This window comes from Eucalyptus grandis, chromosome 2, assembly GCF_016545825.1.
Source record: "Eucalyptus grandis isolate ANBG69807.140 chromosome 2, ASM1654582v1, whole genome shotgun sequence".
Taxonomy (NCBI): Eukaryota; Viridiplantae; Streptophyta; class Magnoliopsida; order Myrtales; family Myrtaceae; genus Eucalyptus; species Eucalyptus grandis.
Window position 1 is genome coordinate 42,803,281 of NC_052613.1, and position 52,702 is coordinate 42,855,982.

A 52,702-nucleotide genomic window follows, 5' to 3' on the forward strand; every position below is an offset into this window, starting at 1 on the left:
ATTCTTTCTACTCCGAAGTCTCTGATTCTTAAAATTCTTCTGTAGTCTGAAACTTGATAATTTAGCGGGAATTACGGAGAATTCTATACACAGATTGCCTGGAGTTTATCCTAGGCAGGCAGTGAAGAAATTGCTTCACAATTGTTCTCCCAATTTCATGTTCTCTCGATACAAACTGCAAGTTAATGAAATGCCCCAAGGGCTTTGTCAGTGCAAATTCTTCCTTCAAATCTCTGCTTCTGCATGTGCCTTCGTGAGATTAAGAACTCAGATCAGCGGGTATAATTCTCTTTTGACCCTCACATGCGTTCTCAACCAACCCTTTTGAGATTGTAAATAAAGGCACTTGCAGCCTCAGGGAGGTGAAATGAATGGAGTTCTAGGCACAGTTGTCCATGGACGATGATAAATGAATACAGTTGCAAATTGCCATTGTCATAGGTTAGACCGTTTCAGGCAGTGTCTACGATCATTGAATAATTGAAAGGCGCTATGCTGATGAATGCATTTGCTGAATACAATCTGCAATTAAGATGCTCTGCTGTTCTTGGACCCTAGATATAAAAAGTAAGTTAGCCGGTGGAACTTGTTGAGGACACTATATTTCATCTCACTCCTCCTGACTTAAATCCTGAATTCGCTGCCTCGAAGAGGTGCTTTCTACCCATCAAAGTGAATATGTCCTAGCTTTCATAGTTGTACATTTTGATTCGGGATAAATGCATTGAAAGTTTTAAAACTTATTACAAAAGTATAAATGAATCTTAAAACTTTCAAAAAGTTCAATAAAGTCTTAAAACTTATCATGAAAGCACAATCAAGTCTTCAAACTTTCAAAAAGCACAATCAATGGAAGGACTTAATCGGATTAATTTAACAACTTTTAAGACTTAATTATATTTTTTGTAGGTTTTAGGACCCATTTGCATTTCGTGACTAGTTTTAAGACTTAATTGTAGTTTTTGAAAGTTTTAGGATTCAATTGCAATTTCGTTACAAGTTTAAAGACTTTCAATACTTCTTCATTTACTTAAATTGAAACATTGACATGGATGTGAGGAACATCTCCCTCCGTTAATGAAACTGCCGAGCAGAAACAGCTGACATGTCTGTGTTGACTGCTTTGCCTTCTTCTTTCCTCCCAATTACTTCCCATCCAAGCACAAAAACACACGCAGGCCATGCAGTTTTCGGCAATTGATTGATTTTCCATTGCATTAAGCTATTGAATTTCCCTTAGCCATGTTAGACTTCCGCTAAAAGATGACAGGCCGAATTGATATTTCTCTGCTCGTCTTGAAGGGCGTGAATTTAGCCAAATAACCCATCCGAAGCGTCTTCTTCTAAAGACTTTTCCAAGTTGCATGAATTCCTGATCATAGGACTTGTTCCCAGGAAAATTTTCTGCAATTCATACTTTCAATTGGAATCTATCTTCTATCAAACAGCCAGTCAATCAAGTCATCGCTCAAACTTCACCAGCTGTGATGCAAAAGCTCGGCAGCACGAAAAGCCCGGGATGCCCTTTCAACCAACCGACGTATTGGGACCCTAATCCACGGTCATGAAGGGAATCAAAGGAACTTCCAGCCCCACGATAGTATAGTCCAAGGCTTGTCCCACACTCCTTTTGACTAAGACGATCATGAAAGGCTCCACTCCTTTAAACTCAACGACAACCTGCATTTGTCGTCGCAGGCGACGGGCAACTCCATTCTTGAGCAAAACATTTTCGTTCAGCTTACGAGTCCCTAGTTGCTCCATCCGTTGTAAAAATGTCCCCTGTTTCAGTGCTCTGTTTCTTTCTCTTTCGCCTCCTTAATTCCTTCCCCAGCACAGGCGGATGGCGACATAACCGTCGGATCTTCTCTAATTGCGAAAGAGGACAACTCTTGGTGGCTTTCGCATTCGGGGGACTTTGCATTCGACTTTGTCCATTACCTGCCAATCACAACAACCGTGGCGAGGTCTTCTTGCTCTCCATTTGGTATAACAAACTCGAAATATATCTAATCCATATCGTTTCCGAAATATGAGTCTACAAACTCGAAAAAGAGATGACGATACTTACCTGGGAAAGCTTAAAACCAAATTACGGAAGTTACTCGATCTGTGGAACACGCAATCTTATTAATAAGCGAGAAATAATGTTAAAAAAAGCTACATCAACTACAAGTCGGCTAAATTAAACTTAATTGCTAGCAAATTGACATCTATGCGTCAACAAGTGGCTCGCTCAAAGAAGATATTCAAAGTTATTTGCAATGCGTAGCTTCATCTAAAACTATACTTCAAACTGAGTCTCATCAAATCTTACAATTCTTACAATTCTTCAATGCCCTTGCCATGACCCAACCTCGATTCATCATTTAGAATTTGGCTAATAGATTACTAAAAATTAAACTTAGCTTGGCATCTCCCAAGCTCGCATCGATTCACGACTTAGGTTCAACGTGGAATGGGACTTGATTATACTAGATTTCTCTAATGCCCTTCAGTACATTTTATCTTTTATTTCAAAAAATGTTTTATAGGTAATTTGGATTGATTTTAAGTTACTTCTAATATGAGATGATCACGTAAGTGTGACAATCATTATTGAACACTCAATAAAACAAAGTCTTAAAACAAAAAGTAGATTGCAAAAATAACGATGAAAAACTTACCTTGAAGCAAGGAAAACATTTGTAATGACATTAACAATCTTAAATATAATTTTTTTAATTAACACGCAATCATTCATATATTTTTTGGATGAAGTCTAATCTATGTGCGGCAATGCAATGACGTATAAAGATGCCTAACTGAAATGATATGCAACATGTAACCTAGCATGCAAACTATATGTCACGCGACATTTATTAAATAACCTAATTTAAAGACGGGCAAAAATTTATGTAACTATTCTAACATGTAACGCCCTTTAATTTAAATGATTCCTAAACATGCAATTTCTAAACAATAGGTGAAATAATTCTAAGTGACACGCATGATATTTTTTGTTTTCTTGAAAATTCGAAATTAGAAAATAACCAAATTAAATTACCTAGTTCTAGATATTATCCAATTAAATTCAAGGATTAAACTAGACCAAATCCTAATTTAAACTGGAATGTAATCTTAATTGGGTGATCTCTAACCTAGAATGCAATATATCTTGAAAGATCTATGTAAATTTATTTAAAAAAATTATATAGAATCAAATTAAACATGCAATCTCATCTTGATATGCAATGTCACCAATTAAATTCTACATCTTTTTGTGATTTTCATTTTAGATAAGAATAGACATAAAATCAAATAAAATCAAGCAACATGTAACATCTACAACCCAAAATATCATCCATATCCATCCAAATTTGGAAACAGATAAACTTCGATGTTGATCATTGCACGTTGTGAAATTAGGAAATTATCCTTGTTCATGGGATACACGAACAATCTTTTGGATATGACGATAACGAAAATCAATCAAATTAGATAATGAAATATTCAAATTGAAATCGCAAGAGATGATTGCCTACCTCAAATATTGACTTTCCGAATTTGAATTTGGACGATGGATATGGAGATCGCGGTGGTGGATCACGGTGATGCTCGGCGGGATGACGGTGACCTTGACGTGATGTGACTCACGGCCGTGGGGTGGTGGTGCTCGCGTGGCTTCTCAGCACGGTTTGGGGCTTGAAGGTGACGGCTCTCGGTGGACCTACAATAATGAAAATCGAAACAAAAGCAAAAGCTGGCTTGCTGGCAGTCTCGGGCACGTCAGGAAGAGCTGAGTTGAACCTTACCGCTTGGACTCCCTGTGCACCGGAGAGATTAAGGAACATTCTGTCGAGTTGTGTGGGCTGTCTTTTTTTCCCTGATGTCCCTCACTGTCTTGACCGTGTACCAAGGTGTGGGCGTTCTTGGGTGCTCACCGGATTTGTCCAGATGCTCCGCTTCAGTTTCACTTGGGCCAAAGGATCAAATCTGCTCCCTTCGGTCTCCACGTCGATTCCCAAGCTTTGACTTGCTAAAGTCCATGATCATATTCTTAGCCCCGTGTTACATACTGATGCCCAAAACTTAGGGTCTCAATTGAAGGAGCGGCGGCAAATCAACGGTGGGGCAACACCAAGAAGGAGCAGCGCACATCAGGAATGATGGCGGCATTCTAGGATGCAACGGCTAGATGTTGCTGGAAAACCTGCAAACAGATCGATTCTCTCAAATATCGTGGCCTGGCCTCTCTCTCCTCTTGGTTCGATCAGCAAGGTGCCCGCTCGTGGAAAGAACCGATGTGCATATCTCTCTTCCCTTCTTCTCAATATACGAATATATTTGGCTTGATTTCGTCCATGCCCATGGACGCCTAAAGATGGTCCCCGCATTGACCGGTTCCGCTTTCCTCCTCGAAACCTGCCAATTTTTTTTTTTTTTTCTTGGTCTGTCAATTTATATCCACCAGCTCGATCGAATCCTCAATGTGAAGCTCCATGTATATATTCCTAAAATCTTTCCAAATTCGACAGGTTAACGTAATCTTCCCAAGTGTGGTGCCAATGCGCAAAAATTTCAGCCCCAATAATGAACAGGCTTGGCTGAATTCTTTTAGTTCATGGGCGTAATCTCCAATTAAACTCAAAACTTTTTATTTGAGTCCACTCTCCACTGGTTCAGTGCATGTGTAACTATTAATGCAAATGCTCCTAATATCTATATGCAAATTCAATTTAATATTACCTTTAAGTTTTAAAAGATTAATCTCTAATTTTCTATGTAATAAATGAATGATCGGGTCATAAAAATTAGGTATTAATAGCCTAATTTATGATTTCCATACAACTCCAAAAATGGACACCATAATTTAAATTCCACTTAATTTTGAATTTATACCCCAATTCTGAATAATACTCCATGAATAAAATGACTTAAATCCTTACCGGTCATTGCATAGAGAAAAAAAATCTGACTTGGTTCCGATAACGTTTCCTTGTTCTTTCTTTTCTTCTTCTTTCTTTCCCCACCCCGTTCTTGCGTCCCCACTTTTCATTTCATAGATGAGCTGAATGTCCACTTTTTCCCTCTTTCGGTACCACAGCTTTTTGACTAAGTCAAAGACCACATATTACAAATGACAACTTTTTTGTTTTGACTGCTTTCCCTCCTCTCCTTCTGACCACTTCCATCCATGCACAGATCTAGGCCGTGTAGTTTTCGGCGACTGATCCATTTTCCATCACATTAAACTCTTGGATTTCTGTTTGGCACGTTAAAATTCTCCTAAAAATGAGAAGCTGAATGAGGTCGAGTCTCCTTGAAGTTGCATGAATTCTTATTTCAGAACTTGTCATGAGGAAAAATATCTGTAATTTATAGTTTTAATGTACATCATTCTTTCTACCTCCAGTATCTTAGTTTGTGCGCATGTCATGGAATTCTGCACAATTATTACTCAACACACCACTGCCCTATGATTCTTGGGGTAGCCAGGGAGTTGCTTGCCCCTGTAATCATCAGATTTAGGGGTGATGGAATGTCGCCGTTGTTGGTTGGAGTTAGTCGGGCGCTCTAAGAAATTCAGACAACCAACAGTCACAAAAAGAAAAATATCAGTCTATGATTCAAAATGACGAAGAAACCACGGCATTTGGTATGGAATTAGTACATTGATCAAGGACCATGTTCATCTTGGCCAGGGACGTGTGCATGAGACAAGGTTTGCAACCTTAATCAGGACATCTGTGCTTAAATTCCATACAGTAATCCTCACGAGTCTTCCCTCTGGTTGTCAGCCAATAGCTCAAGTCGGTCTATGCTCTCTTGACTAGAAAAAGATGATAATGCAGGACAGTAGGTGGCTGCATGAGTTATCGATATCCCATCACGTTTCTCGGCTGATCTCAAACTCCATTTGCCACAACCTTCTTCCTCTTTTCTGGCCAAGTTCAAATCCATTCTCGAATTGGATAATTTTTCACGTTCGATAACCAAATGAATCCTCCATCACCGTCTCCTGTTTCGATTCATCATATGCTCCATCTTTGGCTCTTCCTATTCCCCGTTCTTTGTGTAGCTCAAACTAACATAACTGTTGGATCTTCTTTCACTGCCGCAAATGGCAACTCTTCAATGTCTTCATGGCTTTCTCCTTCCAGAGAGTTCGCTTTCGGCTTTCGATCATTGTCCAACGGTAACAACGCCAAGGACGAGCGACTCTTCTTGCTTTCCATTTGGTACAACAAGATACCTTCGGAAACAGTCGTCTGGTTTGCGAATGGAGATCGTCCTGCACCTGAAAATTCGAAACTAGCGCTCACTTCCAACCTGGGGCTCGTCCTCACCGATCCTCAAGGCGAGGAATTGTGGAAATCGGAGAACATTCTCGGTGATGTCTCCCGCGCCATTTTCAATGACACGGGCAATTTTGTGATTTTTGATTCGAAATCGGAGAAACTATGGGAGAGCTTCAAAGACCCCCGCGATACGTTGCTCCCTTCGCAGACGCTGGGGAAGAATAAACTCCTTTTCTCTCGTCGATCAGAGGAAATCTTCTCCAGAGGGAAATTCCAGCTTCGGATGCTCGACAGCGGAGACCTCGTGCTCAACACGATAAACCTGCTTTCCAATTATGCTAACGATGCGTACTCCATCACCCAACCTGCCGGCGATTCAAACGGATCGGCCTCGCCGGGGAAAGAACTTGTGTTTAGCGACTCGGGATCTCTGTTTGTTTCGAAGGAAAATGGCGGGGAAGTTTACCTCTCACAGGAGAAGGTGCCTTTGGCGTCGGATTTTTATCTCCGAGTGACGTTGGACTTCGATGGGGTTTTGACCCAGTATTACCACCCCAGGAACTCAAGTACCGACGGAAGCTGGAGCATCCTCTGGACCCAACCCGAAAACATATGCTCCGCCGTCGTTTCTCAAGGCGGCATTGGAGTTTGTGGGTACAATAGCATTTGCACTCTAGGAGAACATAACAGGCCGAACTGTGGATGCCCCGACCGATACACCTTGCTCGATCCCAGTGATGAGCATGGTGGTTGCGTACCGAACTTCACTTTGAGTTCTTGTTCGGAAGATGAGGAGAAGCAGAACCACGGTTCGGCCGAGGACATCTATACTATCGTGGAGCTTAAGAATACAGGTTTTCCACCGTACAATTATGCGCAGTTGGGGCCTTTCTCTGAGGATGAATGCAGGAACTCGTGCTTGCACGACTGCATGTGTGCGGTAGCTGTTCACGTAGACGGCATGATTTGCAAGAAGAAGGGCCTCCCGCTCTCCAATGGGATATTCGAGCCCAAGTTTAACTGGAAGGCCATGATCAAAGTCCCTAAAAGCGACCTCCTCTAACTCCCACGAACGATTCCAAATTCCCAATCCCAGGGCTGAAGGCGAAAGAAAAAAATCCCAGGACTTGGATTTTGGCAGGATCATTGCTCTTGGGAACTTCTGTTTTTGTCAACATCCTCTTCATTGGTGCGAGCACTCTGGGTTTTTGCGTCATCTACCGCAAGAAGCCTGAGAAAATAAACCCTAGAGAGAAAATCTAGTGGAGACGAATTTGCGGTGTTTCACTTACCAGGAGCTCTTCAAAGCCACGGATGGCTTCAAGGAAGAGCTAGGGAGGGGAGCCTTCGGGATTGTTTATAAAGGGTTTATTCCTAGTGATGTAGCAGTTGCTGTGAAGAAGCTGACTAACGTATTTCAGGACAAGGAGAAGGAATTCAGAACCGAAGTGAATGTGATCGGTCAGACCCATCACAAGAATCTGGTCAGGTTACTCGGCTTCTGCGATGAAGGGCAAGAGAGGTTGCTGGTTTATGAGTTCTTGAGCAACGGCACGCTGTGGAGCCTTCTTTACAGGTGAATCCAGACCCTGTTGGAACCAAAGATGCCAAATCGCTTCAGCAATTGCCAGAGGACTGCTCTACTTGCATGAAGAGTGCACCATGCAGATCGTCCACTGCGACATCAAGCCACGGAACATCCTCCTCGATGAGTACTACAACGCGAGGATCTCCGATTTCGGATTGGCCAAGCTCCTGAAGATGGACCAGAGCTATACTCTCACAAACATCAGAGGAACAAGAGGGTATGTCGCTCCTGAATGGTTCAGGAGCTTACCAATCACTGCGAAAGTAGATGTTTATAGCTATGGGGTGTTGCTTCTGGAGATAATATGTTGTAGGAGTTGTTTGGGGGGTGAAATGGGTGGAGAAAGAGAGAGAGAGCTCTTGACTGATTGGGCTTACGATTGCTTTATGGATGGAAAATTGGATGCTCTCGTGGAAGGCGACATCGAAGCTTTGAGTGAGAGGGAGAAGCTGACGAATTTGGCGATGGTTGCGTTTTGGTGCGTGCAAGAGGACCCGTCATTGAGGCCAACTATGAAGAAGGTGACTCAGATGCTGGACGGAACAGTGGAAGTGCCGGTCCCTCCATGTCCATTCGCTTTTAGTAGCTGCACCACCATCATTCCTAAATGAGAGCTGAGCTTCAAGCTATGAACTTTAATCTACTTATGCTATGATGGGCATACTATACTCCACCGCTTGTTTTGCAGCTTGAAGTGTTGCAATTTGTCTTCTTTGCAGTGTATTGAATCTAAAACGTGCAGCAGAGTGATGCAAGTTCTTTTTCAAATGAGTATTGTAAATCTCATATGTCTTGAATAGATTTTCTGTACTTGTTGAATCTAATAATGATTAAGATGTGGGACTTCCAGTGTTAAACATTGAAATTCTGTGTCGCGCTGGACATTGTTCTGTATTTTGGAGTATTTCATGAAGTTTATAATGTTATCTATGGATCAATGGTGCATAATGTCATGGACTGGAGAGCACTCGTGTCACGGTCGGGGCGATAGCCCTCGGCTCAAGGACCCGTGGCGTGTACTATCTCTGCTTTCGGCTGGTTTACCAGCCGACTCAACCAACTCCAGTTTGTTCATGAGTTCATTTGTAAGCAAGCGGAGATTCAGGTATAAAAATCTACTCGTATTGAACAACATTAGTACGAGTTCTTAATGGCAATTCCTCATAAGGTGGCCTTAATAACATCCTCAAGATGGCACTATGCCACGGGACGACTGGTTACAGATTTTGATGAGCCCAAATTGTGGCACGCATAGATCATGACAGGCAAACAAATCCGATCTCAACTGTATCAAGATCAACTTTGATGCAATTTTAAGGAAGATAAAAGCCTCTTTTGCTTCTGTCTCAAGAGAAGCTCGGTTAGCTCGATTAAAGTGACACAAGGGCACTGCAAAGAACATGAAGGTAAAACCAAGCCATCATAATTTGGCGCATGAGATTAGAGAAGGCGGGGATGGTTGGCAGGGGGCCGGGCCCCGAGTGCTGGGTTCAGGGCTTGGGCTTGGCTGACTCAAACTCAAGTGCTCTTGGCCTTGATGGATCTAGGTCCAGGAACCAAGCACATGGGCTTGACCTTTGTGGAACTACACCGGGGCAATAGGGAGCTGGGCATGGGCATTGAGTTCTCGAGCACAGTTTTGGTGGGCCCTAGACCAATGCCTATGCTCATGCCTAGGAGTCGGGGGATCTAGGCTTCAGACCCCAATGCCCATGCCAAGTTCCCCGGCTTATAGAAAGTCTCAATTGATTTTTACGATCAAACAACGGAAAATATTTTTCACTTCATTTTAAGGTCTCAATCAAACATCGGAAAATATTGTTATTTTTTGAAAAATGACTCATTAGAAAACATTTTATAGAAATGTCATATTTTTAAAGCGAGAACAAACAGAGCCTACATATTTAATGGAAGGATCCAAGTACATCGATATTGCAAGTTTGGGTACTTAAATGCACAAATTACATTTTTTTGGATCAAGGTGTTGTTGTCACAAATTTAAGAACTCTTGTTATTATCTCCGAAAACATAATGAAACACTTGTTCCACACAAATTAACGTTTTGTTTATTTTACGGCAAATAAATTATTAGAAAAATATTTTCTTGAAAATAATCGCTTATATTACTTATAAGAATGAATGAAAGAATAATATTTTTTATCTTTCACGAAAATTTCTATACATAAAATGTTGTTGATAATGAAAGTATATTTCATTAACTAATTATTTCAAGTGATACAAGCGATCATTTTTGGAAAAATATTTTCTAAATTATTTATATTCCGCTAAACAAAATGGAACCTAAAGTTGTACATTAGAAACCACATGGTAAGAACCAAATGTAGGGTCTCATTAGAGATGATCATGGAAATTAAATTTGTGGTTTTAACTGTCACAACGAGGGCACAACGAGTGTACTTTTTATTCATCTTATGTAGAGGTGCAAAACCTTATTTTTCTTGATGGTAGCGCAGGGAAGAACTCTATGTAATGCCTCAAGACTTTTAGTTTACCACACGGGTCTTTACTACGGTGCCGCGACTCAAAGCGTGGCAGATAGCAGTGCCAGCTAACAACCGTCAGATCAAGGCAGTGTCCTGGTGCAAAGCACGGTGAAGTTGTTATGCAAGCTATCAACCGATAGATCAATGAGATTGATTATCGATCGTCCGATCAAGAGATGCTCTACATTGTCGAGCTAAAATGTGTTATCGTCAGCTGTCGGATCAAGGTGGTGCCGTGACGCACGGCATGGCAAAGTTGGCTGTTTCTGTGCCATTTCTCACATTCTTTCTACTCCGAAGTCTCTGATTCTTAAAATTCTTCTGTATTCTGAAACTTGATAATTTAGCGGGAATTACGGAGAATTCTATACACAGATTGCCTGGAATTTATCCTAGGCAGGCAGTGAAGAAATTGCTTCACAATTGTTCTCCCAATTTCATGTTCTCTCGATACAAACTGCAAGTTAATGAAATGCCCCCAAGGGCTTTGTCAGTGCAAATTCTTCCTTCAAATCTCTGCTTCTGCATGTGCCTTCGTGAGATTAAGAACTCAGATCAGCGGGTATAATTCTCTTTGACCCTCACATGCGTTCTCAACCAACCCTTTTGAGATTGTAAATAAAGGCACTTGCAGCCTCAGAGAGGTGAAATGAATGGAGTTCTAGGCACAGTTGTCCATGGACGATGATAAATGAATACAGTTGCAAATTGCCATTGTCATAGGTTAGACCGTTTTAGGCAGTGTCTACGACAATTGAATAATTGAATAATTGAAAGGCGCTATGCTGATGAATGCATTTGCCGAACACAATCCGTGATTAAGATGCTCTGCGGTTCCTGGACCCTAGATATAAAAAGTAAGTTAGCTGGTGGAACTTGTTTAGGACACTATTTTTCATCTCGCTCCCCCTGACTTAAATCCTGAATTCAATGCCTCGAATAGGCGCTTCCTACCCATCAAAGTGAATATGTCCTAGCTTTCATAGTGGTATATTTTGATTTGGGATAAATGCATTGGAAGTTTTAAAAATATTTACAAAAATACAAATAAATCCTAAAACTTTCAAAAAATTCAGTTAAGTCTTAAAACTTATCATAAAAGCACAATAAAGACCTCAAACTTTCAAAAAATACAATCCATGGAAGGACTTAATCGGATTAATTTAACAAATTTTAGAGATTAATTGTACTTTTTGAAAGTTTTAGAATTTAGTTGCATTTCGTTTTAAGTTTAAGGATTTTCAATACACTTATCCATTTTCATTCTTCTTCATTTTTATTTTTTTTGGTCACATTCTTCTTCATTTACTTCTACGTTAAATTGAAACATTGACATAGATGTGAGGGAGCATCTCCCTCGAGCGGCCAAACAGAAACAGAGGACATGCTTTGCCTTCTTCTTTCCTCCCAATTACTTCCCATCCAAGCACAAAACACACGCAGGCCGTGTAGTTTTCGGCAATTGATTGATTTTCCTTTGCTCTAAACTATTGAATTTCCGTTAGCCATGTTAGACTTCTGCTAAAAGATGACAAGCCGAATTCATATTTCTCTGCTCGTCTAGAAGGGCGCGAATTTGACCAAATAACCCATCCGACGCGTCTTCTTCTAAAGACTTTTCCAAGTTGCATGAATTCCTGATCATAAAACTTGTTCCTAGGAAAATTTTCTGCAATTCATACTTTCAAACAGCCAATCAGTCAAGTCATCGGTCAAACTTAACCAGCTGTAATGGAAAAGCTTGACAGCACGAAAGCCCGTGATGTCCTTTTGACTAAGGTGCGTTTAGTAACGTTTCTATTCAAAATTGTTCAAGAGAACAAAAATAGAAAAAATTATTTCTGTTGGGGAACAATTTTTGAACAGGAGAATGCGTTTGGTAAACTTGTTCTTGGAATAAAAAAAGAAGAGAAACACGTTTGATAAACTTGTATAATTTTTTAATTTTTTAATTTTTTTTTCCTTTTTCTTTTTTTCTTTTTCTTCCTTTTGGGCCGTCCCGGCTTCGGCCATGGCTGGCGACCGGCTGATGAGGGCTTGCGGCCTCGCTAGGGGCCGGCGACGCTTGGCCTCACCGGGGGCCGGTGACGCCCGACGAGGTCGCCGGCACTCGACGGTTGGTTGCCGGCCATAGCCAAGGCCGCGACCGGCCAAAAAAAAAGAAAAAAAAATAGGAGAAAGAAAAATTGTTTCGAAAGTGTTCTGGGAATAATAAATAAGTTTTTTATTTTATTTTTTTTTGCTTCTGTTCCAAATTTATTCCCCGGGAACAAAAAATAGATTTGGAACAAAAAAATGCAAATAACGCGTTTCTATTCTCTCTTTTTCCCCGAACGAAAAAATAGAAATTGCGTTCATAAATATGGACCAGGAACACAAATAAACACGTATTGAGGACCCTAAACCACACTCATGAAGGGAATCCAAAGGAGCTTCCGGTCCCCCGATAGTATAGTCCAAGGCTTGTCCCACACTCCTTTTGACTAAGACGATCATGAAAGGCTCCACTCCTTTAAACTAACCACAACCTATATTTCTCCTCGCAGGCCGTGGGCAATTCCATTCTTGAGCGAAACATATTCGTTCACAGCTTACGAGTCCCCAGTTGCTCCATCCATTGAAAAAATGTCCCCTGTTTCAGTGCTCTGTTTCTTGCTCTTTCACCTGCTAATTCCTTCCCCAGCGCAAGCGGACGGTGATATAACCATCGGATCTTCTCTGACCGCAAAAAGGACAACTCTTCATGGCTTTCACCTTCCGGGGACTTTGCATTCGGCTTTCGTACCTTACCTGCCAACCCCGACAACCACGGTGAGCTCTTCTTGCTCTCCATTTGGTATAACAAGATACCTTCGAGAACAATCGTCTGGTTCGCAAATGGAGATCATCCTGCACCTGAAAATTCGAAGCTAGAGTTCACTTCCGACCTTGGCTTGGTTCTCACTGATCCACGAGGAGAAAGATTATGGATATCAGAGAACATCGTCGGTACTATCTCGCATGCTACCATCAACGACACAGGCAATTTTATTATTCTCGGTTCAAATTTGGAGAAACTATGGGAAAGATTTGAAGATCCCGACGACACATTGCTTCCTTCACAAACGCTGGGAAAAAATAAGTCCCTTTCCTCTCGTCAATCAGAAGGAAGCTTTTCCAGAGTGTTGGGAATGACTGATCCCCGAAAACCGGATTCGACACTAAATCGAACCCCTAAATCAATGCGGAAGACGAAGCCCGGGAAAACACGTATCACCGATCGTAAAGCACACCACGGATTCAAGCGTACCTTGTTAGCCACAGATTAGACACCAATGCTGAAAGAGGAAGAAAATCTGGCATTGGTTCGATCCGATGACGCCTTGAAGGGAAGACAGTGTCCGTTTGCTTACTGTTTTGTCTTAAGGGGGGAGAGAGCGTTGGAGAGAAGAAGACGTACGTTCTGCCAAAAAAAAACATTGTCTTCTCTCTCTCTCTCCTCCCTTTTATACCTTCCCCTTCCACGGGCCATATTCCCGTGGGCCGGGCCTTTTGGGCCCAGCATGGGCGGACGGACCAACTTAGGCCCATCACTAATTAAAACCATCATCTCCCACTCGCACATGGTGGGCCGAACAGAATTCTCTTTACCTCTCTTCAACATTCATACCAGTGAATAATCCGTGCGACCAGCATACTTTGAGAGCTCGTTGCCATACATCTGTTAGGAATATATAGCAGCTCATAATGGGCATCACACTCCGAGTAGATTTAGTATGCAGTTCCCTAGATCGATCAATCACATTTATATCTCTCTTGATCTCTTTTAAACAATGATATATTGTATTCACAATTATGATTATCACAAAAACAGTCATAATTGGTTAACCGGTGAATACAAAACTACAATGTGATTCTCCAAAATCAATCTTCATCTTCCCTTCAAACTCTCAATTTCAGTTCAGCTTGCTTTTCTAGAAATGCCCTATTAGATCGAATCAAACTCATGACCATTGGCAACATCCTAAGATAGCAAACACTAAATAGAAATCTTGAGAATAAGTAAGAGTCATGAGGGGACTAAAAATTGAGGAACTCTTTTCCTCAAGAGTCTCACACGACATAAAAAGTTGAGATCAAACTTTTGCCACTCTTATTGGTCGTCTTATGCATACGTAGTATGAAATACGTATTACGGTATTAACTCCTTTCCCATGGAGCGTATGTCTACACCTTTCAATACCGTACAGATGATAGTTAAGACATATCCAATGTCTAACTTGAGTTCACGTATCTACTCATTCACAAAATTCATCGAACTCACATCGGCATCATAGACAGATTAAAGTAAAATATGTGGGGTATTTTACTTTCGGACATAGTAAGTATTATGTCCTCATCTTAACACCCAGTTAAGGCGACATACGTGTTTTAAGCTTGAGCTCTCGATTATCACCTAGATAATAAGCTTAAAAACAGTCTCATCTCTATTTATCACATAGCAAATAGAGGCGATTACCCGTGTGAGTGGGCTAATCTTTTATCTGTCCGACATACTTCTTAACTTAAAAATAATGCACCGAGCATTAAGATGCATAAAGATCACATAAAGATTCATAGGCATTAATGATGAAAAACACAAATTCATCAAATGTGAACACTTAGGGAAATTACAATATTTAGTACATCAGTCTCTACGCAGTCCTAGAGATTTCATATGGCCACAAAACACATTTCTAGGTACTGGCTTTGTCATAGGATCTGCTACCATTATATGCGTAGTATGTACTCTAAGTTCACATCTTTTCGTGCAATCATATCCATGACAAAATTATACTTGGTATCTATATGTTTGGTCTTGCCATAATATTTTGGATCTTTAGTGTATGCTTTTGCTGCTTGGCTATCATAATTAACCAACAATTAATCTGCAGCACTTCCAATAACACCTAAATGATCCAAAAAATCTCTTAAGCCAAACATCTTCTTATACTGCTGCTGATAATGCCACGAACTCAACTTACATCGTGAACAAGGCTATACTCTTTTGTTTCTTACTGCTTCAACACATGGTGCCATTATTCGGTAAGAGAACAAACCTAGAGGTAGATTTCCTTTTATTTAAATCTCCTCCCAATCAACATCGAATAGCCTTAGAGTCGCAGATCCTTTCCTTAATAACTCAGCATATAATCAGCAGTTCCCTTTAGATACCTTAGTATTCTTTTAACGGCTTTCCAACGTGCTTGACTGGATTGGATTGGTACTGCTCACCATTCCAACTACATAACATATGTCAGGTCTTGTACACATCATAGCATACATCAAGCTCCCAACAGCACTAGCATAAGGAACATGTTTCATTTGTTCCTTCTCTTGTGGAGTCCTTGGACACAGTCTATGGCTCAATCCTTCACATTTTGCAATAGGAGTGTTTATGGGTTTACAATCCCATATCATTCATCTCAAAATTGGAAGACAACCAACTTTTGATAGTATTAACAAACTCCATATTGTTTCCGGCAATTAGTATATCATCAACATATAATGATATGATCACAAATTGATCTTAGGATCTTTTGATATATACACAATGATCCTTATCTATCATTGTAAAGTCATATGCCATTTTGGCATTATGAAAACGTATATATCATTGTCTTGACGACTGCTTAAGGCCATATATCGACCCCCAAAGTCGACATACCTTTTCTTCTTGGCCTTTCACTATGAAACCAACAGGTTGTTCCATATTTATTTATTCCTCTAATTCTCCATTGAGGAAAGCAGTCTTTACATCCATTTGATGTAACTCAAGATCCAGACTTGCCACTATTGCCAGAATAATGCGAATCGAGGTAAATCTCAATACAGGAGAAAATGTATCTTCATAATCAATATCTTCCTGTTGATTATACCCCTTCGCCACAAGGTGAGCCTTATGCCTTTATATCGAGCCATCAGCCTTTCGCTTTATTTTGAGAACTCACTTGTTCCCAATAGCTCTGCGTCCCTTTTGGAAGATCAACCAGTTCCCAGACTTGGTTTGACTTCATTGACTCCATCTCTTCTTTTATTGCATTAATCCATTTTTTTCTTACTAGGGCAATTCAGAGCCTCATTAATATTTCTTGGCTCATACTCATCTTGTGGAGCAACTATAAAAGTTTCCCTTTCAATGTCAAAACATCGACGGGGAATACTTTGGCGACTTGTTCACCGTATGGGACATTGTACACTTAGCACATCATTTCCCATTATGCTCCCACTTGGATTAGGTAATGATGATGTTGTCACATCAGGTGATTGCAATTGAGAATGAGTTGAATTCAATTCATCACATCTCATATTACTCCCACTTGGATGAACTCCATTAATATCATTATCTTGATCCAAGGTTTCAAATAGGAAGTAATCTTCCCATATTTCGCCCCTCTTAGGAAATTCATCCACTAAGGATGTGACATCCCGTGATTCAAAATTCAGTTATTCTCCCACTTTCCTGCTCACCTATGAACACATACCATTTTGAGTGTTCGTAGTATCTCATTAAAATACTCTTCTTTCATTTGGGACCATATTTCCCAAATTTGTGAGAGGATTCATTATAGGTAGCACAACCCCATGGCTTAAGAAAACCTAAGTCCGATTTTCTACCTGTTCATAACTCATATGGAGTGGAACTAACTGATTTGGAAGGCACTCGGTTAAGTATATAGGCAGCAGTTAACAACGCATCACTCCAAAAAGTGATATGTAAGTTAGCATGCGCCATCATAGACCTAACCATTTCCGGTAGAGGTTGTTTCTTCTCTCCGCAACACCATTTTGTTGAGGAGTATATGGAATAGACAATTGTATTTCTATTCATTTTCATCACATTATTTTCTGAACTCATCAGATAAATATTCTCGACCTCGATCGGATCTCAATACTTTTATTTTCTTATCTAATTGATTTTCTTCCAAGTTCATAAACCTTTTGAAACAACTAAATGCTTCAAATTTATGAGAAATCAAATAGACATATCCGAATCGAGTATAATCATCTATAAAAGTGATGAAATAAATAGCTCCATGCCTTCCTCTCACATTCATTGAACCACAGACGTCGGAATGAATTAAATGCAGAGGAAATTCAGCTCTTTTATCTTTTCCAAATGGTTTTCTTGTCGTTTTCCCTACTAGGCAATGCTCACATATGGACAAATCGACTTTTTCAATATTGCCCAACAAGCCCTCTTTGGCTAGTCTATGCATATGTTGTTGGCCAATATGACCAAGTCAAGCATGCCACACATTCACATCATTATCACATGAAGTAAAAGACGTGAAACAAGGGAATAACATATTGACATCACCACAGTCAACATTCAGTACAATAAAACCATCTAGAAAGTGAGCACAACCATAGTAGTTTGTATCTAAACACAAATCTACACCTCTATTATGGAAGTTCATATAAAAAACAAGTTTAACCAACACCAAAACAGACGTTAAATTTCGACGAATCTCTAGAGCATATGGAACGTCATGTAGGAACAAGATGCGTCCACCACGCATGTTCAATTGGCAGGGTGCCAATCCCTTTAACTTCATTTCTGGAGTTATATCCCACATAGATCCACTTAGTTCCAGTCGGTATCGTCGGAATTCCATGAAGGATTCTCTATCCTTCGCTACATGGTCTGTCTTTCCTGAATCTACAGTCCACAAATGATTGGATTCAGCCAATAATTCAGAACCATAATCAAAGTTCTCAAATGTACAAGAGGTGTTTACCTTCTTTGGCTCACAACAGTCGCGAGCATAGTGACCCTTCTTGTCACAATTGTAACACCTCACCCTTGACATTTTCTTCACTTGAGAACGTTTTCCTCTCTTGTGTTGGTTAACTCTTGATCTCTTGCAATAAGGACTTGATCCTTTGCTTTCCCACATATTGAACGAATCAATACGTTTGCGCTTAGAGCTCAAAGCCCTTTTTGAGCTAGAACCAGCATAGCCAATGTCTATTTTCGGCTCAAATGCCGATAGGCAGTCCTCTACTAGCTCAAGGTGGCGCACAACATCCTCTAGATCTTCCATAATATGGTCAAGAGCTTCTAGTGCTTCTAGCTTTTCAAAGACATATTGAATCTTCGTATTCAATATTCCCAATCGTTGCCGTTCATATCAGCAATTATGTTCTTAGTTGCTTTGAAACCATCAATCTGAACATATCAGACATATGTGCACGAATAATTAATGCCTATCATTTATGCATCCCTATTTGCATAAACTCATCATATTAATGAATAATTTCAAGTAAGGTTTCAGAATCAAAATGTCACTACGTTTCCAATCATCCTCCAAAAATCCTAACTTAAAACTATCATTAATATGATTGTCATATGCAAAATCAATTCTATGAAGCTACAAAAACTTCTATGACTACGACTAATTACCCACAGCAACCAGCAATAACAGAAAGCAAATAAAATCTACATCCAATAAAATAACAATGCTCTCACATGATACAACTTACATATCGGTTGCTACATCAACAACAATCAGGTAGTAAACATTACATAATTAATCAAAGAAATAAATAGGGAAAGTCCCTTCTAATCTATCAGTCAAAACATCCGAGAAAACCGAAGGCACATTTGCCAACCATGGAAAAACTTTTAGAGAGCTCTTATGTCGCCACCAAGGCGCATTCGCTGCGCCATGCGGCGCTCAATCTAAGGGTTGAAGTTTTTGGCCAACTCAATCCTATAGTATTCTCTTACAAAAGCTTCCACTAGCCCCCTATAACCCGGGACCACGTTGACCTCCCATAGCCGATCTAACACTGCTTGCCATTCGGGTGGAAGAGTGTTCATCAAAACCGGCATCTTCTCAAAGTCCGGCATAAGATAACCATTCCGGATGATTTCTGTGTCATCTCGATTGACCTTGACCATATGTGATACTAAATCACCATCGCCCACCGATAATCAGCTAACTCTTTCATCAGCATTTTCGGTCTAGCTCTTCCTTCGTCCAGTTCTCGGGATTGCGAGGTATCCGTGCATAACGCATCATAGTTCCCGCAACAAATCTTTGAACTAAAATGGATCACTTATAATCCATAATAAACAAATGGAAAATACATAATTTTCCAAGATTCATGCAACAAATGCAGAATGAAAAATGGATTACCTACAACCCACACAGACATAATTGAAAAAAAGAAACAAAATTTTTTAAAGTCAACGGTCAACGGTCAAAGTCAACGGTCGTCGGTCAACGGTCAACGGTCGGTCAACGGGTCAACGGTCGCCGGACGGGCCGGTCGGACTGGACGGGCCGGTCGGGCCGGGTCGGGCGAACCGTTCGCACGTGCACGCGCGCGTGCGGCGGATGACGTCATGCGGATGTCACCCGGCACGTGCGCGACGCTTAGGGCGCGTCATTGCGAGGTCGGGTCGTCGTCGGGCGGGTCTCGGCCGGTGACCGTGGAAACGTTGTCGTCGGCGATGACGTCATCGGTGCGTCATCTGTTAAACCCGTTGGATGACGTCATTGGTGGCGTCAAAGACGCTGTCGGCCTCTGTCGTCCGCGGACGGCGCGTCCGTTTCGCCGTCGCCAACGCGCACGTGCCGGTTCGTCACCGCGCGTGTGCGCTGCGCGCTGGCCATTACCCGGGCTTCGGGCGCGTGGCTCCCATGCGCATCTGCGGCGCGTGTGGCGCGCGTGCGTCGTCTTCGGCGACGCACAACATGTCGCGGACTCGTCTCGACGACCTCTTCACCGTGATGCTTTCAGAATTCAATTTCGACTTACGAAAACTCAGAAAATGGCCGAACAGCGCTCGGGTGTCGGGATTTCACGCCCCGATCCGTACGGCCGAAGGTTTTTGCGAAAAATCAATGAAAAACGTCAAATTGATCGGGAAAACGTGAACTAGGGCTCGATACCAATTTTGGGAATGACCGATGAAAATCGGATTCGACACTAAATCGAACCCCTAAATCAATGCGGAAGACGAAGCCCGGAAAACACGTATCACCGATCGTAAAAAAGCACACCACGGATTCAAGCGTACCTTTGTTAGCCAATTAGACACACCAATCTTTGAAAGAGAAGAAAATCTGGCCCCGGTTCGATCCGATGACGCCTTGAAGGGAAGACAGTGTCCGTTTGCTTCTTTGTTTTGTCTTAAGGGGAGAGAGCGTTGGAGAGAAGAAGACGTACGTTCTGCCAAAAAAACATTGTCTTCTCTCTCTCTCCTCCCTTTTATACCTTCCCCTTCCACGGGCCATATTCCCGTGGGCCGGGCCTTTTGGGCCCAGCATGGGCGGACGGGCCAACTTAGGCCCATCACTAATTAAAACCATCACAGAGGAAAATTCCAGCTTCGGATGCTGGACAGCGGAGACCTCGTACTCAACACCATAAACCTGCCTTCCAGTTATGCAAACGAACCTTATTACAGCACTAAAACTGCCCGAAATTCGAACACGTCAAGCCCGGGGAAAGAAGTCGTGTTCGACGATTCAGCTTCTCCAAATGTTCTGAGAGAGAATGACGATAAAGTTTACCTCTGGCAGGTGAAAGTACCTTCAGCGTCAGATTTTTACCATAGAATTACGCTGAACTTTGATGGGGTTTTGACTCAATACGTACACCCCAAGAATTCTAATTCTAATGGAACCTGGACCTCTCTGTGGTCTGAACCTGAAAATATATGCACTGCCGTTCTTGCTCCACGCGGCTCTGGTGTTTGTGGCTACAACAGTATTTGTTCCCTGGGTAACAATAACAGGCCGAAATGTGGCTGCCCCGACAAATACACTTTGCTTGACCCCAATGATGAGTATGGCAGTTGCATACCTAACTTCACGCTGAGTTGTGAGGAAGATGAAAAGAAGCTGAAGCAAGGTTCCGTAGAGGATCTTTACACTTTCGTCGAGCTAGAGCACATGGGTTGGCCGATGTCTGATTATGCCCTGCTGAAGCCTTTCTCTGAAGACGAATGCAGAAACTCATGCTTGCATGACTGCATGTGTGCGGCTGCCGGTTTCAGAGATGGCAACAGTTGCTGGAAAAAGAAGCTTCCCCTGTCCAACGGAAGAGTTGATCCTAAATTGAAAGGAAAGTTCCTAATCAAAGTCCCGAAGCGTGACTCAACTCTTACAAACGATTCCCAATATCCAATCCCAAAGGGAAGGATAAAAGACCACGATCATAGAATTTTGATTTTAGTCGGATCAGTGCTATTCGGAACTTCTGCGTCTGTCAATTTTCTACTCATCACTTGGGGGATTTTCTTTGTCTACCGCAAGAAGCTCAAGAATATATCCACCAAAGAGAACTTCGTGGAATCAAATTTGCGTTATTTCACTTACCAAGAGCTTTTCCAAGCCACGGATGGGTTCAAGGAAGAGATAGGCCGGGGATCTTTCGGGATTGTTTATAAAGGGTGATGTCCAACGATGCACCAATTGCCGTGAAGAAGCTAGCTAGTGGGATGCAAAACAAGGAGAGGGAGCTCAGAACAGAAGTCGATGTGATAGGCCAGACCTTTCACAAGAATCTGGTTAGATTACTTGGTTTCTGTGATGAAGGCCAAGAAAGGTTGCTCGTCTATGAGTTCTTGAGCAATGGCACACTATCAAGCCTTCTCTTTTCAGGTGAATCCAAACCCAGTTGGATCCAGAGATGCCATATTGCTTCAGGAATTGCCAGGGATTACTATACTTGCATGAAGAGCGCACTACACAAATCATCCACTGTGATATAAAGCCACAGAACATACTTCTTGATGACTACTACACCGCGAGAATCTCCGATTTTGGACTTGCCAAGCTCCTGAAGATGAGCCAGAGCCATACTCAAACGAATATAAGAGGAACAAGAGGGTACATCGCTCCTGAATGGTTCAGGAACTTGCCCATCAGTGTGAAAGTGGATGTCTATAGCTACGGGTGTTGCTTCTGGAGATAATATGCTGCAGGAGACGTTGCAGGACTGAGGTGAGCAGAGAAAGTGAGGGAGGGCTCTTGACTCATTGGGCTTATGATTGCTTCATGCATGGAAGGCTGGATGCTCTGGTTGAAGGTGACACGGAGGGTCTGAGTAACAGGGTGAAGCTGAAGAATTTGGTCATGATCACGTTATGGTGTATTCAAGAGGACCCTTCCTTGAGGCCAACGATGAAGAAGGTGACACAGATGCTGGAAGGAGCAGTGGAAGTGCCTGTCCCTCCATGTCCATTCCCTTGAACAGAAGCACCTCCTCTTTCCTTCACCCAAATTGAACAGGGCTTAAGTGGTATGCTCTATGAATCACAATTTTCTCATGCTGGTCGTGAACATGTTATCTTCGCTACATACATTTTTGCATCTTGCTGGGTAACTTACAAAGGAGGAGAACCTGCGGTTGCCAATGTAAATTACTACACTAATTTTATATGTAATCCTAGAAAATAAAAATAAGGATTATTTCAAACTGAAGGATGCAACTTAGAGGAATTGGTCGTGTAAAATTTTTAACTGTACAACTTGCATTACTATGCAATTCAATTTATAGACCAAATGAGTAAACACTGCCGCACAAGATCGTTTGCATCCTCAATTACCCAATACTCAACAAATCTGTTCACAGTGACTTGAAACTAAGTCTGTTTGAAACAGAGGATGAGTGATATAATTAAAGCAGTCCTGAGTGAAATATGATTCCCAGTTCCCACTTTGTCATGACAAGAGGCAGGGGACTCATGCACTGTATTATATTCCCAGCCCATGACAGTGCAAAACAACTTGCATGGTTTAAAAGAACGGGATGCTTAATGCGTTGTTACAGTGAGAATTTCCCAGCTCACACTGGTCCGCATAGATTCTGTACCTGTATGATCAGCATTGACCTTGACCCCGGCTTGCACAAGATAGAGGAACCAGACATCAAAACATGCGGAGTTTGGAACAACTGTACAAAATTTTACTTTCCCTATGCATAATGCGATGATGCACTCTACCAAGAAGATTGGGTTTTAGACTTCATCCTACACCCAAGTTCAAATGAGATAGAATTACGGGACGGTCCATGAAAAAGATCTAGGCTCGGTCACTTTGGCAAACTATTAAACATTCGGCCAATGAAACCTCCATTTAAATGAAAAAATGTAAGCAAGATGAGGCTTCCCTTGGACATCAAGTGAAGTTAGTTTCAGCCTGTCGACTGGCGACAAATATGAAAGACATTGATACTAAGTGAAACATCTTTATTTTACGCACGGTTATTGAAGCTGAAGGAATGATGCTCTACTGGCAAGATGGATCATTGTTTTTCAGAAATTTTTTGCAGTATATTAAGGAGTGGAATAATACATGAGTGGAAGATGTGATTGAGGACAGGCAATGGAGATAGCCTTCTCCATGATCCACCGAGTTATTGGAAATTCATGCTGCAATTACTGTGGTACTTTGAACCCTGGCTGTGTCAATTGATAGGGTGGTGATTTTGGCGTCTGTTCATGGTAAATTTGATAGTGTGGAAGCTAGGAAACTTGGTTGTAAGGAACGGAAGACATTCAGGTCCGTTGGCATAAACTAAATGGGTTTTAAACCGAACTAGACACCAACCCACAATTTGCCCGGGTGAGAGTTGAAATACTTTAAAAAGGAGCGAATGCAAAATGCTAACCATTTTCAAAGTGACATTCTCTCTTATAATCGAACTCTTTCAACAGATGAAGAGCTCTTTTTTCAAGCCTAATCAATCCAAGGAAAGAAACTACAACCGATAAGCTTTAATGGACTAGTCAAATTTTGGAAGCATGTCCCTTGTAATTGGGTTTATAACTCTCTTTAACTCCACGGGACCTCTCAATATAAGAAGACCACGTCTCTTGTTCATTTACGCCTACTAAAGAAATGGAAAAATCCTGGGTTTCAAACAGAAAAATACAAATATTTTAAATAGGAGAGAGAAAAGTAAAGTCAAATTTCAATATTTAAGTCTTCTAGGCTTTTATAGGACCGCTGCAGATTGACTTCGCTAAACGAAGTTGTCGAGGCTTGACCTGGAATGGTCTCTATTACCATATTCCGAAGGAGAGAAATCGGATCTCCGTTGTTCTGGGGACTGTAATGGGCCGGTATAAGGTTGTGAACTGAAGAAAAGCTTTTTGGGCCTGTCAGAGATCCGGTCCTCCCTATTCGATATAAGCAACAAAATTATCGTTTTGCCAAAAATGAGAATCACATCCATTTTTAATGACACAAGCAACATGTGCCGGACTCGTCTCGACGACCTCTTTCACCAGTGCTTTCAGAATTCAATTTCGACTTACGAAAACTCAGAAAAATGGCCGAACAGCGCTCGGGTGTCGGGATTTTTCGCCCCGATCCGTACGGCTGAAGTTCTTTATCGAAAAATCAATCAAAAACATCAAATTGATCGGGAAAAACGTGAACTAGGGCTTTGATACCAATGTTGGGAATGACTGATCCCCGAAAACCGGATTCAACACTAAATCGAACCCCTAAATCAATGCGGAAGACGAAGCCCGGGATAAACACGTATCGCCGATCGTAAAGCACACCACGGACCCGAGCGTACCTTTGCTAGCCACAGTTAGACACCAATGCCGATAGAGGAAGAGAAATTTGTCCTTTGTTCGATCCGATGACGCTTGAAGGGGAGAAAACAGTGGCCTTGTGCTTACTGTCCTTTTTGTTGTTGGAGAGAGAGCGAGGGAGAGAACGTACGTACGTTCTAATTCCAAGAGTTGTCTTCTCTCTCTCTCTCTCCTCCCTTTTTATACCTCCCCCCATCCACGGGCCTTATTCCCATGGGCCGGGCTTTTAGGCCCAACATGGGCGGACGGGCCTTAAGCCCATCTCATAAATCCATCACTCTGAACTTTAATCTGCTTGTGCTGTGACGAGCATACTATACCCCACCGCTTGTTTTGCAGCTTGAAGTGTTGTATTTTGTCTTCTGTGCAGTGTTTTGACTCTAAAACGTGCAGCAGAGTGATGCAAGTTCTTTTTCAAATGAGTATTGAAAATTCATTTGTCTTGAATATATCATCTGTAGTTGTTAAACCTAACAATGATTAAGATGTGGGACTTCCAGCGTTGAACATTGAAATTCTGCGTCACGCTAGACGTTGTTATCTGTTTTGGAGTATTTTGTGAAGTTTATAATGTTATCAATGGATCAATGGTGCATAATGTCATGGACTGGTGAGCTCTTGAGTCACAGTCAGGGCTGATGGCCCTTAGCTCAAGGACCTGTGGCATGTACTATCTCTGCTTTCGGCTGGTGTACCATCCGACTTGAGCGCGTGACCTCTCTATGCCTAGGAGCGCTCTTCAGTTGGTTCATGAGTTTGTTTGTGAGCGAGCAGAGACTCAGGTGCAAAAAGCCACTCGTATTAGACAACAACAGTAGTACGAGTCCCTGATGGCACTTCTGCAGAAGGCGGCCAATTAGGTACACTACCCTTGTCCTTCTATTTGACTAACCAACGCTAGAAAATCAAGAAAAAATAAACTCATCAATGTTAGACAATTCAAAGAACGGATCAAATTGATCAAGAAATCAATGCGTGGCCTGATAACTGCACTCATAATCAGGACCACTCACTGTTTCAATTCAATGACCTCGCTTATCGGTAAGATGCTTGAGTGACACATAATTTTGGTTCTGCAATCCAAAAGATTGCCTAGTCTTTTTGAATTGGCGCACCGAGCACTGTATGCTCTAAAGCCTCTCTCTCTCACTACACACGCCCATGCCCTTTTCTATATCAGAAAAAAAATGACTTAGCTTAATGCTCTCCCAATTCAACTGGAGATTAGAGCGATGTATAATCTTGGTTCCACGGTCCAAAGTCAGTTCTTATGATTCTTCATTAGTTGAAACTCAGAAAATGTAGCAGGTGACAAACAGAGAAGCTCGAACAGAGTGGCCGTGGAAATCAATTAGTCTGAGTTTCCAGAGATTTTGTCACCGCACAGTCAAATATTCTAGTTTCCATGAACAGAGTAGCTTGAACTTTGAAAAGAATTCTGCCTTCTTAATTATTAACAAGCAATCAAGATTTTACGCGTATTTAAGATCTTTTGCATAATTAGTTTAGATCTTTCCAAGAAATGGATGATCAATCAACATTTTCATTTAGGAATGCAAGCTAGTTAACTAGCTGTCATAACTGTTAAGATGATATAAATCGTCGTGGGATATTTTTATACAGATTACGTAAGTATGTGATAAATTATTGTGCATAGGTAATATAAGCGCTTCGCTTGTGTAAAAAATTCCTATTTATATCAACTTTTCCTGTAAATATCATGTTGCTTTCCATTTGGCAATTTAAAGTACGATAACTCAATACCTACCATTCTTAACGAACTTTCCATTCTTCTAGACTTGTTTGCTTTTTTTGGCTTAGGTCCTTCCAATCCTCAACAATCTTTTCACTTTGCACAACTTAGTTTCTTTGATGCAGATTGATTACTACCCGAAACATAGATGATATTTGCATTTATGAAGCTCATAAAAAATTCATGGATTGTTTTGTCAACTTCAAAATATCATTATGAGGTTTTCTCAACAAAATCAAATATGAGTTGTTTTCTTTCAACAAATCTTTATACAAAATAGAAGTACTTATTTAATCTACCATTACAATTAAGCATCAATGCTCATGTCCATTGACTAGTTTCTATCAAATCATGCATTAATGGTTCTTTCCATTGATCAATCTACACGACATACCACCTAGAGACAATGTGACCTAGCTTCCCTTTGGCAACATTTCCACTTAGTATTAGTTGTAGTTTGCCTTAGGAGGATACCTTAAAATTAGTATACATACCTAAAAACCCCAAACTATCATCCTCCAATATCAGAGATCAAATGTAGAATCCATCTCATAAACTAGAATACGTTTTATAAACCAAAATAGATAACTTGTTGCAAATCAGCACATCAAATACTTTTTGCAAAATATATTTCAAATCGTTTTAGAATTCATTTCATAAACTAGATTTGCAAAGCAGTATATATATATATATATATATTCACACTACCTTTTCTAAAAGCATTCTCAAAACATTCAAAAATACTAATGAAGTAATTACTTGATCTATACTTTTACACAATAAAAATGCAATTTCACAACTCATACCATATCTAGTCCATATTGTTTCCGAGATATGAGTTTACGAATTTGAAAAAGAGATGACAACACTTACTTGGGAAAACTTAAAAACCAAATTATGAAAGTTACTTATACCGTAAGAATTCGCAATGCTATCAAATAAGCAAGAAACAACGTTGAAATTGAGTAACAGCTACATCAACTATGAATAGACTAAATTAAACTTAATTGCTAACAATCTGACTTCTATGATAATTTGCTTGCCCAAAGCAGCTATTCAAAGTTATTTGCAATGTGTGGTTTGCGTGCAAAATTTTAAAATTTCACTTCGACTAAAACTATACTTCAAACTCTCATCAAACCTTACCATTCCTCAACGACCTAATTTGTGATTGTACAACTCCAAAGTTGGATACTATAGCTTAAATTTCACATAAGTTTGAATTTATACCCTAATTCCAAAAAATACTTCAATTACATGAATAAATGACTTAAATCCTTACCGGTCATTGCGGAAGAAAAAAAATCTGACTCGTGGAGTTTCCGATTACGTGCATTTCTTTCCTTTTTATTTCTTTTCTTTTTATTTCTTTCCCCACCCTGTTCGGGCGTCCGCACTTTTCCGATTACAAATGACAGCTTTCTGTGTTGACTGCTTTCCCTCTTTTCGTTACACCTACTTCCATCCAAGCACAGAAATAGTCTCGGCCGTGTAGTTTTCGGCGACTGATCGATTTCTCCATCTCATTAAACTCTTGGATTTCCGTTTGGCACGTTAATCTTCTGCTAAAAAATGAGAAGCTGAATGAGGTCGAGTCTCCTTTGAAGTTGCATGAATTATTATTTCAGGACTTGTCAGGAGGAAAAATATCTGTAATTCATGCATTTAATGTAAATCGTTCTTTCCAATTGAACATCTTACTTTATGCGCATGTCATCGAATTCCGCACAAAGCCTGGGCCTTGTTATTTAACACACCGCTGCCCTATGATTCTTTGGGTAGCCAAGGAGTTGCTTGCCCCTGTAATCATCCGATTGTGGAGTGACGGGATGTTGCCATGGTTGGTTGGAGTTAATCGGGTGCTTTTAAGAAATTCAGACAATCAACAGTCACAAAAAGAAAATACCGGTCTATAATTCAATGTGACGAAGGAACCGCGGCATTTCATATGGAATTAGTACATTGATCAAGATTCATGTTCATGTTGGTCAGCGACGTGTGCATGGGACAAGGTTTGCAACCTTAATCAGGACATCTGTGCATAAATTCCATACAATAATCCTCACGAGTCTTCCTCTGGTTGTCAGCCAATAGCTCAAGCCGGTCTATGCTCTCTTGACTAGAAAAAGAAGATAATGCAGGACAGTAGGTGGCTGCATGAGTTATCGATATCCCAGCACGTTTCTCGGCTGATCTCAAACTCCATTTGCCACAACCTTCTTCCTCTCTTCTGGCCAAGTTCAAGTCCATTCTCGAATTGCATACTTTTCATGTTCGATAACCAAATAAATCCTCCATCGCCGTCTCCTGTTTCAACTCATCAGATGCTCTATCTTTGGCTCTTTCTATTCCCCGTTCTTTGTGTAGCTCAAACTGACATAACTGTTGGATCTTCTCTAACTGCCGTGAATGGCAACTCTTCATGGCTTTCTCCTTCTGGAGACTTCGCTTTTGGCTTTCGATCGTTATACAATGGCAACAACGCTAAGGATGAGCGACTCTTCTTGCTTTCCATTTGGTACAACAAGATACCTTCGAAAACAGTCGTCTGGTTTGCGAATGGTGATCGTCCTGCACCTGAAAATTCGAAACTAGCGCTCACTTCCAACCTGGGGCTCGTCCTCACCAATTCTCAAGGCGAGGAATTGTGGAAATTGGAGAACATTCTCGGTGATGTCTCCCACGCCATTTTTAATGACACAGGCAATTTTGTGATTCTTGATTCGAAATTGGAGAAACTATGGGAGAGCTTCGAAGACCCCGCGATACGTTGCTCCCTTCGCAGACGCTGGGGAAGAATAAACTCCTTGCCTCTCGTCGATCAGAGGAAATCTTCTCCAGAGGGAAATTCCAGCTTGGGATGCTCGGCAGCGGAGACCTCGTGCTCAACACGATAAACCTGCCTTCCAGTTATGCTAACGATGCGTACTCCATCACCAAAACTGCCGGCGATTCGAACGGATCGGCCTCGTCGGGGAAAGAACTCGTGTTTAGCAACTCGGGATCTCTGTTTGTTTCGAAGGAAAATGGCGGGGAAGTTAACCTCTCACAGGAGAAGGTGCCTTTGGCGGCGGATTTTTATCTCCGAGTGACGTTGGACTTCGATGGGGTTTTGACCCAGTATTACCACCCCAGGAACTCAAGTACCGACGGAAGCTGGAGCATCCTCTGGACCCAACCCGAAAACATATGCTCCGCCGTCGTTTCTCAAGGCGGCAATGGACGTGAATGGGGCATCTCCATTTATGAAACTTCCACCAAAGCACAGAAACACATGAGGGCCCGGTAGTTTTCAGCAATTGAACGAACTTTCCATCACATTTCACTCTTAAAAATTCCGTTTTCCATGATGGACTTCTACTTAAAAATGAGAAGCTGAACAGATATTTCTCTGCTCGTCTCGAGTAGCCCTAACTTCGCCAAATAGCCTGTACAACGCGTCTTCTTCGAAGATTTTTCCAAGTTGGACGAATTCACATCTCAGGACACGCTCCTACTGAAAATATTTGCAATTCATACCAAATAGCCCGTCCATCGAGTCGTTGCTGAGAATTCAAACGTGGTTCCTTTTTGTTTCCATCTTATCATGCTCATTTTCCAAGGTTAGAACCTTGCTATGTGTCCACGTCATGGAAATTAGCACAAGCCGGGGCCTTTATTATTCGACTCATCGACGCCGAAAGATTCTTGGGGCGACCTGGGAGTCACTTGCCCCCTAATCGTCCAATCGTGGTGGGATGGGATGTTGCCGTGGCCGGAGAGAATTAGTCGGGTGCTTCATTCAACATCACACAAAAATTCTATAATTTGACCCGATGAAGGAACCACAAAATTCCGTATGAAATTAGTACATTGATCAAGTACGGTGCGCATACTGATCAAGGCCGTGTGCATGGCACCAGAATTGCAACCTTAATCGGTACCTTCACCCGTATATTCCGCACAATAATCCCAACGAGACAACCAGCAGAATTTCCAGCCAATAGCTCGAGCCGGTCTTTACTCTATTTTTTTAAAAAAGAAAATGAAAAGTCTTCAGTGGAGTCTCCTTAAATGCACCCCCTCCTCTCATCAGTGATCACTTCCCATGGCTGATTGACAAAGACTTCATTCACCTCAAACTCCATAGCCACAACCTTCTTCCTCTCTTCTGGCTAAGTTCAATCAAACCCATTCTTGAGTTGAAGAATTTCGTGTTTGATAACTAAATGAATCCTCCATCGATGTCCCCTGTTTCGATTCATCATACCCTCTTTTTCTTGCTTTTTCTAATTCCACGTCCTTCTCTAGCCCAAGCGAACATATCAGTTGGATCTTCTCTAACCGCCACGAATGGCAACTCTTCTTCATGGCTCTCTCCTTCTGGAGACTTTGCATTCGGCTTTTGCTCCTTATCCGACGGCGACACCAAGAAAAACCAGCTCTTCTTGCTTGCCATCTGGTACAACAAGATACCTTCTAAAACAATCGTCTGGTTCGCAAATGAAGACCGTCCTGCCCCCGAAAATTCGAAGCTAACACTTGCTTCTGATTTGGGTCTCGTCCTCACCAATCCACAGGGTGAAGAGCTGTGGAAACCTGACACCGTCTCCGGCACCGTCTCACACGCTGTGTTCAATGATACAGGCAATTTCATGATCCTGGACTCCAGTTCAGAGGTTAAATGGCAGAGCTTCGACAATCCTTGCGACACGTTGCTTCCGTCGCAAGTGCTAGAAAAGAACAAACTTCTCTCCTCCCGTCGATCGGAGGAGAGCTTTTCCAGGGGGAGATTCCAACTTCGGATGCTCGACAGTGGAGACCTCGTGCTTAACACGATCAACCTGCCTTCCGACTATGCCAACGAGGATTATTACAGCACCAGGACAGACGGCAGCTCTAATGCGTCCACCGCGGGGAAAGAACTCGTGTTCAGCAACTCAGGTTCTCTGTTCGTCTCGAGAGCAAACGGCGAGAATTTATACCTCTCGCAGGGGGACATACCTCCCGCGTCTGATTCTTATCACAGAGTCACCCTGAACTTTGATGGGGTCCTTACTCAGTATGTGCACCCCAAGAATTCTGGTCCCAGCGGAAGCTGGGAACCGCTGTGGTCGCAACCTGAAGACATATGTACCAATGTTTTTGTCCGTGATGGAATCGGCGTTTGTGGGTACAACAGCATTTGCACTCTGGGTGAGAATAAAAGGCCAAATTGTGACTGCCCAGAAAAATTCACCTTGCTCGATCCCAGTGACAAGTATGGCAGTTGCAGGCCTACTTTCACGCAGAGCTGTGCGGACGATCAGGAAAGGATGAAGCTTGGTCCGATGGAGGACCTGTACGAGTTCGTAGAACTCAACAACACAGATTGGCCAACCTCCGATTATGATCTATTGCGGCCTTTCGGTGAAGATGAGTGCCGGAACGCATGCTTGCATGACTGCATGTGCGCGGTGGCAGTTTGGAGGGATGGCCAGAGTTGCTGGAAGAAGAAGCTTCCGCTTTCCAATGGGAGAATTGACCCTACCCTCAATGGGAAGGCCATGATCAAAGTACCAAAGCAAGACATAACGGTTGGATCTTCTCTAACTGCCACAAATGGCAACTCTTCATGGCTTTCTCCATCTGGAGACTTCGCTTTCGGCTTTCGATCATTGTCCAACGGTAACAACGCCAAGGATGAGCGACTCTTCTTGCTTTCCATTTGGTACAACAAGATACCTTCGAAAACAGTCGTCTGGTTTGCGAATGGAGATCGTCCTGCGCCTGAAAATTCGAAACTAGCGCTCACCTCCAACCTGGGGCTCGTCCTCACCGATCCTCAAGGAGAGGAATTGTGGAAATCGGAGAACATTCTCGGTGATGTCTCCTGCGCCATTTTCAATGACACGGGCAATTTTGCGATTCTTGATTTGAAATTGGAGAAACTATGGGAGAGCTTCAAGACCCCCGCGATACGTTGCTCCCTTCGCAGACGCTGGGGACGAATAAACTCCTTTCCTCTCGTCGATCAGAGAAAATCTTCTCCAGAGGGAAATTCCAGCTTCGGATGCTCGGCAGCGGAGACCTCGTGCTCAACACAATAAACCTGCCTTCCAATTATGCTAACGATGCGTACTCCATCACCAAAACTGCCGGCGATTCGAAAGGATTGGCCTCATCGGGGAAAGAACTCGTGTTTAGCGAGTCAGGATCTCTGTTTGTTTTGAAGGAAAATGGCGGGAAGTTAACCTCTCACAGGAGAAGGTGCCTTTGGCGTCGGATTTTTATCTCCGAGTGACGTTGGACTTCGATGGGGTTTGACCCAGTATTACCACCGCAGGAACTCAAGTACCGACGGAAGCTGGAGCATCCTCTGGACCCAACCCGAAAACATATGCTCCAACGTCGTTTCTCAAGGCGGCATTGGAGTTTGTGGGTACAATAGCATTTGCACTCTAGGAGAACATAACAGGCCGAACTGTGGATGCCCCGACCGATACACCTTCGTCGATCCCAGTGATGAGCACGGTGGTTGTGTACCGAACTTCACTTTGAGTTCTTGTTCGGAAGATGAGGAGAAGCAGAACCGTGGTTCGGCCGAGGACATCTATACTTTCGTGGTGTTAAGAACATTCATTCTTTGAAGCTCGGAACAGAGAGGAAGCTTGAAACAGAGAAGTTAGACTGTACTGAAGACAAGTCTATGGCTGTCATTGGAGAAGCTTGGAAGAAGTAGAATTCGCAATTGTGTAACCAGTAATGCTGTCAAATAAGGCCAGCTGTGTATCTACATAAGACGGTGAAGATAAGTCGGTGAAGAAAAGATATCACGTGAACAATTTCCAGAAGGAAAAGAGAGGCAGTTAATTCTATTAGCTTAGCCTTTGTGAAATAAGTTCTTTTCTGTTTAAAGTCTTTACGTTGACAGCTAGCCTTCGGTTTTTTCATTAAGCTTCTGTTGTATATAGATAAAGAGCGACTTCTTCTTCAAACATTGATTCATTGTAACCGTCTATGAGAGAACGAGAGGAGAATACTCCATTGAAAAGGTGCTCTGTATTTTTGAGGTGAATACACCATAATACGAAGAGAATAAGGAATCATCTTCTTCAATAGCATTCATCCGTAATCTTGCTCTTTTCACATGGTATCAGGCGAGTTATCGATCATCTGGATTTCAATGATCGCAGCAGATCAAAGTAGCTGTTGATCATCTTCGTGTACTGATTTACTGAAAGTTCTCACAAGAATCTTGCGTTTGATTCTTCTGTTCCCTGGTAAGATCTGAACCTTGCTGGTATCACGAACAGATCATCATCTCGATCAACAGGTAATCCTGTTTTGAGTCACAAAAATCGATTTCTGTCATCAAAAATCTCTGAAAGTGCAGCAATGGCAGGAAGGACACAGAAGTATCCATTTCAATACATGTTAACATCTCCAATTTTGTCACGATTAAACTTCTGAAGATAATTTCCTATTGTGGCAAGCACAGTTTCACAGGTTCCTTCGAAGTCAAGAACTCTTCGGTTTCATCAATGGTGAAATATCTTCACCTCCTCGAATCCTAAACACTGAAACTGAAGATTGTGAAACAGAAGTCATAAATCCAGATTATACAGATTGGACAAGGACTGATCAGTTAGTTTCATCCTGGATCAGTGGAGCTGTATCTGAGAATATTCTGAGCTTGATTATTGGTTTAGAAACTTCTTATGAGGTATGGCAGACCCTTCTTAATCGTTTTACTCAGAAATCGGTAGCTCGAGAGTTTGAACTAAGAGGAAAGTTACAGGCATGTCAAAAACGAGATAGAGCGCTTTCTGTTTATCTGAGGGAGTATAAGTCCATTTGTGATCAGCTGAATGCGATTGGAAAACCTATAGATGAGATAACTAAAATGTTTGGTGTTCTTGAGGGTTTAGGGCCTGAGTATGAGAATTTCAGAACTACTATCTACTGTTTGAAACCCCAGCCAGACTATGATGAAGTGATAGCACGGCTTGAACGATTTGAAACAAGATTAAAGACATATTCGATGAATCAATTTAACCCTAATCGGCTTACTTGGGACAAAGAAGTTCTGAAACACAAGCGAAAGGAAATTCCGAAAGAGAATACAGTTTTCGGACTTCAAGTTTTGGAAGTCAAAGAGGTGGCAACAGAGGAGGACGCTTTTTTTGGTCGTAGCCGTGCAATGAATAATGCAGGCCGGAGTTATGGATACTCGGGAAGAAATCAGTACTACGGACCAAACAATTTGAATCGAGAACGAACTGATCAACAATTCAAGCGAGAGGATTGATTATTCTAGTCCCGGGACGGGGTTTCGTCCATATGCCGCTTATTCACAAAGGTATCAAGACACTAAATCCTATCCGACTCAAGTCTTGATGCCACGAAACATGTGCAAAATGAGAAACCAACGAAAGCATCCGGTTAGAATGTCGATTTGTAAAAGACCAGGACACGATGCTCTTCGGTGCTGGTATCGTTTCGATAACTCATATCAGTGAAGAAATTCCAACCGCTTTGGCAGCAGTTCATCTAGAGGATCCAAGAGGAAGTGAGTGGTATCGATGACATGGAGCAACAAAGAGCACATATTAGTGCCGATCCGGGGTATTCTTCTCAACTCTACTCGATATACTGGAAATGACACAGTTATGATAGGTAATGGCTCTTGTTTACCTATTACTTATACTGGTAATACTCAGTTGAATACAGAAAATAACACGTTACCCCTAAATGATGTCTTGATTGTGCCTGAAATAAAAAAGAACCTCCTCTCTCGTTTCAAAACCGAGATGACTATCCCTGTTCTTTTATTTTTGATAAAATTGGTGTCTATATAAAGGACAACCAAACCAACAAGACAGAGATGCTCGGAAGGAAACTTAGAGGACTTTACTGTGTGGATCCTCAAACTACAGCAGCATACTTTACTCGAAGACATAGAGCAATAACAGCAGAGATGTGGCATCAAAGATTGGCCCACGCAAACTTCAATATAGTAAAGCATTTGCAGAATAAAGACTTGATTTCGTAATACAAAGTCTGAATCCATTTGCAGCAGCTGTCAAGTTGCAAAAAGTGCAGCCTTACCTTTCCCATTATCGACTCTACATCTACTATACCATTAGAAAAGATACATTGTGACATCGGGGTCCCTCACCGGTGAAATCTTCACAGAACTTTCAGTATTATGTCATATTTGTAGATACTTTTTCTCGCTACAGCTGGGTCTATCCAATGAAGCCGAAGTCGACTTTTATGACATCTTTGTCATGTTTTGAAACTAGTCGAGAAACAGTTTGATCATCAAATCAAAATGTTTCATTGTGATGGTGGAGGAGAGTTTACTAGTAAAAGGTTTCAAAGTCATTTACAGAATTGTGGCATAAAGCAGAGTCTGTCTTGCCCTCATACACCAGAACAGAATGGAATTGCAGAGAGGAAACATCGCCATATAGTCGAGTTGGGGTTAGCCATGATGTATCATTCTCGAGTTCCTTTGAAATTCGGGTAGATTCCTTCATAACAGCCAACTATATTGTCAACATTCTTCCTACACCGAAATTACAAATGGCTTCTCCTTATTCCAGACTTTTTAATAAGCAGCCTAGCTATGACCATCTCAAGGTGTTTGGGTGTGCTTGTTACCCGTGTCTTCGATCCTATGCTCAACACAAGTTCGACCTAGATCTCTCACTTGTGTTTTTTCGGGGCTATAGTGAAAGGCATAAGGGGTATCGTTGCCTTGTACCTACTAATGGCCGAATTTATGTTAGTCGCCATGTGGTCTTTGATGAAACCTTCTTTCCATTTAAAAGGAAGGTAATATCGACTATGATCGTACACAACTTTGTATAATCAATGGGCGATGTGGTTAATCTTCTTGATTCCACAAATACAACCTCGGTGGACAACCCTTCCACTAATCATACAACAAACATTTCAACTACCTCCTTCTGTAACAATCGATCGCACTCATATATCACAATATGAGGGTGTTCCACATATATCAACTTCTCCTCAGCAACAGTCAGACTCGATTGCTACAGAGCAACAAGATGCTCTATCTCAAATTGCCGAGTCAGGAGAACTTATCTTTAATCAAGTTCAACCAGACTTAACAGCCACTTCTTCAGGTACTTCTCCTGTCCATTATATGCAAACTCGATTGAAGTCTGGTATCATCAAACCTAACCCCAAATATGCATATTTGGCTGACTATAAAGTACCTTTGGAACCAAAATCAGTCAAAACAGCCTTAGCTGATAAAGGATGGTATCAAGCCATGAAGGAGGAAATGGATGCCTTGTATGAGAATCAGACATGGCTCTTAGTTCCTAGAACAAAGCAGATGCATGTTATAGGTCTGTAAGTGGGTGTTTAAAACTAAACTAACACCTAATGGCGGTCTAGAAAGATTAAAAGCTCGTTTAGTTGCAAAGGGATTTCATCAAGAAGCGGGGTTGATTTTATTGAAACATTTAGTCCGGTCATCAAGCATGCCACTATTCGGATAGTCCTTTCTGTTGCAATAATGAAGAAGTGGACTATACACCAGCTAGATGTTAAAAATGCTTTTCTCCATGGTACATTGAATGAAACAGTTTTACATGGAGCAGCCCCTGGTTTTGTTGATCCTCAACAATCTCATTGTGTATGTTTACTTAAGAAATCCCTATATGGCCTTCGTCAAGCACCACGAGCATGGTTTGACAAATTTAGCAACTTTCTCCCTGGAGAATGGTTTCTTCGTAGTACTGCTGACCCTCTCTTCGTGCTTCACTCTGGTTCAGACACAGTTCTACTACTACTATATGTTGATGACATAGTTCTGACAGGAAGCTCAGCTCAGTTACTAACCACTTTGATTGAGTTACTGAGCCGTCACTTTCACATGAAAGATTTGGGCCATCTTCACTACTTTCTCGGCATTGAAGTCAAACGCTCTCCTTATGATCTATTTCTCTGTCAAACCAAATATGCCATTGATCTATTAACAAGAGCTCATATGACCAGCTGTAAGCTCCGTATCAACTCCTCTTCCACTTCGAGTAACTCCTATGACAGATGATACTACTTTGCTCTCGAACCCTCTTGAGTATAGAAGCCTTGTGGGAGGGCTTCAATACTTAACAATTACTCGACCTGATCTTGCTTATGCAACAAATACCTTGTGCCAAAATTGCAGCATCCAACAATTGCGGATCTTCATCGATTAAAAAGAGTACTTCGCTATGTCAAAGGCACTACTCATCTTGGTCTTTTTCTTCATTCACGTAGCTCCACAGACTCTCTATGGCTTCTCGATGCTGGGCTGGGTGTGCTGACACCAGGCGATCCACAACTGGCTACTGTACATATCTTGGATCAAATCTCCTTTCCTGGTCAGCTAAGAAACAACCAACTGTTTCTCGTTCTTCCACAGAAGCCGAATACCGAGCTCTTGCATCTACTTCAGCTGATCTTACTTGGATTGCTTTTGTTTTGCGTGATATTGGTATATCTCTTCTGTCTCCTACTCTCCTATTTTGTGACAATAAGTCTGCTATATCTCTTACAGCCAATCCAATTCTTCATGCCCGAACCAAACATATAGAGGTAGACTTCCATTTTGTTCGGGAGAAAGTCTCCTCAGGATCTCTCCGTATTAGTTATGTTCCTAGCCATCTTCAACTTGCAGATATTTTTACAAAACCTTTGACACGTTTTTGTTCATATTAATCTTCGTACCAAATTGGGCATGGGATTTTCATCCCCTCCCAATTTGAGGGGGGATGTTAAGAACATTCATTCTTTGAAGCTCGGAACAGAGAGGAAGCTTGAAACAGAGAAGTTAGACTGTACTGAAGACAAGTCTATGGCTGTCATTGGAGAAGCTTGGAAGAAGTAGAATTCGCAATTGTGTAACCAGTAATGCTGTCAAATAAGGCCAGCTGTGTATCTACATAAGACGGTGAAGATAAGTCGGTGAAGAAAAGATATCACGTGAACAATTTCCAGAAGGAAAGAGAGGCAGTTAATTCTATTAGCTTAGCCTTTGTGAAATAAGTTCTTTTCTGTTTAAAGTCTTTACGTTGACAGCTAGCATTCGGTTTTTTCATTAAGCTTCTGTTGTATATAGATAAAGAGCGACTTCTTCTTCAAACATTGATTCATTGTAACCGTCTATGAGAGAACAGAGAGGAGAATACTCCATTGAAAAGGTGCTCTGTATTTTTGAGGTGAATACACCATAATACAGAAGAGAATAAGGAATCATCTTCTTCAATAGCATTCATCTGTAATCTTGCTCTTTTTCACAAACTTAAGAATACAGATTTTCCATCGTCCAATTATGCGCAGTTGGGACCTTTCTCTGAGGATGAATGCAGGAACTCGTGCTTGCATGACTGTATGTGTGCGGTGGCTGTTCACGTAGACGGCATGATTTGCAAGAAGAAGAGCTTCCCGCTCTCCAATGGGAGATTCGACCCCAATTTTAACTGGAAGGCCATGATCAAAGTCCCGAAAAGCGACCTCCCTCTAACTCCCACGAACGATTCCAAATTCCCATGCCCAGAGTCGAAGGCGAAAGAAAAAAATCCCAGGACTTGGATTTTGGCAGGATCATCGCTCTTGGGAACTTCTGTTTTTGTCAACATCCTCTTCATTGGTGCGAGCACTCTGGGTTTTTGCGTCATCTACCGCAAGAAGCCTGTGAAAATAAACCCTAGAGAAAATCTAGTGGAGACGAATTTGCGGTGTTTCACTTACCAGGAGCTCTTCAAAGCCACGGATGGCTTCAAGGAAGAGCTAGGGAGGGGAGCCTTCGGGATTGTTTATAAAGGGTTTATTCCTAGTGATGTAGCAGTAGCTGTGAAGAAGCTGACTAACGTATTTCAGGACAAGGAGAAGGAATTCAGAACCGAAGTGAATGTGATCGGTCAGACGCATCACAAGAATCTGGTCAGGCTACTCGGCTTCTGCGATGAAGGGCAAGAGAGGTTGCTGGTTTACGAGTTCTTGAGCAACGGCACGCTGTGGAGCCTTCTCTTTACTGGTGAATCCAGACCCAGTTGGAACCAAAGATGCCAAATCGCTTCAGCAATTGCCAGAGGACTGCTCTACTTGCATGAAGAGTGCACGATGCAGATCATCCACTGCGACATCAAGCCACAGAATATCCTCCTCGACGAGTACTACAACGCGAGGATCTCCGATTTCGGATTGGCCAAGCTCCTGAAGATGGACCAGAGCTATACTCTCACAAACATCAGAGGAACAAGAGGGTATGTCGCTCCTGAATGGTTCAGGAGCTTGCCGATCACCGCGAAAGTAGATGTTTATAGCTATGGCGTGTTGCTGCTGGAGATAATAAGTTGTAGGAGTTGTTTGGGGGGTGAAATGGGTGGAGAAAGAGAGAGAGCTCTTGACTGATTGGGCTTACGATTGCTTTGTGGATGGAAAATTGGATGCTCTCGTGGAAGGCGACATCGAAGCTTTGAGTGAGAGGGAGAAGCTGAAGAATTTGGCGATGGTTGCGTTTTGGTGCATACAAGAGGACCCGTCATTGAGGCCAACTATGAAGAAGGTGACTCAGATGCTGGACGGAACAGTGGAAGTGCCGGTCCCTCCATGTCCATTCGCTTTTAGTAGCTGCACCACCATCATTCCTAAATGAGAGCTGAGCTTCAAGCTATGTAGTATGAACTTTAATCTACTTATGCTATGATGGGCATACCATACTCCACCGCTTGTTTTGCAGCGCGAAGTGTTTGTCTTCTTTGCAGTGTATTGAATCTAAAACGTGCAACATAGTGATGCAAGTTCTTTTTCAAATCAGTATTGTAAATCTCATGTCTTGAATAGATTTTCTCTTCTTTTTTTGGTAAAAGATAAGTATTATAGATAGACTAGAAAACCAGGAAGCCATACAAAGTACAGCAAAGAAGAGCCGGCACCAAAAAAACTTGCACTCAGAAGGTCAGAGAAAAGCCAATCGAGTGGAAGGGTGCCAACCCGAGCTGTAGAGAAAGATACAAGAAATGGGAAAACAAGCATCTAGAAGAAGGCTAACGAACAGCGAAGCCAGGGCAGAAAGCAAGACACGAACAAACGAAAAGGGAGGGCAGAAATACAACCCAACAAAACCAGGTTACAACCAAACCGAAGCAGCAACCGAGTGAACTGGAACCAGCAACAACAGCGACTGAAAGACCCAGGGAAACACGAAATAGAGAACCACCCATACAAGGGGGAAGAGGGGGCTACCCACGAGCATCATCAAGCATCATCAATGCAAAGAAAAACACGAACGGGGCACAAAAACGAAATGGCCATATGATCACTTCGGTAGGAGGCCGAAACACTTACTCAAAGATAGAAGGGTGGATACCCCAGCTAAGTTGAAGACGTTTGTTGCGGAGGATATCCGGGGACCTTTGAGAATGTAAGGGCCTTGTCTTTAACGGCTTTGATTAGTTGGGCTTTCAAGGCTGGGAGAGAGAGTGTTGGTTGCGGAAGATGATATTGTTTCTCCTTCCGACAAGATAACATAAGGCACCAAAGGCAAACCTAGCCATTGATTGGTGGAACCCGGGATCAAATAAGTACTTAATAGCCCACAAAAGGTTCTCTTTCCAAGCTTGGTTTCTCCAAGGAAGATTAATTTTCGCCACCCAAAAGGCCGCAAGGCCGCGAGTAATGGAGCAGCCAAAGAAAAGTTGATCGATTGAATCCAGTCTAATCGAACAAAATGCACAAGACACATCTGAGATTCTTCCATGGGAGAGTAACCTCACCTGAGTTGGTAGACGATTGTGAGTAATCAGCCATAGGTGAGTTTGATATCGAGGAGGGAGAGAGGGGCTCCAAATAAACCTGTACCAGTGACTCGAGGGCTTCCTCGATCTTAGGAGATTCCAAGCAGAAGCTGAAGAGTAGGTACCAAAGGGGTGGCCCCGCCAAACCAGCCGGTCATTTTCCGATTATGGTTCGGAAGGGGCTCCTCCCAAGTGACAATAACACTTGTAAATGAGGACGGGGTGGACAAGGCTGCCAAACCAATTCTGATTGTTTCAAGTCGTGGAATACCAGAGCAATAGATATCACGATTAGAGAAGATCTTATAGAGAGGGCCACGTGGATGCTAAGAGTCAAACCAAAAGGAGGCTAAAGAGCCATCGCCAATATTCCACCTAAACTGAAGCTGGATCAAGTCACAAAGACCAAGTAATTTCTTCCAAGCCCACGAACAGAAACGTTGGCTTAGGCACAATCCAAAAATTCTTATGCTTTAAGAAGTTGAATGGATCCATTTACACCATAGGGACTCTTTATCGGTAAAGAGAATCCATAAGTGTTTGATCATGGCCGCCAAGTTACTTACTCGAATGGATCGAATCCCCAACCCGCCTTCCTCCTTAGGTAGGCAAGCATCATCCCAAGCTACCTTAGCCCCACCCGAACCCAGGGTAGGTCATTTCCAAAGGAATTGCCAAAAGATTTGTTCAATTCGCTTAATAACTAAAGAAGACAATATAAAGACACTCGACCAATACACCCGGATAGAGTGGAGGATTGATTTTATCGATTGCAAACTGCCTGCCATGGACAAGAATCGGTTTTTCCAAGATTGGACTCTCGAGGTGATAGCGTTCACCAACGCAGCACAATCTACTTTCCCAAGTCTAGTAAAAATAATAGGCACACCAAGGCACTTAAAAGGAAGAGATCCTAATTGGAAGCCTGAGGCACTTACCAGTGCATCCGTAGGAGAAGTAGGCCCTCTCGAGATAAATATATCACTCTTGCGAAGATTGGGTAAAAGGCTTGACTAGTCGGCAAAGAGATGGATCCCATCCATTAAGAGTTGCACCGAGGTCAAGCTAGCATTCGAGAATAATAGGATATCATCCGCAAAGAAGAGATGGGAGAGCTTAGTGGCTTTGCATCTCCAAAAGTAATCAAAGCCTGGCTTATTGGATTGACGATTAAGGATATCGGTGAATACTTCCATAACGAGAGTGAAGATGTAAGGAGACATCGGGTCACCCTGACGAATTCCCCTTCCACTTGAGAAAAAACCATGAAGCTCACAATTTAGGAAGATGGAGAACATGGGCAACCGGATACAAGCCATGATACGGTCAATAAACACACCAAGGAAGTTGAAAGCTTTAAGGGTTAGTTCGATGAAATTCCAATCCACGAGTCAAAGGCTTTAGAAAAATCAACCTTAATGATGCATTTAGGCCAATACGGTTCATGATGAAAATCACAGAATAATTCCTGAGCTAGCAGGATATTATTGCTAATCATTCTGCCTTTAACAAAAGCGTTTTGGGGAGGGCTGATGATGGAAGGAAGAACCGAAGCTAACCTATTAGCAAGAATCTTGGTGATGCATTTATATATAGTGTTGCAACAAGTTATGGGGCGAAAGTCATTGACTGTCGAGGCATTCGGGATCCTAGGAACCAAGGTGATGATAGTGGCATTAATCTGTCGAAGGAGGTGGCCCGAATTGAAGAAATCCTAAACCGCCAAGATAATCGAAGGACCAACTATGTCCCACGACCGCTTAAAGAAATCTACGTTGAATCCATCCGGGCTAAGGGCTTTACCATTTGCAAGGGAGAACATGGTTTCCGGAATCTCTTCATCCATAACAGGCCGAGAGAGGCTAAGAAAATGAACATCGCTGATAGTATGATTCAAATGAACACGGATATCATCAGAAGAAGGCTTTATAACAGGGGGGCAGTCGCTAGAAGGTTACGAAAATGGGAGATAAAGAGCCGCTGAACTTTAGAAGGGTCGGTAATCTAGAGATCTCCATCAATAATTGATAATATTCTATTCCGGAGGTGGCTCCGCTTAACCGAGTAATGGAAATACTTCGTGTTTCGGTTGCCTTCTTTAAGCCAGCGCACTCTAGACTTTTGTTTGAAGAATGACTCTTCTTGGATGCGAAGATCCGAGAAAGCCCGCAGGCGATCCTTCTCTGTATTAGCTAAAGACTGGTTGAGCGGGTCTAATTGAATTGCATTTTGGGCAATCAACAACAGACTTCTACCTTCCTCCGTACGAGTTGAGATATCCGAGTAGGCTGTCCTGTTTAGGCCTTTAAGTTTGTACTTTAGGGCACGCAATTTGCAGTAGAGCATATACATGGGCGAGCCAACGAAGGAAGAATCCCATACCTGTGCTACCAGCTCAAAGAAGGTCGGATGGGCCATCCAAAAGTTGAAAAACTTAAAAGGCTTACGATTGTTTGGAGTAGGGAGGATTCTAACAACAATCGGGGAATGGTCCAACACACCCGGTGCCAAAAATGGGGCCTCAGAATAAGAGAATGTGGAGTTCCAAGCCGAATTAACAACAACCCCGTCGATCTTCCTTTGTTTGCGATTAGGTCTAGAGGAGGCTGCCCAAGTAAAACGATTACCAACAAATTTGAGATCATCCAAGCCAGCTTGAATGAGACAATTGTCAAAATCTTCTAAGGCTGGAATCCAGTAGTTTGATCTATCCGCCCTATCAGAGGCATACCGAATAGCATTGAAGTCTCCCGCAACGATCCAAGGCTCATTCGGGTACAAAAGGCTGTAGTGATTCAACTCAGCCCACAACAGTCTTCTCAAAACAAAGGAGTGCTCCGCATAAACCACCGATAAGTAGAAGGAAGTGCCATTAGTGATAGACCTCAAGCGGCCATGAATGATATAAGAGGAGCGGAGTCGGACATAACAAAAAGGGCATAGGCAAGGTTCCAACCCACCCAAACTCTACCTCTTGCCGAATGCACATAATTGAAGCACCAATTCCAACCAGGAAGCAAAGCAGCGGAGACAACATGAAAAACATTATGCGAGATCTTTGTCTCCAAGATACCAATACAACAAATGTTATTGGTTCTCACAAAATTCCTAATTTCGGCTTGTTTAAGGGGGGTGCCGAGACCCCTAATATTCCAAACACCAAAAAACATGGGACCCAAAAAGGTGAGGAAGTTACCTTTTCTTGCCACCTCGCTTTTTCGCCGAGTGTGGCATTGGTTTAGGATTCAAAGGGAAACTCGTTTTAGCTAACTTAGGTCGAAGATTTCCTTTCTGCCTCACAAGGGCTGCAAAGGTCGGTCCAGGGGGAAGTTGGGGAGGGTCAGGATCTGCAGGGATGGATGAAGCAACCACATCAGGAGAATCCGATTCACTTCCACCAGAACTAATCTCATCTGGGACTTCATCATTTGAGGAGGAGGCGGGATCCACCACAGCATCGCTTGGTGCTCCAATAATACTGGCTTGGGGGTTATCATCATTCCTTATCTTTAGAAGAGCAATTACCTTAGGAACAAGCTCGACCAGAACCGCATCTTAAGGTTGCTTGCCACGAGAGGGAGGGATAATATTACGAACCAGCGAGTCCTCATAAATGGCAGGATTTTTAAAGCTTCTTTTACCCCCAAACTTCATGCCATTCATTAGCAGGCAGAGGAACAAGCCTTCTAGCAGTTGTATTGCCAGCTTTAGGAGAGACTAGGGCAGCAGGATCAGCACATCGATGGCCAAAACAAACACAGGATGGGCAAATGGAAGGAACCCCTTCATAATAAACAGTCACAGAGCGGGGCTTATCATTTAAAGTGAATTCAATCACTTCAGGGAGAGTGCTCAAAGCATCAATCTCCACACATATACGGGTAAAAGCCACAACAGTCATTTCTTCAATTCGACTATCCACATAGAGAGGCTTACAGCACTAGTAAGAGCACTAATACCTCAGGTTGACCAAAGAGAGATTAGAAAATTCTTGAGTCGGATCCAAATAGGGACTGAACTGTGGCTGGTCTTCTTGAGTTCCATCATTGGATACCATTGTTGGAAGACCAAGGGAATCTTGGAAACCATAATCGGTTCTCCTTCAAGAACCTTCCACCTAAAAGCACAATCCGGTATATGCAAGAAGTAATAACCAAGATCAGCAGGTATTACTTTAACTAGATGGTGACCCTAAGCAAAGCTGAGAGCATCCTTTGTCATATCAAGGGGGAGTCTCTTCCCAATATAATGGCCAACAAGGCATTCCTCCCATTTTGGGTGAGCAGCTTGCATAATCTCCTCAGAGATTTGTACAACAATTTTATTATCAATAACGGCCCTTTAGTATTCGACCGAGTAATCGCCGCCCAAGAACGGGTGGGGGTGGCTGAGGAGCTTCTATAGAAGGGCCCTGTTGAGTGACAAAAGCCTTACCGGAAGTAGAAGTCGATCCTTGGTGAACAGCAGGGCGCTGAGCTTGAGGATGACGATAAGAAGGCACAAGAGTACCACTGGTGGCTATACCTTTAATCTTTCCATTCGGAGCCATGGAGGTGGAAGGGCTCGCACCACCAAGTTGAGAGAAAGGAAGCCCACCAAGCTTAAATCGAGCTTTCCTTGCTCTGCTTCAACCTCTGCTTCGCGATCGGCCTTTCTAGCCACGAGCATCCCTCAATGCAGAAAATTGACGGCCATGAGGGATGCGAGAAGAATGGAGAGGAGCGGAGGCTTCCTTCAAAGCCTCAGGAAGAGGCTTACCCAGGATTCCATCCGGGATCGAGGAGGACGACGCCATTACAGCAGGCGCAAACCAAAACCCGAAAAACCTAATCACACAGCTCACGAAATCCGAAAGAGGAGGCCATACTAGGTGAAATCCTTCGGTGGAGATGTAGATCGGGTTTGGGCGGGGTTCGTCTCCAAAAACGAGCACCAATGGTTGGCTGAGCTGGCCGGAGCCAACAACAGCCACTTCCGGAGAACTGTAGCACGCAAAACCAGCTAGAGAGAAAAGAGATGAACAATGCCCTTTCGGTTCCTATAAAAAGGGTTTGTCTTGTATAGATTTTCTAGATTTTCTGTACTTGTTGAATCTAATAATGGTTAAGATGTGGGACTTCTAGTGTTAAACACTGAAATTCTGTGTCACGCTGGACATTGTTCTCTATTTTGGAGTATTTCATGAAGTTTATAATGTTATCTATGGATCAATGGTGCATAATGTCATGGACTGGAGAGCACTCGTGTCTTGGTCAGGGCTAATAGCCCTCTGCTCAAGGACCTGTGGCGTGTACTATCTCCGCTTTCGGCTGGTGTACCAGTCGACTCAACCAACTCCAGTTTGTTCATGAGTTCGTTTGTAAGCAAGCAGAGATTCAGGTATAAAAATCTACTCGTATTGAACAACATTTGTACGATTCTTGATGGCAATTCCTCATAAGGTGGTCTTACTAACATCCTCAAGATGGCATTATGCTACGGGACAACTGGTTACAGATTTGGATTAGCCCAAATTGTGGCACGCATAGATCATGACATCCGAACAAATCCGACCTCAACTGTATCAAGATCAACTTTGATGAAACTTTAAGAAGGATAAAAGCCTCTTCTGTTTCTGTCACAAGAGAAGCTCGGTTAGCTCGATTAAAGTGACACTAAGGCACTGCCAAAGAACATGAAGGTAAAACCAAGCCATCATAATTTGGTGTATGAGGTTAGTAGAGAAGGCAGGATGGTTGGCAGGGGGCCGGGCCCCAAGTGCTGGGTTCAAGGCCTGGGCTTGGCTGACTCAAACTCAAGTGCTCTCAGCCTTGATGGACCTAGGTCCAGGAACCAAGCACATGGGCTTGACCTTTGTGGACCCACACCGGGGCAATAGGGAGCTGGGCATGGGCATTGAGTTCTTGAGCTTACTTTTGGTGAGCCGAAGACTAATGCCCATGCTCATGCCCAGGAGTTGGGGATCTAGGCTTCAGACCCCAATGCCCATGCCAAGTTCCTAGCTTATAGAAAAGTCTCAATTGATTTTTCTGATCAAACAACGGAAAATATTTTTCACTTTATTTTTAGGTCTCAATCAAACATTACAAAATATTGATATTTTTTGAAAAATGGCTCATCAGAAAACATTTAATAGAAATGTCATATTTTCTACGAGAACAAACAGAGCCTACATATTTAATGGAAGGATTCAAGTACATCGATATTGCAAGTTTGGTACTTAAATGCACAAATTAATTTTTTTTTTTTTTTGGATTAAGGTGTTATTGTAACAAATTTAAGAACTCTTGTTATTATCTCCAAAAACATAACGAAACACTTGTTCCACACAAATTAAGGTTTTGTCAACAAATAAATGATTAGAAAAATATTTTCTTGAAAATGATCACTTATTTACTTACAAGAATGAATGAAAGAATAACATTTTTATCGTTCACGAAAATTTCTATACATAAAATGTTGTTGATAATGAAAGTATTTTTCATTAACTAATTATTCCAAGTGATACAAGCGATCATTTTTCGAAAAATATTTTCTAAATTATTTATATTCCACTAAACAAAATGGAACCTAAAATTGTACGTTAGAAACTACATGATAAGAACCAAATGTAGGGTCTCATTAGAGATGATCATGGAAATTAAATTTGTGGTTTTAACTGTCACAACGAGGGCACAACGAGTGTACTTTTTATTCATCTTATGTAGAGGTGCAAAACCTTATTTTTCTTGATGCTGGCGCAGGGAAGAACTCTATGTAATGCCTCAGGACTTTTAGTTTATCACACGGGTCTTTGCTACGGTGCCGTGACTCAAAGCGTGGCAGATAGCAGTGCCAGCTAACAACCGTCAGATCAAGGCAGTGTCCTGGTGCAAAGCACGGTGAAGTTGTTATGCAAGCTATCAACCGATAGATCAATGAGATTGATTATCGATCGTTCGATCAAGAGATGCTCCTCATTATCGAACTAAAATGTGTTATCGTCAGCTGTGGGATCAAGGTGGTGCCGTGATGCACGGCATGGCAAAGTTGGCTGTTTCTGTGCCATTTCTCACATTCTTTCTACTCCGAAGCCTGTGATTCTTAAAATTCTTCTGTAGTCTGAAACATGATAATTTAGCGGGAATTACGGAGAATTCTATACACAGATTGCCTGGAGTTTATCCTACGCAGGCAGTGAAGAAATTGCTTCACAATTGTTCTCCCAATTTCATGTTCTCTCTGTACAAACTGCAAGTTAATGAAATGCCCCCAAGGGCTTTGTCAGTGCAAATTCTTCCTTCAAATCTCTGCTTCTGCATGTGCCTTCGTGAGATTAAGAACTCAGATCAGCGGGTATAATTCTCTTTTGACCCTGACAAGCGTTCTCAACCAACCCTTTTGAGATTGTAAATAAAGGCACTTGCAGCCTCAGGGAGGTGAAATGAATGGAGTTCTAGGCACAGTTGTCCATGGACGATGATAAATGAATACAGTTGCAAATTGCCATTGTCATAGGTTAGACCGTTTCAGGCAGTGTCTACGATCATTGAATAATTGAAAGGCGCTATGCTGATGAATGCATTTGCTGAATACAATCTGCAATTAAGATGCTCTGCTGTTCTTGGACCCTAGATATAAAAAGTAAGTTAGCCGGTGGAACTTGTTGAGGACACTATATTACATCTCACTCCTCCTGACTTAAATCCTGAATTCGCTGCCTCGAAGAGGCGCTTTCTACCCATCAAAGTGAATATGTCCTAGCTTTCATAGTTGTACATTTTGATTCGGGATAAATGCATTGGAAGTTTTAAAACTTATTACAAAAGTATAAATGAATCTTAAAACTTTCAAAAAGTTCAATAAAGTCTTAAAACTTATCATAAAAGCACAATCAAGTCTTCAAACTTTCAAAAAGCACAATCAATGGAAGGACTTAATCAGATTAATTTAACAAGTTTTAAGACTTAATTATATTTTTGAAGGTTTTAGGACCCATTTGCATTTCGTGACTAGTTTTAAGACTTAATTGTAGTTTTGAAAGTTTTAGGATTCAATTGCAATTTCGTTACAAGTTTAAGGACTTTCAATACTTCTTCATTTACTTAAATTGAAACATTGACATGGATGTGAGGAACATCTCCCTCCGTTAATGAAACTGCCAAGCAGAAACAGCTGACATGTCTGTGTTGACTGCTTTGCCTTCTTCTTTCCTCCCAATTACTTCCCATCCAAGCACAAAAACACACGCAGGCCATGCAGTTTTCGGCAATTGATTGATTTTCCATTGCATTAAGCTATTGAATTTCCGTTAGCCATGTTAGACTTCTGCTAAAAGATGACAGGCCGAATTGATATTTCTCTGCTCGTCTTGAAGGGCGCGAATTTAGCCAAATAACCCATCCGAAGCGTCTTCTTCTAAAGACTTTTTCCAAGTTGCATGAATTCCTGATCATAGGACTTGTTCCCAGGAAAATTTTCTGCAATTCATACTTTCAATTGGAATCTATCTTCTATCAAACAGCCAGTCAATCAAGTCATCGCTCAAACTTCACCTGCTGTGATGCAAAAGCTCGGCAGCACGAAAAGCCCGTGATGCCCTTTCAACTAACCGACGTATCGGGGACCCTAATCCACGGTCATGAAGGGACTCCAAAGGAACTTCCAGCCCCACGATAGTATAGTCCAAGGCTTGTCCCACACTCCTTTTGACTAAGACGATCATGAAAGGCTCCACTCCTTTAAACTCAACGACAACCTGCATTTGTCGTCGCAGGCGACGGGCAACTCCATTCTTGAGCAAAACATTTTCGTTCACAGCTTACGAGTCCCTAGTTGCTCCATCCGCTGAAAAAATGTCCCCTGCTTCAGTGCTCTGTTTCTTTCTCTTTCACCTCCTAATTCCTTCCCCAGCACAGGCGGATGGCGACATAACCGTCGGATCTTCTCTTATTGCGAAAGAGGACAACTCTTGGTGGCTTTCGCATTCGGGGGACTTTGCATTCGGCTTTGTCCATTACCTGCCAATCACAACAACCATGGCGAGGTCTTCTTGCTCTCCATTTGGTATAACAAACTCGAAATATATCTAATCCATATCGTTTCCGAAATATGAGTCTACAAACTCGAAAAAGAGATGTCGATACTTACCTAGGAAAGCTTAAAACCAAATTACGGAAGTTACTCGATCTGTGGAACACGCAATCTTATTAATAAGCGAGAAATAATGTTAAAAAAAGCTACATCAACTACAAGTCGGCTAAATTAAACTTAATTGCTAGCAAATTGACATCTATGCGTCAACAAGTGGCTCGCTCAAAGAAGATATTCAAAGTTATTTGCAATGCGTAGCTTCATCTAAAACTATACTTCAAACTGAGTCTCATCAAATCTTACAATTCTTACAATTCTTCAATGCCCTTGCCATGACCCAACCTCGATTCATCATTTAGAATTTGGCTAATAGATTACTAAAATTAAACTTAGCTTGGCATCTCCCAAGCTCGTACTGATTCACGACTTACGTTCAACTTGGAATGAGACTTGATTATACTAGATTTCTCTAATGCCCTTTCAGTACATTTTATCTTTTATTTCAAAAAAATGTTTTATAGGTAATTTGGATTGATTTTAAGTTACTTCTAATATGAGATGATCACGTAAGTGCACAATCATTATTGAACACTCAATAAAACAAAGTCTTAAAACAAAAGTAGATTGCAAAAATAGCGATGAAAAACTTACCTTGAATGACATTAACAATCCTAAATATAATTTTTAATTAACACGCAATCATTCATATTTTTTGGATGAAGTCTAATCTATGTGCAATGCAATGACGTATAAAGATGCCTAACTGAAATGATATGCAACATGTAACCTAGCATGCAAACTATATGTCACGCGACATTTATTAAATAACCTAATTTAAAGACGGGCAAAAATTTATGTAACTATTCTAACATGTAACGCCCTTTAATTTAAATGATTCCTAAACGTGCAATTTCTAAACAATAGGCGAAATAATTCTAAGTGACACGCATGATATTTTTGTTTTCTTGAAAATTGAAATTAGAAAATAACCAAATTAAATTACCTAGTTCTAGATATTATCCAATTAAATTCAAGGATTAAACTAGACCAAATCCTAATTTAAACTGGAATGTAATCTTAATTGGGTAATCTCTAACCTAGAATGCAATATATCTTGAAAGAGCTATGTAAATTTATTCTAAAAAAAATTATATATAATCAAATTAAACATGCAATCTCATCTTGATATGCAATGTCACCAATTAAATTCTACATCTTTTTGTGATTTTCATTTTAGATAAGAATAGACATAAAATCAAATAAAATCAAGCAACATGTAACATCTACAACCCAAAATATCATCCATATCCATCCAAATTTGGAAACAGATAAACTCGATGTTGATCATCGCACGTTGTGAAATTAGGAAATTATCCTTGTTCATGGGATACACGAACAATCTTTTGGATATGACGATAACGAAAATCAATCAAATTAGATAATGAAATATTCAAATTGAAATCGCAAGAGATGGTTGCCTAGCTCAAATATCGACTTTCCGAATTTGAATTTGGACGATGGATATGGAGATCGCGGTGGTGGATCACGGTGATGCTCGGCGGGATGACGGTGACCTTGACGTGATGTGACTCACGGCCGTGGGGTGGTGGTGCTCGCGTGGCTTCTCAGCACGGTTTGGGGCTTGAAGGTGACGGCTCTCGGTGGACCTACAATAATGAAAATCGAAAGAAAAGCAAAAGCTGGCTTGCTGGCAGTCTCGGGCACGTCAGGAAGAGCTGAGTTGAACCTTACCGCTTGGACTCCCTGTGCACCGGAGAGATTAAGGGAACTTTCTGTCGAGTTGTGCGGGCTGTCTTTTTTCCCTGATGTCCCTCACTGTCTTGACCGTGTACCAAGGTGTGGGCGTTCTTGGGTGCTCACCGGATTTGTCCAGATACTCCGCTTCAGTTTCACTTGGGCCAAAGGATCAAATCTGCTCCCTTCGGTCTCCACGTCGATTCCCAAGCTTTGACTTGCTAAAGTCCATGATCATATTATTCTTAGCCCCGTGTTACATACTGATGCCCAAAACTTAGGGTCTCAATTGAAGGAGCGGCGGCAAATCAACGGTGGGGCAACACCACGAAGGAGCAGCGCACATCAGGAATGATGGCGGCATTCTAGGATGCAACGGCTA

At 41.9% G+C, this 52,702-nt stretch overlaps 3 protein-coding genes and 1 pseudogene across 3 annotated transcripts; all 4 read left to right on the plus strand.

Annotated features, from left to right (window-relative positions):
- Positions 1–5,667: 5,667 nt before the first annotated feature.
- Positions 5,668–8,534, plus strand: LOC120290735 (annotated as a pseudogene).
- Positions 8,535–20,740: 12,206 nt separating this feature from the next.
- On the plus strand, positions 20,741–22,603 carry LOC104429316 (G-type lectin S-receptor-like serine/threonine-protein kinase LECRK2). Its single transcript, XM_039307114.1, is given in 4 exon segments — positions 20,741–21,800; positions 21,803–22,063; positions 22,066–22,305; positions 22,308–22,603. Coding segments are annotated over 4 exon segments (1,857 nt in total).
- A 1,134-nt stretch (positions 22,604–23,737) lies between these two features.
- LOC120290736 (G-type lectin S-receptor-like serine/threonine-protein kinase LECRK2) lies at positions 23,738–30,002 on the plus strand. Its single transcript, XM_039307115.1, has 3 exons — positions 23,738–23,798; positions 29,081–29,416; positions 29,539–30,002. The coding sequence occupies exons 1-3, from the start codon at positions 23,738–23,740 to the stop codon at positions 30,000–30,002; spliced, it is 861 nt and encodes a 286-aa protein (XP_039163049.1).
- A 763-nt stretch (positions 30,003–30,765) lies between these two features.
- Positions 30,766–40,481, plus strand: LOC120290737 (G-type lectin S-receptor-like serine/threonine-protein kinase LECRK3). Its single transcript, XM_039307116.1, is given in 7 exon segments — positions 30,766–32,653; positions 32,710–32,941; positions 33,018–33,297; positions 34,173–34,832; positions 37,297–37,479; positions 39,002–40,080; positions 40,082–40,481. Coding segments are annotated over 7 exon segments (4,437 nt in total). The 5' UTR covers positions 30,766–30,921; the 3' UTR covers positions 40,353–40,481.
- The last annotated feature ends 12,221 nt before the right edge of the window (positions 40,482–52,702 follow it).

Excerpts from the sequence above, each read along its gene's own strand:
- LOC120290736 (XM_039307115.1), top strand. The coding sequence starts at position 23,738 with ATGGAGATAGCCTTCTCCATGATCCACCGAGTTATTGGAAATTCATGC. Across the intron at positions 23,799-29,080 it reads TTCATGCTGCAATTACTGTG|CTCAAACTGACATAACTGTT; the intron begins GTACTTTGAACC and ends TTCTTTGTGTAG. Across the intron at positions 29,417-29,538 it reads CGCCATTTTTAATGACACAG|AGGAAATCTTCTCCAGAGGG; the intron begins GCAATTTTGTGA and ends CTCGTCGATCAG.